The sequence below is a fragment of the Heloderma suspectum genome, chromosome 1 (genome assembly GCF_057233095.1).
Source record: "Heloderma suspectum isolate Gila_16-S chromosome 1, 16-S_ref, whole genome shotgun sequence".
NCBI classification, from domain to species: Eukaryota; Metazoa; Chordata; class Lepidosauria; order Squamata; family Helodermatidae; genus Heloderma; species Heloderma suspectum.
Genome location: NC_139458.1, coordinates 430,651,713 through 430,723,801, shown reverse-complemented (window position 1 = coordinate 430,723,801; position 72,089 = coordinate 430,651,713). Strand labels below are relative to the sequence as shown.

Here is a 72,089-nt window from a genome sequence, read left to right as displayed (position 1 = left end):
ACCCCACGCTTCAGCTGAAAAAAGCTCCCAGAGTGGCTTACAAAGGTTAATAAGTACAAGAGGAAAGCCGGTGTGGTGTAGTGCCTAGAGTGTTGGACTAGGAGTCAGAAGACCCAGGTTCTAGTCTCCACTCAGCCATGAAGCTCACTGGGTGACTTTGGACCAGTCATAGACTCTCAGTCCAACCTACCTCACAGGGTTTTTGTTGTGAGGATAAAATGGAGAGGAGGAGGATTATGTACACTGCCTTGGATTCCTTAAGGAGGGAAAAATGTGGGATATTAAATAAATAAATAAATAAATAAATAAATAAATAAATAAATATTATAGACAGTGGCATGGAACAGGTGGTGGTCAACTAACTCCCAGGATCAGGAGGATTCTGGTCTGTGGTTTCTAGATCCCATCTTGAATTGCTTGCAGTTCCCTCTGCTGACCAGAGGTCCTGAGTCCTGTGCTGTGGAGGTGGACAGTGCAAACAGCCATTGAAACACAAGGTCCAATAAATAGTCTGGGGTGGATGGCAAGAACAGGAACCAATAGGCAGGCAGACTCTAATCTGTGTCAAGACCCAGAAGATGAGGGTGGTGGAAGGTACAGGAGACATGTAGAGGCAGGCACAACTTATTCCAAGGTCCAGAGTCTGGAGAACAGGGACAGGGCCATAGTTCAATAATAGGGCACATACTTTCCATGGTCCCAGGGTCAATTTCTGGCATCTCCAGAAAGAGCTGGGAAAGACTCCCACCTGAAACCCTGGAGAGTCAATGTCAGCCAGTGTAGACAGTACAGAGCTGGAAGGACCAATGGTCTCAAGTCAGTATGAGGCAGCTTCTTTAACCTGTGTGCAAAGCAGATACTCCACCACCTAGCCTTGGGCCCTCCCCAGTGCTCCCCAGAGGCCTTTGTGTTGCCACAATCCCAGCTCAAATTAAACCCTGCATAATAGCAGTCCTTGTTGTTGTTGTTGTTTTTCTCTTCCCCCCCCCCGCTTTAAAGCAGAGTCTTCAAAATGCCAAAGACATCTGAGGAGGGACACCATGTATAGCTAAAATGTATACCACCAGTTAGGAAAGGTGGCACCAAGTCCAGGAGGTCACCAGCATGGTTGACAAATAGCGTCCAGGAAGCTATTATAGAAAAGAGGGCTTTGTTCAGAAAATGGAAGTCTTGCCCAAATGAGGAGAACAAAGAGGAGAACAAAATTGCACAAAGGAGATGCAAGCAGACAAGAAGAGATGCAAAAAAAGCATTTTGAGGAGCATATCACTAACAGCATCAAGGCCAACAATAAAGAATTCTTTAAATATATCAGAAGCAGGAACCCAGCTAGGGAGGCAGTTGGACCACTGGATGACAATGGAGTTAAAGGAGTACTAAAGAATGATGAGATTGCAGCGAAGCTGAATGAATTCTTCTCATCTGTCTTCACTGCAGAATATATAGGACAGATACCTGTGCCTGAACTGATGTTTTCAGGAAGGCAGTCTGAGGAACTGAGACAAATAGTGGTGACAAGAAATGAAGTTCTCAACCTTATTGACAAAATGAAGTAAATAAATCACTGGGCCCAGATAGTATCCATCCTAGAGTTCTTAAAGAACACAAATATGAAATTGCTGTCTAACCAAATGTCTAACTAAAACATGCAGCATGTCCCTAAGATCAACCTCTGTACCAGAGAACTGGAAGATAGCCAATGTAACACTCATTTCTAAAAAGGGATCCAGAGTGGATCCAGGAAATTACAAGCCAGTTAGCTTAATGTCTGTTCCGGGTAAATTGGTTGAAAGCATTATTAAAGATAAAATTAGTAAGCATATAGAAGGACAAGCCCTGCTGAAAAAGAATCAACACGGCTTCTACAAAGGCTTCTAACCTTTTAGAGTTTTTTGAGAGTGTCAATAAACATGTGGACAGGGGTGATCCATTGGACATTGTCTTCTTGGACTTCCAAAAGGCTTTTGATAAAGTCCCTCAGCAAAGACTCCTGAGCAAACTTCACAGTCATGGAATAAGAGCAAAGGTCCTTTTACAGATCAGTAACTGGTAAAGAAGAGAAAGCAGAGCATGAATAAATGGTGAATTCTCGAATGGAGGGATGTAAATAGTGGGGTCCCAAAGGGACAGATGTATTGGGACCAATGTTTTTCAGCTTGTTCATAAATTATCTGGAATTAGGAGTGAACAGTAAAGTGGCCAACTTTGCCAATAACACCAAATTATTTAGGGTGGTTAAAATATAAAGGGGTTGTGAGGAGCTTTTGTGTATATGAATATAGATCCAGAACCTCAAAACCTCTCACTTTTAGGCTATAGTGATGGGAGTGCACCTAACTTACACTACATGTCTGCTAGAAGAATCATCATCTCCTGCTTTAATACCAGCATGACATTGTGACCTTTGCACCATCTAAAGCAACAACAAAAGAATCTTTCCTTTCTATGCTACAAAATTCTTTTCTTAATAAATACCATGTGGCTGTGCTAATTGTAATGTATCTCTCTTTGTCTGAAAGTGGTGGTTGTGCATTCATCCATAAACAACTTGAAACCGAAACATCTAAATCAGAGGTGCAGAACCTCTTTCACCCGAGGGCCACATTTAATTTTGGAGATGCTCTTGGGGGGCTGCCTTCCAGTGGTGGGCAGGGTCAAAAGATAATGAGGCAGGGCCAAAAGCAAAAGGGGGCAGGGCCAACATACCAAAATCCCAGCACCATTTAGCTTGAAGTTTTTACTGCCAATAGCTTAAGGGAGGGGCCACAGCTCAGTGTGACAGAGCCCCTGCTTGGCATGCAGAAGGTCCAGGTTCGATTCCCAGCTTCTCCAGATGGGCCACTACCATGGCGAATCCAGGGATAGGGAGGTTACCAGGGTATGGTGGATTATAGGTCTCTTTGGTTGCATATTCCCAGCTAATAGAAGAACTTAAGGAGGTCTCATCCTAGGGATGTCAGAGAATTCCGCCACAGACTCCAGTGAGGCCAGACTCCAGTGAGGCCAGATTCCAGCCTCACTGGAGCCCGTGGTGGAATTCTTTGAATTCTAAAGAATCCGGTCCCCCGGAATCCATGGCGGAACGGCCTCCCGCCCCCCGCCACCCTGCGGAATCCCCCCAGGATGGACTTTATCTGGGGCAGATGCAGTGGTGGTTCTGGCGGTGGCGGCAGCGGTGGCTCCAGCTGGTCTCCTGGTATTTATGTAGCCTATCATGGCAAAGAGAAGGGACGCAAATGGCATAGCGGCCGCCATTTGCGTCCCTGCTCTTTGCCATGATAGGCTATGTAAATACATACATACTTACATAGTATGTATACTATGTAATACTTACATAGCCTATCACAGCTGCCTGCAAGGACACAAATGGCGGCCACTATGACAGCTGCCATTTGCGGCCACAGTAGCCTGGCCCCGGCCGGAACTCTGGCTGCGGACGGCCCTGGCCAGCGGCTCCGCAGAGCCACCGTGGAGCAGAGCCAGCCGGGGCGGATTCTGGGGGGAGGGACAGAGCGCCTCCCCACCACCACAGATTCCCCGGCACAGAATAAGGTAAATGTTTCATACATCTCTATCTCATCCTCATGAGATATGGGATTTCCAGTGGTTCAGAAGATTGTACAGTTAGACATTAATGCTGTCTATATGCTGGCTTGGCCTTGATTGACAGGGCTAGGCAGCACAAAACACTTCCCACCTTCATGTTCATGGTTGAACATGGCATTAGCTGGTCACCCAATTGGAGGCCAGAAAGGAATTTTTTGAAGTTCTCCAGATGGGCCACATTTGGGCAGTTTTGTTGCGACTTCCCTGTGGCATCACCATAGGTATTTGTATATCAATTGATGTACTACATAACCATCCCAAATTCAGTGGGCAGAAAAAAGAAAAGATGGTGGGAGATTAAAGACCATGGAAGGTGAAGTTCGATGTGCCTGTAATTCAAGTGGATTGATGGCCACCAAGTAGATTTGGGGAAACCACTGGAACTGGGAATCATGCTTAGGCCAGACAAAATGGCAAGCGTATGGTTTTGCCATGACTGAAGCCTCAGGCTTGAGTTGACTGCCCAAGGAGTCAAAAGTAGCATGGATAACAATATCAGTTCCTTAGATGAACAAGGGAAATTATTTCCTGTTGCCCCATCATGTATAATTCTGGTTTTAATGGTGTCTGTAAATAAATAAATTTGCAGCTAAGGATGTTGGAGAAATCTGCAACAGATTTATGTGAGTTTGCAATTGTATGAACCTGACCTCTGGATTTCTCAGTGGACTGACTTTTCCCAAGTCATGCAGATTCTGTGGACTTGCAGACCAGTTCTTAACCGGGGGGGGGGGTGCAAATTTGCACTTGAACAAATGCACACTTGCACTAATGCACATTACTGCTAATGCGCATAAGCGCAAGTGAAAATTAGAGCTACATCACTACCCCCCTATCGTCCATCCCTCCCCCATTCCAATTCTGTAAATGAGTGGATGACGGAATGAAAGACACCTGACAATCCACAAAACATAGATGGAATAGATTTAACAAAATCCGTACATCCCTAGTTGTGGCCTGGTTTCAGTCCAAGAAGGGTGCCCATCCTTTTCTTGCCAACACAAACACCAAACATATGGTAGCATTATGGTTAGCTGTGCTGGCCCAGCTGGCTACAGCCTTCTGCTGCTCCTAGCTGCTTGAACTACTTAATGATAGAATTTTTTGTAACCACTGTCTGATTTATGGCTGCTGATTACATTGTACAGCTAGTTATTTTAGTTATAATGCACATCTATATGTTTATTATTGTACACTACCTGGATATGTTATACATGAGAGGTGGTACAGGAATATTTCTAAATAAATAAGAAAATGAGGGCACAATCCTATGCATGTTTAGACAGAAAAAGTTATAGAATCATTGAATCATACAATAGTAGGGTTGGAAGGGGCCTACAAGACAATCGAGTCCAACCCCCTGCTCAGTGCAGGAATCTAAGTCAAAGCACCCCTGACAGATGGCTGTCCAGCCTCATCTTGAAGGCCTCCAGTGTGGAAGAGCCCACCACCTCCCTAGGTCATTGGTTCCATTGTCATATTGCTCTGACAGTCAGGAAGTTTTCCCTGAATCTGGCTTCCTGTAACTTGAGCCCATTATTCCGTGTCCTGCACTCTGGGATAATCAAGAAGAGATCCTGGCCTTCCTCTCAGTGACAACCTTTCAAGTACTTGAAGAATGCTATCATATCTCCTCTCAGTTTCCTCTTCTCAAGGCTAAACAGGCCCAGTTCTTTCAGTCTCTCTTCATAGGGCTTTGTTTCCAGTCCCCTGATCATCTTCTTTGCCCTCCTCTGAACCCTCTCCAGTTTGTCTACATCCTTCTTAAAGTGTGATGCCTAGAACTAGACACAATACTCCAGATAAGGCCTAATGAGTGCTGAGTAGAGGGGAACTAGTACTTCATGTGATTTGGAAGCTATGCTTCTATGAATGCAGCCCAAAATAGCATTGGCCTTTTTCGCAGCCACATCACATTGTTGGCTCATATTCAGCTTGTGACCTACGACAATTCCAAGATCCTTCTTGCTTGTAGCATTGTTGAGCCAAGTATCCTCATCTTGTAACTGTGCATTTGGTTTCTTTTTCCTAGGTGCAGAACTTGGCATTTGGCAAACCATTTTCTTACTTTCTGGAATTGTATTTAAATATAGTCATACAAAATTACGGAGGAAAAAAACCATTGACCACAAATGTGCATCCCGCCATAGGCTACAGCATGTAAATGCAGATTGGGGGAGGGGGTATTTACACAGTTTTCACTTTTTAATTTCCCTAATATACACTTTCCCTAATATACACAATTTGCTAATATACAGATTTCTGGGATGCAGCTTTCCCTTATCTACATGTCTCCTACACATTCTTGAACCACGTAGGGAGGAAATCTTATGCCCCTAGACATTATCTGAGGGGCCATAGGATACTGGATATTCCTCCCTCCAAGCTCTCTGACCACAGAGGTCCATCCCCTGCCCCTGCCCCCTTGCAGCTGGCATAGAAAGAATTGTGCCAGCCGACCTCCGAGGTAGGAAAAGCAACTTTGGAGAGGGGGAAAAGTGGATGTTTGGGTGGGCAGGGAAGTGAGGAGATCAGAGACGGCAAGATATGAGCTGTCCTGAGCCTCTGCCAGTCTCCTTCCCTCCCCCTCTAAAGTGCCCTTGTTAGATGGGCAAATAAATCCCTCTAGTGAAAAATGCAGGGGGGGAGGATGAGGAAGCGAAGACTGCCGCCGCCTCTCCTCCGGCCCTGCAATGGATGCTCGGAAGCCTCTGTGTTGGGGGGCTTCCAATCACTGAGGGTTCAACTGATGTAAACAGAATTCTGGACTAGAGGGATGCTTAGTCTGATCCAGCACAGGTCTCCTTATGTCTTCTTGAGCGGAGAACTGCACTGCAAAATTCAGAGAAGTGCAGAATTTGAAAGATAATTGAGTTCTGATCTCAGTATTCCTCTGGGGAGTGTGAACTGGGTCAGTTCGCTTAAAAATTGCAGCCCAAACAAAATTCACCAGCATCCCTCGGTTGACCTTAGTGTCAGCACACAGAACACGAGAAAGTCATGTTTCTAGAGAGAAAACTGAGCAATGAACAACCCTGTAAAACAACGGAAAGATTATTCTGTAAGATAAAATGTTTTCAAAGACGTTTCGTTCACACATACACACCCGCACACCCAAATTTCCAGTAGTGCCACATTGGGTCTCTCTTGGGGGGTGGGAGGGGAGGATCAAGACTGTTTATTCCCCCCACCCCCCAGCCTTGATCTGTTGTGATGTCCAAAAACATATATTCCACCGCATCTATTTCACCATATACTGCAGCATCCAGTGCAGAAAGAAATAGTCTTATCTAAATTTGCATCAAGGTACATACTATTCATCAAAGCTATGGTTTTCCCAGTAGTAATGTATGGCTGTGAGAGCTGGACTATAAGGAAGGCTGAGCGCCAAAGAATTGACGCTTTCGAACTGTGGTGCTGGAGAAGACTCTTACGAGTCCCCTGGACTGCAAGGAGGTCAAATCAGTCCATCCTAAAGGAAATCAACCCTGAGTGCTCATTGGAAGGACAGATACTGAAGCTGAAGCTCCAATATTTTGGCCACCTAATGCGAAGAGAAAACTCCCTGGAAAAGACCCTGATGCTGAGAAAGACTGAAGGCAAAAGGAGAAGGGGACAGCAGAGGATGAGATGGCTAGATAGCATCACGGATGCAATGAATATGAACTTGAGCACGCTCGGGGAGAGAGCGCAGGACAGGAAGGCCTGGCGTGCTATGGTCCATGGGGTCACGAAGAGTCGGACACGACTGAACGACTGAACAACAACAACATACTATTCAGTTCTCGACTCACATCGTCCCCTTCACTGTCCAGCCCCAGGAGAAAGCAGAAGCTGGACAAGGGAAATCCTGATCCCATCATTCCCCAGGGGGATGCGAGCTCGGGTGCCCTCTTTCTCCTTAGAACCAGACAGGGGGAAAGGGGAAATCTTGCCAGATTCACTGTACCAGCGCATTCTCCCTTTCCATCAATGTCAATCTATAGGGGAAAGAAACCATCAGAGGGAAAAGAGGATGTACTAAAGTCCTGGAAGGATCTTGCACTCTGGTTGCCATTAAATGGCTCCCAGCAATCTATGGAACACATTAGGGAGAAGGGAGACTTGCACACAATGACCAGCAGCGGGCAATTCCAGGAACGGTCATTGTGCGTCAATGCCTCCCTTCTCCCTCTTGGCGCCCCAGCAGGGAGAAGGGAGAGTTTTCTGCTGGGGCTCCAACTGCTGGCTGCTGGTTGTTGTGCTCAAGTCTACCTTCTCCCTTCCAGGGCCCTGGCAAGGAGAAGGGAGAGTTGCAGCTCTGGCGGGGAGCGCACGGCTCAGCTCGCAAACACAAGCCGAGCCGGGAGCTCCAGGGAAATCCATTGAGCCCCAATATGGCCAGATTTCCCTGCCCTGGACATCCCTACTAATGAATCACGAAATGAGATGAAATACATTACCAAAAAAGTGGTCAAACGAGGCCACCATTTTCCATTTTTAGTGATCCACCCAGAGAGCTTCAGCTCTTGGGCAAGATAGATTGCAGACAGTCCTGTGGCAGCCCTTCAAAGGGGACTGTTCTTTATAAAAGAGGACGCATGGCCACCCTATGGTGCTGTTCCAAGAACTTTGCAGGATATCTATTTGTTTTTATTTATTTAAACAATTTCTTGGCCGCCTTTCAAGGCAGAAGCCCCCCCAGGGTGGCTCTCTGCAATAAAATACATAAAAACGGTTAAAGTATTAAAAGCGATAAAAACATAAACACAATAAAATAGCAATAAAAGCAACCATAATAGTCGACAATAAAGCCAGCAGCAACAACAACAGCAGTAACAGCTACAACAGCAGTCATATCAAGAGAAGGCCACGGTATAGTAAGTAATATGTTTTCAAGGCCTTCTTAAAAGCCTGCAGTGATGGAGCATGGCGAATCTCCAATGGCAACTTGTTCCAAAGGTGTGGGGCTACTGCGGAGGAGGCCCTCCCCCATGTGGTCAGCCACCTAACTGCTCTCACGGGTGGGCCAATAAGAAGGGCCTGGCTTTCTCATCTTAAAGTGCGGGCAGGCGGATAGGAGTGAAGGCAATCCTCCAGGTAACTTGGTCCCAAACCATTTAAGGCTTTGAAGGTCAAAACCAGCACTTTAAATTGGGAAACACAGTGGTTACCAGTGCAGCTGGTGCAGTATAGGCATTGTGTGCTCAAATCGCCTCCCCGCCACCAATATTCGGGCGGCCGCATTCTGCACCCACTGAAGGATACTAGGCCATTCAGGAAAGACAAAACCTTCCCATGCCTCACCTAGAAGAATTCAGCAGCCAACTCTTAGTTGTCCCTGGGATCTGTCTCTAACTAGCTAAAATAATCTAGACTGCCTTTAAAGGTGGAACACTGCTGGCAGCAGGAGAGGGAGCAGAGCAATATCCAAAGTCCTGGAGAAGAGCAGGTCATGAGATGGTAGTGAGAGAAGTCTAGGCAACATTGGAGAATGACCTGGGAGAGGAGAACTGCAGAGTTGTGCCAGGCAAAGACAGGGCATGCTGGGAAAATATGGATTATAATATATGACTTTCCCACCCCTGAACTTTGCTCAAGCCCAACATGTGGTCTCTTAAAACCCCTCATAAATTTCCAGTATCTTACATTTTGAGGAGACAGAGTGTGCACAATATTGAGCAATTGAGTTTTTACTGGAGCAAACCCCTTGTTTTTTACCGGCCTGGGCAGAACATTTCATTTTTTACACATATGGAATGCCAAACTATCCATTGAAATCCTGCAGTCATCTTGCATGTTTAGACAGAAAAGAAGTCCTACAATTCCCAACATCCCTCGAGGCAGCCATAGTTCCTGGGGAATGCTAGGAATTGTAGGACTTTTTCTCTCTCTCTCTCTAAACATGCATAGCATTGTGCCCTTGTTTACTTATTTATTTAGGCCTCCATAGTCTAAAGCTGGGCCAATTCAGCCTACAGGGAAATTTGTGCAAATTAGGAAATTTGTGTACAATTGAGCTGGGAAATTTGCGCAGATCAAACACGACCGTGTGTCGGGCCATTTGCAAACAGTTTCGATGGACATGTGCTCACAATCACGTTTGGGGCTTCAACCAGGGCACGCTTGCAGGTTTTGCAAACATAAATAATAATTCTCATACATCTTTAATTCAAGGTGAGGCCTTGCTTCCCTAGCTTCATCTTGCATGCATGGGAGCTCCCAGTAAGCAATGCAGCTAGCAGAGCTGAACACTTTTGCTGGTGCTTAAAGGAAGTCTTAGTTGCCTGTCAGTCTAAGCAAGCCCATCTGTGCAGCCCTTCAGTGCCTAGACTTGCCCAGATGTTTGGCAGTGGCAAACGGTTTGGCGGTAGCATTGCAACTGTGCTGGTTTGGTTTCTGTGTCCAACTCATGAGAGTGGTCCTCTGGCAAAGTGCAGTCAGAAGCATAGAGGAGTCACGTTTTCAAAGTACCTAGCCATATTTGACATGTACATTTTGATTCCTATATCCACTTGCATGCTTGTAAACACTACTAATGTTGATAGCGTTATAAGAAGTTCCTTCAGCCAGGTATTTTACTAGCTGTAATTGTTTGAACATAAGATAGATCCCGGTGTGTCCTTTTGTGGTCTGGAAGGTGAGAACTGGATAAATGCTGGTCAAAAACAAACTGAAATGAAATTCTCATACATCCCTAGGATAAAGTGTGTCTCTCTTGGTAAAGGCTCCCAGGGGAGAAGAAACCCACCCTGATAGAAGCAAAGCTTGGGAAGAGGGTAAAAGATACCAAGCCTGGTCCTGATTACTCATTGGATGAGCAAACTCCTCCTGACACATGTTAGGGCCAAGCTATATTTTACATTAAGTAGGGTGAAGTTGAGCCTTATCTTTCTTTTTACTGTAGAATAGGTCTGTATGGCCCTGACACATATCAGGACCACTGCACACCATGAGAAAAGGATTACACTTTCCCCCACAAGCCATTTGCTTCTCAAATTCCCCATACACAGGTTTTAAAAAGAGAGAGAAATGCCTCCATGGGCATCAATAGGGACTTTGTTTATTATTTAGGGTGCAATCCTATGGGGATAGTCTGCCGCCTCAGAGTATCAGAGGCGGCAACTATCCAATGCAGGGCAGGTGAAGCATGGATGGGATCTTCTCCTTCGTACTCCAGGTGCCCTGCATTTGTGGCTAGGTAGCCAATTTGGGCTGTCTAACCGGGGCACCTCAGAGTAGTGGGGAAGGCCAGAGGGTGCATAGGAAGCATCATAATAATTCTTCTGTGTCTCCACTCCTCTCCGCCCCCGGGAATGCCCCCTTTTCGCCTGCTCCATACCGCAGTTACGAGTGTGGAGACAGGGAAGAACCGTGCTTCCTATGAGGCAGGGGGGAAAGGAAGTTGGGAGTGGAGAGTGTGGTTTCTGGGAACCAACCTCAGAGCCCAGAAACCAAAACATCCTGTGGCCATCTAGACACTATCTAGCAGCCATGGGATTGCTCCCTCTGTGTATTTTTGTCTCACTCTTTAGTCAAAAGGGATTCTGAAGCAGCTGACAGAGAATCCCTGCCCACAGGCTAACAACCTTAAAAGACACAACAGACAAGGAAAAAGGAATGGAGAGGGAAAAGGGGAGATACGTCTTTTCTCAGGACTGGTGGAGTGGCCTGCTTCTCATCGGCACCAGTACAGCCCCTGGCTGCTGTGGAAACATGGCTAGTCACAAGAAGTTATTTTTTAAAATGGGGGGGTGGTTGAGAAGAATGAGAATGGTTTTGGGAGAAGGCGTAATCCTCCCCTGACAGTGGGCAGTGGTCTTGATCCATATCAGGGCAGCAGGCACCTCCTTATCATAAAAAAGAAAGATATGGCTCAGCTACATGCTATGTAGTCAACAAAATAATTAGTTTGACCCTTAGTTTGGTCTTTCCAGAGGACTCTTGGAGAAAGCTTGAGAACATTTTTAGAGTTCTCTCAGAAAGTTTGGAAAGATCAATAGTTGTTTGCCGCTCGGTCTCTACTCTCTCCGGGCAGCTGTCTCCACTGCCAGTTCCCTCACGTAGCAAGGACAACTTTTCTTGGAAGGTTTGGGGAATTGGCAGGAAAGGTGGATTGGCAGTAAGTTCATTGCAAGCTGGACCCAAACTTCAAATGGGGGTTGGGCTTGGCTCATAATGGATCCAAGGATTCAAAATGGGTTGTGGGGGGTTTCCAGGCCGACCTCCAGTTCTAAAATCCATCACCAAGATCATTTGAAATGCGAAGGGAATAGTTTTCATCTCCTCCCATAGAAGAATAAAAGAAATAAACCACCTATGCATTCACTTTTGCGTTTAGAAAAAAAAATACCCAGTAGTTCCGGTGCACAACAGCTTTATTTTTTTATATATATTATTAAGAGCATAAAGTCAAACTCTGGTTACCAGAAACTAGAGGTCTCTTTTGCCTGAACAGGAGCAGTGGGAAGGGTTCTGCTAAAAGACTAAACAAAATGATTGGTGCATTTGATTGTCTGGAAAAAGGAGCCCCATCTTTTAGAGGAGGTCTGGTCGGAGGTATGGATTCTCTGGGATGTCATCACTGAATCTGTGTTTCTTTGGGCTATCCCTGCCAAATGGAGGAGAACAGGATAAGAACCACAGAAGTCATGAGAATCTTAGAGACTGTATTTTAAATACGTATTCAGGGAGGTCAAATCAGTCAATCCTAAAGGAAATCAACCCTGACTGCTCATTGGAAGGACAGATACTGAAGCTGAAGCTCAAATATTTTGACCACCTAATGCGAAGAGAAAACTCACTGGAAAAGTCCCTGATGCTGGGAAAGATTGAAGGCAAAAGGAGAAGGGGATGGCAGAGGATGAGATGGCTAGATAGCATCACTGATGCAATGAATATGAACTTGAGCACACTCCGGGAGAGAGTGCAGGACAGGAAGGCCTGGCATGCTATGGCCATGGGGTCACGAAGAGTCGGACACGACTTAACGACTGAACAACAACAATTTTAAACTTCTCTGTATTCAGCAAGGAAGCATCTTGATCCCCTTTTTAATACTCAGGATCATTTGAAACTGAAAAGGCCAGATGACAGAGCATAAAAGTAATTTCCTCTAGGATCCTTTGAATCAAGCAACTCAAAGATGGTAAAACCTTGGAGGGAGGATCCACAAAGATTTCTGCTTCCCATTGTCTATATTTCCCCTACATCATGTGCACCTTACCACCCACTAAATCATAGTTGATCTGCCCATAAAAAGTAACTCTCTATGGAGTTTTACCTGTCTTTGTCACAACAGTAGGGATATTCAGGAGGATTGCAGGATGTTGTTGAACCGATTATCTCACCAGGCTCGCAGTTTGGCTTGCATTTTCCAAAGCAGGTTGGAATCTGGGTGTAGGTGAATTCTGGAAAAATATGATTGAAAGTGGGGCGGGGGAGAAATACAGCATTTCAAATAAGAGCTGACCATCAACGGCTCAAAGCATTTCCTGTTCTGTGAAAGCAATCTATTATATCCCCAATAACTGAAGCATGGATGGGGAATCTCAAGCATGGAGGCCAAATCCAGCCTTCTGGGGTCCCAATTTGGACCTCTGGGGTTCTTCAGATGGCTCTTGTCCCCTTCACCCAACCACCAATCTGTTGATAGTTTCCTGGATTTTGCACAGCTTTTTACCTATTCTAAAAGGTTGAAATTTTTCTCCTAAAGCTTAGTTAGTTGTAGTAATAGCTTTGAGCTACAGCATGTTCGGGTTGGGGGGGTGTATTTTGGCCCACACTGTTTGCCTGCAGACCCATCCACCCTTGGAATATGGCCTCCAAGAGCTTCTCCAAAATTGAATTTGCCTGTCAGGCTGAAAGAGGTTCCCAGCCCTGAGCTAAAGCATAAGAACAGAAGAAGAGCCCTGCTGGATCAGACCAAGGGCCCATCTTGTTCAGCATTCTGATCACACAGTGGCCAACCAACCAGCTGTCAACCAGAAACTCACAAGCAGGGCAAGAGCACAACAGCATCCTCCCACCCATGTTCTCCAGTAACTGGTGTACATAGGCTCCCTGCCTCTGGTACTGGAGGTAGCACAGAGCCATCAGGACTAGTAGCCATTGATAGCCTTTTCCTCCGGGAATTTGTCCAACCACCTTTTAAAGCCATCCAAATTGGTGGCCATCACTACATCCTATGGTAGCAACTTCCATAGTTCAACTATGCGCTGTGTGAAGAGGTCCTTCCTTTTCTCTGTCCTGAATCTCCCACCAGTCAGCTTCATAGGATGACCCCGAGTTCTAGTATTTTGGGAGTGGGAGAAAAATATCTCCCTATCCACTTTTTTAATCTTGATCCATGTAAGTATTATCCTTTAGTTAGCTGCCATTAGGATACTAGAATTACACCATGTAAAGGCTCTCATACCTCATTGCTAACAACATTTCCACTAAGAACATAAGAACATAAGAAGAGCCCTGCAGGGTCAGGCCAAGGGTCCATCTAGTCCCGCATTCTGTTAACACAGTGGCCAACCAGACATCAATGGAAAATCCACAAGCTGGCTGTGACTGCAACAGCACCCTCCCACCCATGTTCCTCAGCAACCAGTGTACATAGGCATACTGCCTCTGATACCAGTGGTAGCATATAGCCATTAGGACTAGTAGCCATTCATAGCCTTATGTACGATGAATTTGTCCAGTCCCCTTTTAAAGCCATCCAAAGTGGTGGCCATCATTGCATCTTGTGGATGTGACAATTGTGGGCATATGACATAACACAACTGGGAAATACTTCCAAAAATGCAAAGGTAAGTTTTGGTAAGATGCTCAAATTGGCCTATTAAACAGGCCTGCTGGTGCTGTTGCTTCCAAGTGCAGTGCTGAGACTGGGTGTTCCTCAATACCTCACCTGGAAAACTCAGTAGTATTAAAAAGAGCAGAAGAGGTGAGATGGTCTTCATCATTGAATGCTGGAAGCCAAGAGAGACTTTTTTTCTCACTCAAAGATATGGTATGAACAGAACTAAAGGAACCCTTCATTTATAGGCCATTGGGGAGTGGGAGAATGAGTCCCACAGGGAACAGAGGGACCTTTGCAGGGAACCCACTGGCAATTGAAGGACTTCGTGTTCCCAAGTGGTACTGATACTGCTGATAACACCCCCTCTAGTTGTCCATGCAACATGTTCCTTCCCTTCCTCTCTCTAAAAATCAAACAAGGTGCTTAGATCTGAAAACCAAATTACACAGAACAAATTACCTATACCAATGTAAAAATATATCAGTGGCTTGGATCCAAAGATCTGAAGCCAAAGTTCAGTTCCTGAAATAGCACTTTCCTACTATCCTTCCCATTGCAGTAGAGCTGGACAGCATATGATTCATTTCCCCAATTGCCGGAGGCGATTGGGGAAATGGGGAACACTCTCAGAGCATGACTGGAAATGTCTTATTTATTTATTCTTTTATTGATTGCATTTATATCCCACCTTTTTTCCTCTTGCAAGGAACCCAAGGTGGCTTACATTATCCTCCTCCTCTCCATTTTATCCTCACAACAGCAACCCTGAGAGGTAGGTTGGGCTGAGAGTCTGTGATGGGCCCAAAGCCACCCAGTGAGCTTCCATGGCTGAGTGGGGACTAGAACCCAGATCTCCCAGCTCCCAGTCCAACACTTTCACCATTACACCACACTGGCTCTCCATGAAAGGGACTACATCAGGTCATGCAGAGAAGTGATAACTGGAGAACTACAAACATGTAATACATTTATTTTATATAGATACTGTCACACCTCCCAGAACTGAATGTCCAAACACAATTTGTGATCAAAATCCATACATTTCTGAGCTTGCGCTGTGATTCATGGAACAAAAAAGGATGTTTGAAAAATGCATATATTTGAAAACTGTGCATGAAAAAAATGTGTACTTTTGAGAAATGCACACAAATGTGTTTTAGTCAATAGGAGAAAATGCATACATTTGACAAATGAACACAATGAGTATGTATATTTGGGAGAAGTGTGTACAAAAATACAGATGAATTCCTGTGTGAAAAGAAAAAAATAAAGTTTGCAGTCTGATACAAACAAACTTCAAGGTGGAATTTGGAGAAACTTGATGAGCTTGAGTTTTTCTGATTCACATTTTCCTGTCTATAAATGCAGTTCACAGACTGTGTATCATTGTGATGTATGTCAAGCCTACATAATGTTTTTTATTGTTTATTCGTTCAGTCGCTTCTGACTCTTTGTGACTTCATGGACCAGCCCACGCCAGAGCTTCCTGTCGGCCGTCGCCGCCCCCAGCTCCCCCAAGCTCGAGTCCATCACCTCCAGAATATCATCCATCCACCTTGCCCTTGTTCGGCCCCTCTTCCTTTTGCCATCCACTTTCCCTAGCATCAGCATCTTCTCCAGGGTATCCTGTCTTCTCATTATGTGGCCAAAGTACTTCAGTTTTGCCTTTAATATCCTTCCCTCAAGTGAGCAGTCTGGCTTGATTTCCTGGAGTATGGACTGGTTTGATCTTCTTGCAGTCCAAGGCACTCTCAGAATTTTCCTCCAGCACCACAGTTCAAAAGCCATCAAAAGCCTTCCTTCGCTCAGCCTTCCTTATGGTCCAGCTCTCGGAGCCATAGGTTACTACGGGGAATACCTACATGATGTAGTCAAGATGAAAGACTTGACATCGGATCAGCATCAAATATTCAATGGGAGGTTGCACAGCTCACCCATTTCATACACAAACATCTCCATGAGCAACCTTTTTCATATTAGAGATGATACCACATTCACACATGACAACATCCCCCTTTGCACATTTGCTCCATGTGTACATAGAAGGCCTGAAGGAGTACCAGAACCATGCAAATTGGCTGTGTTCCTAACATTGCCACCCTCGCTGGTTCTGTCCTCCTGGATAGGGATGGGGGAGAAATTCATTTGGTTTGCATTTTATTGAAAACTTACCTAATTTTGCACATTCGGACCAATACGTGGACTAAAACTTCAGTATTGTTCACAATTTGCACTTTTCTGAATTTTGCAACAGCATTTACCAATTTAAAAATATATGTAAAAATGTATATATTATGGAAACGCACACACAAAAAATGCATATATTCATGAAAATTGCTCACCAAAACTTGTATGTTAGGCAACATTGCTCACAACTAGGGATGGCAGAGAATTCCGCCGCCAACTCAAATGAGGCTGGATTCTTTAGAATCCGGCCTCCGGAATCCGCAGTGGAATGGCGCACTCCGATGATGTCCACATAATGATGATGCCCACCTGAGACAGAAGGCCTTTTCTTTTTTCAAGAAACCACAGACAATTAAAGGACTACATGTTCCAAATGGCATGATAATGGTACTGATTAAAGCCCAAAATGCCTTGGCTCCTACAGACTGCCATCTCCTGTACCAGCCTGCCCACTGCCTAAGATCTGGGAAGAAAGGTCAGTTAGGCCTCCCCCATAGAGTTCCACCTATGGGGGAGGCTTATTTGACTGGGCCAAGCATGAGGGCCTTTTCAGTGGCTGCACCCCAGTGGTGAAACATCCTCACCTGAAACCCAGATGCCCAATTTTTCTATTTCTTCCAAGAGTTAGGGACACTCCCCCTTTTTTCTCCCCCCCCCCTTTTTTTTTTTACTGTAGCAAGCTTTTGTCTCATTGGGTAGTTGTTGCTTCATCTAACACAGAGGCAGTATATCTGTGGCCCAGCGTACTTGCAGTAGAGGATTGCTCTGCCCCCAAACCTACTTTATAAGAAGTCACTCCAGATCTCAGACAGAGAGATTCATAGAAAGATGGCCTTTCTTTATTACTTTTTGGAATAATATATTTCAAGGCAGTATTCAGCCATATGGTGTGTGTGTGTGTGTGTGTATGATTGTTGTTGTTGTTCAGTCGTTCAGTCGTGTCCGACTCTTCGTGACCCCATGGACCATAGCACGCCAGGCCTTCCTGTCCTGCGCTCTCTCCCGGAGTGTGCTCAAGTTCATATTCATTGCATCGGTGATACTATCTAGCCATCTCATCCTCTGTCGTCCCCTTCTCCTTTTGCCTTCAGTCTTCCCCAGCATCAGGGTCTTTTCCAGAGAGTTTTCTCTTCGCACTAGGTGGCCAAAATATTTGAGCTTCAGCTTCAGCATCTGTCCTTCCAATGAGCACTCAGGGTTGATTTCCTTTAGGAAGGACTGATTTGACCTCCTTGCAGTCCAGGGGACTCGTAAGAGTCTTCTCCAGCACCACAGTTCGAAGTGTGTATGATTAATCATACTCAATTTGGACTCGATGGTCTTATAGGTCCCTGCCAACCCTACTATTCCATGCTTCTGTGATTCACCCCATTCTCATGTGGTGCAAAATGTATCCTTTGTATTAACAAAAAATCCTTTTCATTTAACATGTTGTGTTAAATGCTTTCTATGTTCACTCAAGCTCTAAAATGTTGGGAAATTGCAGTTGTTTAGGTCATTCCCTTAACCTAATGGGAATGACCTGTGGGGATGCTCTGTGGGCAGGATGGGGAACCTCCGTGGGCCAGATTAAGTCTGCGGGCCAGGGGTTACCCATCATAATCATAACTAGGGATGTTGGAGAAATTTGAGATGAACTAAAATGAGCTCTGATCCCACCTGTGGAATCCTCTGCAGAGCGATCCCCTCGGGCAGCGTGGAGTCCGTGGACCTTCAAATTGTTTTTCTTTTAACTTCCCCAAAATTTACGCATATTTATTCATAGGAAAATGCTCAAGTTTCTGCTGAGGAAAAGCTGAATGGAATGGGGGACAATATGCTAAACGTTACGTACGAAGTTAAATTATGAGAATTCTTCCCAAACCACTTACATAATTATTTGCGTAATTTTACACATGGGGGGCGGGGGAGTTCGCATCCATCTGTGAGCGGATGATGGAACAAAAGGCACTGAGAATCCACAAAACACAGACAGATCGGATTTTACTCAGTCCATACATTCCTAGTCATACAAGATTGTTTAGGCAATTTGGATATGGCATGGCATGCTGTGTTTAGTTCCAGCCAGCCTCATCACTATCTTGGATGGCTGTCAGTGGCAGAATGGTGATCCTAAGACTAGGGATGTACAGAAGTCACTTACCTTTTCGCGGAATTGATTCGCGGTGGGGGGGGAGGCGCTCCATCCCACCCTCCGGAATCCTCGATGGGGGGAGGCAATCTGGTCCTCCCCCCCAGAATCCTGTCCGGCCAGCTCCACTCCACGGCGGCTCCACAGAGCAGCCGGCCAGGCCCGTCCGCAGCCGGAGTTCCGGCTGCGGACGGGCTGCTGCGGACGCAAATGGTGGCCACCGTAGCAGCCGCCATTTGCGTCCAGCCAGGCTGCCGTGATAGGCTATGTAAGTATTTACATAGCCTATAATGGCTGGGCAAAAAAAAGCAGCGTACACAAATGGTGGCGGCTACGGTGGCCGCCATTTGCATTCCCTATTTTTCACCGTTTTAGCTTCCGTAAATATTTACATAGGCTATTACAGTGGAAAAAAAGGGGAACGCAAATAGCATAGTGGGCGCTATTTGTGTTCCTTTTTTTCCGCTATAATAGCTTACATAAATATTTATGTAGGCTAAAATGGCAAAAAAAAGGAACGCAAATAACGCAAACAGCAAAAAAAAGGGAACGCAATTTTTTTTTGCTTGGCTAGCCGTGATACCCCTTCATGGATCACTGCCTTGTTGTGGCGAAGGGGCTTGCGTAACTCAGTGAAGCCATAAGCTATGCCGTGCAGGGCCACCCAAGACGGACAGGTCATGGCAGAGAGTTCTGACAAAATGTGGTCCACTGGAGAAGGAAATGGCAACCCACTCCAGTATTCTTGCCAAGAAAACCCCATGGAACGTATCACAAGGCTAAAAGATATGACGCCGGAAGATGAGCCCCTCAGGTCGGAAGGTGTCCAATATGCTACTGGGGAAGAGCAGAGGGTATTTCCAAGTAGCGCCAGAAAGAGTGAAGCGGCTGGGCCAAACCCGAAAGGACACTCAGCTGTGGATGTGTCTGGCGGTGAAAAGAAAATCCGATGCTGTAAAGAGCAATATTGTTTAGGAACCTGGAATGTCAGATCAATGAATCAAGGTAAGCTGGAGGTGGTCAAACATGAGATGGCAAGATTGAACATCGACATCTTGGGAATCAGCGAACTAAAATGGACAGGCATGGGCGAATTTAATTCAGGTGACCATCATATCTACTATTGTGGGCAAGAATCCCTTAGAAGAAATGGAGTAGCACTCATAGTCAACAAAAGGGTGGGAAAAGCAGTACTGGGGTACAATCTTAAAAATGATAGAATGATCTCAGTACGAATCCAAGGCAAACCATTCAACATCACAGTAATTCAAGTCTATGCCCCAACCACTGAGGCCAAAGAAGCTGAGGTTGATCGGTTCTATGAACACCTACAACACCTTCTAGAACTAACACCAAAAAAAGATGTCCTCTTCATCATAGGGGATTGGAATGCTAAAGTAGGAAGTCAAGAAATCACCGGGATAACAGGCAGGCATGGCCTTGGTGTACAAAATGAAGCAGGACAAAAGCTAATAGAGTTTTGCCAAGGGAACATGCTGATCATAGCAAACACTCTTTTCCAACAACACAAGAGGCGACTCTACACATGGACGTCACCAGATGGTCAATATCGAAATCAGATTGATTATGTCCTTTGCAGCCAAAGATGGAGAAGCTCCATACAGTCAGTCAAAACAAGACCTGGAGCTGACTGTGGCTCAGATCATGAGCTGCTTCTTGCAAAATTTCGGCTTAAATTGAAGAACGTCGGGAAAACCACTAAACCGTTCAGGTATGACCTAAATCATATCCCTGATGAATATACAGTGGAGGTGAGGAATAGATTTCAGGGATTAGACCTGATAGACAGAGTGCCTGAGGAACTATGGACGGAGGTCCGTAACATTGTTCAGGAGGCAGCAACGAAATCCGTCCCAAAGAAAAAGAAATGCAAGAAAGCCAAGTGGCTGTCTGATGAGGCTTTACAAGTAGCTCACGAAAGAAGGGAAGCGAAAAGCAAGGGAGAAAGGGGAAGATATACCCAACTGAATGCAGAGTTGCAGAGAATAGCAAGGAGAGACAAGAAGGCCTTCTTCAATGAACAATGCAAAGAAATCGAGGAAAACAACAGAATGGGAAAGACTAGAGATCTCTTCAAGAAAATTGGAGATCTCAAGGGAACGTTTTGTGCAAAGACGGGCATGATAAAGGACAAAGAAGGCAGGGACATAACAGAAGCAGATGAGATTAAGAAGAGGTGGCAAGAATACACAGAAGAACTATACAGGAAAGATCTGAATGTCCCTGATAGCCATGATAGTGCGGTCACTGAACTTGAGCCAGACATCCTCGAGAGTGAAGTCAAGTGGGCCTTAGGAAGCATTAGTAACAACAAAGCTAGCGGAGATGACAGTATTCCAGCCGAGCTATTTAAAATCCTAAAAGATGATGCTGTTAAAGTGCTGCATTCAATATGCCAACAAATCTGGAACACTCAACAGTGGCCACAAGACTGGAAAAGGTCAGTTTACATTCCAATTCCAAAGAAGGGCAACGCCAAAGAGTGTTCAAACTACCGCACAATTGCGCTCATTTCACATGCCAGCAAGGTGATGCTCAAAATCCTACAAGCTAGGCTTCAGCAGTATGCGAACCGAGAACTACCGGAAGTACAAGCTGGGTTTCGAAGAGGCAGAGGAACTAGAGATCAAATCGCCAACATTCGCTGCATCATGGAGAAAGCAAGAGAATTCCAGAAAAATGTCTATTTCTGCTTCATTGACTACGCTAAAGCCTTTGATTGTGTGGATCACAACAAACTGTGGCAAATTCTTAAAGTGATGGGAGTACCAGACCACCTTACCTGTCTCCTGAGAAACCTGTACGAGGGTCAAGAAGCAACAGTAAGAACCAGACATGGAACAACCGAGTGGTTCAAAATTGGGAAAGGAGTACGACAAGGCTGCATATTGTCACCCTGCTTATTTAACTTATATGCAGAGTACATCATGAGAAATGCCGGGTTGGATGAATCAGAGGTCGGAATTAAGATTGCTGGGAGAATTATCAACAACCTCCGATATGCAGACGATACCACCCTAATGGCAGAAAGCGAAGAGGATCTCAAGAGCCTCTTGTTGAGGGTGAAAGAGGAGAGTGCAAAAGCTGGTTTGAAACTCAACATTAAAAAAACGAAGATCATGGCATCTGGCCCCATCACTTCCTGGCATATAGAAGGGGAAGAAATGGCAGCAGTGACAGATTTTACTTTCTTGGGCTCCAAGATCACCGCAGACGGTGACTGTAGCCATGAAATTAAAAGACGCTTGCTCCTTGGGAGGAAAGCTATGGCCAACCTAGACAGCATAGTAAGAAGCAGAGACATCACCTTGCCGACAAAGGTCCGTCTAATCAAAGCTATGGTTTTCCCAGTAGTAATGTATGGCTGTGAGAGCTGGACTATAAGGAAGGCTGAGCGCCGAAGAATTGATGCTTTCGAACTCTGGTGCTGGAGAAGACTCTTACGAGTGCCCTGGACTGCAAGGAGGTCAAATCAGTCCATCCTAAAGGAAATCAACCCGGACGGCTCATTGGAAGGACAGATAATGAAGCTGAAGCTCCAATATTTTGGCCACCTAATGCGAAGAGAAAACTCCCTGGAAAAGACCCTGATGCTGGGAAAGACTGAAGGCAAAAGGAGAAGGGGACGGCAGAGGATGAGATGGCTAGATAGCATCACGGATGCAATGAATATGAACTTGAGCACGCTCCGGGAGAGAGCGCAGGACAGGAAGGCCTGGCGTGCTATGGTCCATGGGGTCACGAAGAGTCGGACACGACTGAACGACTGAACAACAACAAGCCGTGATAGGTTACGTAAGTACTTACGTAGCCTATCACGGCAAAGACCAGGATGCAAATGGCGGCTGCGGCAGCTGGTCGAAAGACCAGCCGCCACCGCCGGACCTGCCACCATCCAGAACATCCGCCCCAGGTAAGCCTCGTCCTGGGGGGAATCCGCGGGGGGATGGGGGGGCAGGCCGTTCTGCCACGGATTTCAGGGGGCCGAATGCCAGTGCATCCGGCCTCACTGAAATCCGTGGCGGAATTCTCCGCCATCCCTACCTAAGACCCAGATTTGTCTGTTGCTGGAATAGACACATGAAGGCTATGAAACTGAAGCTACTGTTCCACAGCACAAGCACCCAATTGGCAACCAATGCCATCCATATCGAAAAATGTTTGGAATGATTTAGGTCATCCCATTTTGTGTCTGTCTGTATCAGATTGTGGTCTTTGTTTTTTTTGGGGGGGGGGTCAGGAAAATTCTTGCATATTTTTGTGCATGTTTTCCCAGATGTTGACATCAATTGTGCACATCATTGCAATTATGTATTCTTATCCCATTGATTAAAGCATGTCCATGTGCATTTTTTCAGAGTCCGTGTTTTTCTTGTGCATTTTTCAAATGTTGCCAAACACATGTTTTTGAGTCTTCAGATCACATGAAGCTTGGAAGCGCAAGCTTGGAAGTGCAAATATTTCAACCACAGATCATGTTTGAGTGTGCATTCAGTCTGGGAGGTGTGAACCAAGTAAATCCTGATACAAAACAAACTGAAATTACTTTCTCATACATCCCTAATACCCAGTTGTCACCATCTGCTTATAGTTAGGGGTGTACGAAACCCCACTTACCTGGCTCAGCTGGGGTCCACAGGTGGGGGGAGGCAATCTGGTCCTCCGCCCAGAATCCTGCCTGGCCAGCTCCACTCCACACCCAGTCCAGAGAGCTGCTGGCTGGGCCGATCCACAGCAGGGCCTCCACCCGCTGCCGGGCTGCTGCAGACGCAAATGGCATCCTGCATAGGGGATGCCATTTGCGTCCCTACACTAGCCCATAATGGGCTACGTATATATCTACATAGCCTATCACAGCAAAAGACAGGGATGCAAATGGCGTAGCGGCTACCATTTGCATCCCCGCTTTAGCCGTGATAGGCTACATAAATATTTACGTAGCCTATCACAGTTAAAGCAGGGACACAAATGGTAGCCGCTACGACAGCCGCCATTTGCAGCCACAGCAGCCCAGAAGAAGACCCGGAGCCACCGCCGGAGCCACTGCCGGAGCCGCTGCCAGGTAGGTCCATTCCAGGGATTTCAGGGGGTGGCAGGGGGGTAGTCCATTCTGCCACGGACTCCGGGGGGCCGGATTCTAAAGAATCCAACCTCACTGAAGTCCATGGCAGAATTCTCCACCATCCCTATTTATAGTGGCTAACAATTCCCATGCCACAGAAGCTGATGGGGGAGACACTTTGGGGGATGGAGGAAGAAACACTACTGTTGACAGTCTTGTCCCACCCTTTCCTGTCCCTGTTCTCCTAACCCATGAGCAATTCCAAACCTGGACTTATTCATTAGAGTATCTGATGGTTGATTCATATGAGCACTGAAAAGGCATCAACCAGCAGCAGCATGCAAAGTGATACAATGGGAAATAAGAGACCACTGCTGCTGAGTGGTGACTGAAGACAGATGGGAACCCAATATCTCTACCAGGAAGCATCATGAAGTGGTGCCATTTGTGGCCATAAAGCACTTACATCTGTGCTTCAAGCTATAAAGCACTTTTATAGCTGCACTTCAGTAGATTAACTGCTTTACAGCCACAAATGGCATAAAATACGCAATTTTCTGGATTTAGCCCTGAGCCTGGATGCCCAGGTTTCAGCAGTGGCCAGGAGTGCATTTGCACAGTTAAAGCTAGTGCGCCAGCTGCGCCCGTTCCTTGAGATGTCTGACTTGGCCACAGTGACACATGCCTTAGTTACATCCCGTTTGGATTACTGTAACGCACTCTACGTGGGGCTGCCTCAGAAGAGTGTTCGGAAACTTCAGCTGGTCCAAAGAACTGCGGCCAGACTGCTGACTGGAGCTGGTTACAGGGAGCATACAACTCCCCTGTTAAAACAGCTTCACTGGCTCCCAGTTTGTTTCCAGGCACAATTCAAAGTGCTGGTTATGTCCTATAAAGCCCTATACGGCTCGGGTCCAGGTATCTGAAAGACCGTATTCTTCCTTATGAGCCTACTCGTGCCCTGAGATCTTCAGGGGAAGCCCTTCTTGCCATCCCGCCATCATCACAGGCACGCCTGGTGGGAATGCGGGAGAGGGCCTTCTCGGTGGCTGCCCCAAGGCTCTGGAACTCCCTTCCCAGGGAGGTGAGAGTGGCACCATCCTTGATATGTTTTCGCAGGCATGCAAAAACTTTTTTATTCCAGCAGGCCTTTGGGGATAACTAGTCTGGACCTGGGAAAATGCAACGTATGGATACCATTTTTGTTGTTCTGGTTGTCTTTTAATGTTTTGTCATAGAATCATAGAATAGTAGGGTTGGAAGGGGCCTACAAGGCCATTGAGTCCAACCCCCTGCTCAATGCAGGATTTTAATATCTTTACAATTTTAATATTGATGATTTAATTATATTTTTAACTTTTATACAGTTGTATTTATATTTCTATGTATAGGTTTTAATTGTAGCAGTTTAACGTAAGGCCGCCTTGAGTCCCAGTATTGGGGAAAAGGCAGGATATAAATATAATAATAATAATAATAATAATAATAATAATAATAATAATAATTTACAACTGCGATTTTCCCAAGCTCCGCGAATGGCAGCTGCCATTCGGCAACCTTGTCTTTTTTAAACCTGGAAGCCATCCAAATCAGAGCCCAGCAGACGCAGAGGTAAGGGAGCCAGTCCACTGCAGACCCCACAGGTCAGGTTCTTGGGAATCTGGCCTTATTTGAGTCCAAAGCGGATTTCTCCAGCATCCCTAGTGCAAAGCTCTTTGAATACCAAAATATCCCCTGAAGGTGGTGGCAGCATTTTTTCTATGACTACATTCTATGATGGGGCTGGACAGCCATCTGTCGGGGATGCTCTGACTTGGATTCCTGCATTGAGCAGGGGGTTGGACCCAATGGCCTTGTAGGCCCCTCCCAACCCTACTATTCTATGATTCTATGATTTGCATAAAATTCCAGAAAGTAAAAAAAAAGAGAGAGAGAGGAGGGGAGGGGAGGGGAGGGGAGCACATTTCCATAGAATTGCATGACTCGGGAAAAGCTGGTCCACTGAGGAATGCACAGGTCAGATTCATAGAAATCAGAATTAATTTGCTTCCATTGCGGACTTCTCCAACATCCTTAAGAGTGAGCCCTGCTGGTCATTCCACAGTGCATGTCTGCATTATGCTATCCTGGCAAACCCATACCCCAAAATCCCGACATCTACCAAGGAGGGTATCAGGTCTCTCTCCTCCTTCAGTTTCTGCTTAGTAGGGATGGCACCCTCCTTCTCAGCACTTCACCATAACAGGTATCGTTATTTGTTTCCCCTAGGTAGTAGCCTGGCTTGAGAACATGATGAAAGGGAAAGGCCTAAATATCCCCCCTCCTGTGCAATTGCTCAAAACAATTTCCAGGGTGGGGGAATGGTTGATAGGTCACGAAACACCCACAAAGCATATAATCTGACTTGGATTTTTTTTTTAATGTATTAACCATTTTAACTGTTTTAACCTGGTGTTTTATTCTTTTATCTTTGTTGCTCACCGCTCCAAAATCTTCTGATGTGGAGCAGTATATAAATATTGTAAAAATAAATAGAAGAAGAAGAAGAAGAAGAAGAAGAAGCAGCAGCAGCAGCTCAAGTTCTTTCTCTCTCTTATATGAAGAAGTAGGTGATTTTGCTAAATTCTTATCAGGAACAAACTGAAACAAAATTATGACTCATCCACACCAACAAAATTCAATATCCACAGCTAAGCACAGCATGGAGACGACCATGTTGTACCTCCCCAACATATCGCTGTAAAAGATGAGGAGCCTGTCAGAAAAGAAAAAGAAACAAAAGTTGGCCGCCCTAATTCAGCACGACCAGGGTTTATTCAGGGTTGAATACACAGGGTTGAATACACAGGGGTATCAAGAGCGAGGCACTCAGAGCAAAGGATGTACAGACTGTGTAAAATCTGCTCTGTCTGTGTTTCTTGGATTGTCAGGCACCTTTTGTTCCATCATCTGCCCACAGACAGATGCGAATTTTTTTTTTTTATTTACATAAGTATTTCTGTAGGAATTTATATAATTTACCTCAGTACGTAACATTTAGTGTATTGTCCCCCATTCCATTCAACGTTTCCTCAGCAGAAACTTTCGTATTTTTCTATGGATTTATATGAGTAAATTTCTCGGGAAAGTAAAAAAAATCATCTGAAAGTCCACAGACTCTGCGCAACATGAGAGGGGCGCTCCGCAGCGGATTCCACAGGTCGGATTCTTAGAAATCCAAGCTCATTTTAATCCATCTCAAATTTCTCCAGCATCCCTACTCAGAGCCCTGAGTCTAGATGGATGAATGTGTCAGTTTTGGTTCCTCCTACATTCATTTTTTTAAATCTCGTTCTTATTGGCAAAATTATTGTTGTTGTTGTTGTTAACATAGGCAGCTGCCTTATACTGAGTCATAAGTATAATGACTCAGTCCAGTCATTATACTGGACTGGCCCAGTCAAGTCACTATTGTCAACACTGACTACAGCGGTTTCTGCCTCTAACATTTCAGGCAGATGTTTTTCCTGCCCTATCTGGAGACACTGAGGGTTGAACCTGGGACTTTCTTCATGCAAAGCATATGCTCTACCACTGAGCTACAGCTCCTCACCAATATATATATGAAGAAGAGTTTTCCTTTATAAAATCTAAGTGTGGCAGATGCAATAATAATAATAATAATATACAGGATGGAATCAAAAGGCCATTGATGTTAAAAGCAACTGGAACATCATTACGACCATTGTCAGCCGATTCCTTCTTGCTCCAAGTAAAAATAAAATCACTTGCATCGAATCAAAAGCATGGCAGATGGCAAGGGCCAGCAATAGCTGTGTGTATTCCTTCCAGATTGGGTTCCTTTCTTTTGCAGCCATTAGGAAGGGAAATCAAGGAATATTTTGTTTCACTATAGAGCAGCACATAAACAAGGCACCTCTGCCTCCCTCTTTATATACAAAACATGGCAGAAGAGTTCATCTGCACAACAGTTTTCATTTTATTAGGAGAAGAAAGTCAAAGCATTGTTATATGGAACAGGAAGTTTACTTTCTGGAAGACATTGCAGGAGCTCAAAAGATTCTTCTAAATCGCTATGCCACATATTGCGTTCATCAGACTGACGCCGAAGAAGGAATCCATCTTTTATGTTGGGATTGATAAGATTCTTTTTCAGTTCTGCAGCATACCGTTTTCTAGTCTGCCTACCCTGCTAAACAGAGAAGAAGATAAATACAATCTTAACTCATCAACCACGTACTCTTTGTATGTAAATATATACAAATATTTGTATATAAATATACTTATTATATATTTACTTATATATATTTATATATTTACTTATATAAAAGGTAAAGGTGTCCCCAACCAGTCGTGTCTGACTCTAGGGTGCGGTGCTCATCCCCGTTTCTAAGCCAAAGAGCCAGCGCTGTCCGAAGACACTTCCGTGGACATGACTGAACACCGAGGTGCACGGAACGCTGTTACCTTTCCCGCCGAAGCGGTACCTATTTATCTACTTGCAATTTCTTGCTTTCGGACTGCTAGGCTCGCAGGAGCTGGGACTGAAGATGGTTCCATCTTCACTCCGTCACTCACTCCGTCACGTGGCACTCGGGTCTCGAACTGCTGTTCTGCCAACCTTCCGGTCTGCAGTTCAGCGTCTTCACCGCTAAGCCACCGCGGCCCTTATATAATATATACTTAATATATATTATATATTTATATTATTTATATAAATATAAATATATAGAAATATGTGTGTGTGTGTGTGTGTGTGTGTGTGTATATATATATATATATATATGTATATATCAGAACAGCTTGGTTAATTCAGCAAGAAAACCTATGAAGCGAGAAACTGAAGAGTCATCTTTTCAAAGGCCAGGATCTGTTAGGCCTGAAAGGGACTTCCCAATGGGAAAGAGTTTCATAAGATAACTGAGGCTGGAAGGAGACTCAGATTGCCAATTCATTCCTAGGGGTTCATTACCTCATTCATTCTTTTAAATTTTATTTACATATTATATGTTTTGAAATATAACTTATTCTACACCATCCACATCGAAAAATCATTGTTGCTCTGACCCATAGCATATATGAAAGCATATTACCTGTTTTTGTTTTTTTACAAGAGATGTGGATGCCAGGAACAATGCAGGATATTCTTGGGGGCACATATTAACCATATGAACATCTTGTCTTACATTAGGAATGGTGCAGGAATGTTGCCAGAGGTGGATGGAGTCCAGCAGACCCACCCCAGCCCCCACTCGGCCTCATGGGACCCACTCACCAAGCCGTCACACCCTAACCGGGCCATTCGTTGAGTGCCACACAGTCCACAAGCTCCTGGCGGCTGCCCATCCCCTCACCGAGCTGCAATTTTGCAAAAAAATGTCAGCTCTGGATTTCTCCATAAAAAGTAATGTTGTATAAATGGTGGTCTTGAAGGGGTCATTTACGCAACATTTGCGTTGCATATATGGTCCACTGACACCTGTAATGTTGTGTCAATGGCCCCTTGATGGCCACCATTTATGCAACATTAGAATCATAGAATAGTAGGGTTGGAAGGGGCCTACAAGACCATCGAGTCCAACCCCCTGCTCGATGCAGGAATCCAAGTAAGAGCATCCCTGACAGATGGCTGTCCAGCCTCATCTTGAATGCCTCCAGTGTGGGAGAGCCCACCACCTCCCTAGGTAATCGGTTCCATTGTTGTATTGCTCTAACAGTCAGGAAGTTTTCCCTGATGTTCAGTCGGAATCTGGCTTCTTGTAACTTGAGCCAATTGTTCTGTGTCCTGCACTCTGGGAGGATTGAGAAGAGATCCTGGCTTTCCTTTCGGTGACAACCCTTCAAGTATTTGAAGAGCGCTATCACATCTCCCCTCAGTCTTCTCTTCTCAAGGCTAAACATGCCCAGTTCTTTCAGTCTCTCCTCATAGGGCTTTGTTTCCAGTCCCCCGATCATCTTCGTTGCCCTCCTCTGAACCCTCTCCAGTTTGTCTGCATCCTTCTTAAAGTGTAGTGCCCAGAACTGGACGCAGGAGTCAAAATTAGGCCTAACCAGTGCTGAGCAGAGGGAAACTAGTACTTCATGGGATTTGGGAGCTATACTATTAATGCAGCCCAAAATGACATTTGCCTTTTTTGCAGCCACATCACATTGTTGGCTTATATTCAGCTTGTGATTGACAACAATTCCAAGATCCTTCTCACCTGTAGTATTGTTGAGCCAAGTATCCCCCATCTTGTAACTGTGCCTTTGTTTTCTTTTTCTTAGGTGCAGAACTTCTCATTTATCACTATTGAATTTCATTGCTTTTACAGAAAAACTCGAGCTGCCATTTTTATGCAAAATGGTGGCTCACTAAGGAGAGAGGCAGCCACCAGGCACTTGCTGGGCCATTCAGTGGGTCGCACCATGCTGCAAGCAGGCACGGGTGGCAGAAGCGGTTCGGTGAACACCCAGTGGGGACTGGCAGAGGTGAGTCAACCCATCCCTATCTTACATTTACCAGGAAATTTCTGAAATCCAGCACCTATGAATCCAGAGACTTCTGTGGATGCTTTACCTACTTTTTGCCTTATTCCACCAAGAGCGCCATTTTCTTGGTGGAAAGGTAGGGTACAAATTGAATAAATAAGTAAATATCCAAAAGGAAATAAAGTTCCTCAAGTAAGAGATTATAACCAATATTTCTAATCATTTCCCATTTACAATTGGGGTGAGGGGGCAGGCATGAGAGAATTCAAACTCTCAAGACCATAAGTGCAATTCAGAAAAATCAAGGGAAAAAATGCCTGATTCCCCAAATTCAAGGGCATTCAAAAGCCATTCATTCATTCTGCTTTACAGTACATGAAAACTCTTTCCTTAATGAGGAAGCCCTCAGTGGGCTGCGGGACGGGAGTGCCCTTGGCTCCTGCCAATTTCCTTCATATAGAAACTTCTTTTTCCATTCTTTGATAAAGCAAATCCATCACTGCCCATCTGTGAAAATTCAGCATCTTTTAAAAGCCACTCCTTCAGTCTGAAATTGTACTCCAAAGTACTACCCTCATTTTCTCATACCCTTTGCCACTTCCCCAGAAATCCCCCAGAAATCTTAATTATTCTGGCATGTAACAAAAAAGAGAGAATGTTACCTGACATGCTGCAGCAGTAAAAAGGATAAGAATGATTGCAAAATCCTCCTGAAGATTTATATTCACCATAGGTACACTCTGGCTTGCATCTACATTTCTTAGCTACAACCTTGGTGGATTTGGGCCGTTGATGAAAGGAGAAACTGGAGGAAACTGGGGGGAAATAAATATGGTTCATCAAATATCTGGCATGCATAACCAAGACCTGGGTGGGTGAGCAGGGAGGAGTTGGTCTCTCTCAACTCTGCCCACCGGGGTACTGGGCTCAGCATCAACGAAGACTTGAGGGCTGGGGACCAGGGGTTGCTGTAGTCTATAGGAGTTCCTAGCTGAGCTGACAGAGGTGGTCTTGGGTGTATTGTTGAGATCCCCCAGACTGTTGGTTCTGGGGGATCTCAACATTCATGCTGAGGGCACCTTGTCAGGGGTGGCTCAGGATTTCATGGTCTCCATGACAACCATGGGACTGTTCCAACATGTCATCGGCCCAACGCATGTAGTGGGGCATACTCTAGACCTGGTTTTCTCAACCGGACATGGAGATGGTGTTCTGAAGGGGAGGGGACTTTGTTTCAGTCCTTCTGTCACGGTCAGATCACTGTTTACTGAGGTTTAGACTTATGGTAGTTTTCTGCCATGATCCCTTCATGGATCACTGCCTTGTTGTGGCGAAGGGGCTTGCGTAACTCAGTGAAGCCATAAGCTATGCCGTGCAGGGCCACCCAAGACGGACAGGTCATGGCAGAGAGTTCTGACAAAATGTGGTCCACTGGAGAAGGAAATGGCAACCCACTCCAGTATTCTTGCCAAGAAAACCCCGTGGAACGTATCACAAGGCTAAAAGAGATGACGCCGGAAGATGAGCCCCTCAGGTCGGAAGGTGTCCAATATGCTACTGGGGAAGAGCAGAGGGTATTTCCAAGTAGCGCCAGAAAGAGTGAAGCGGCTGGGCCAAACCCGAAAGGACACTCAGCTGTGGATGTGTCTGGTGGTGAAAAGAAAGTCCGATGCTGTAAAGAACAATATTGTTTAGGAACCTGGAATGTCAGATCAATGAATCAAGGTAAGCTGGAGGTGGTCAAACATGAGATGGCAAGATTGAACATCAACATCTTGGGAATCAGCGAACTAAAATGGACAGGCATGGGCGAATTTAATTCAGGTGACCATCATATCTACTATTGTGGGCAAGAATCCCTTAGAAGAAATGGAGTAGCACTCATAGTCAACAAAAGGGTGGGAAAAGCAGTACTGGGGTACAATCTTAAAAATGATAGAATGATCTCAGTACGAATCCAAGGCAAACCATTCAACATCACAGTAATTCAAGTCTATGCCCCAACCACTGAGGCCGAAGAAGCTGAGGTTGATCGGTTTTATGAAGACCTACAACACCTTCTAGAACTAACACCAAAAAAAGATGTCCTCTTCATCATAGGGGATTGGAATGCTAAAGTAGGAAATCAAGAAATCACCGGGATAACAGGCAGGCATGGCCTTGGTGTACAAAATGAAGCAGGACAAAAGCTAATAGAGTTTTGCCAAGAGAACATGCTGATCATAGCAAACACTCTTTTCCAACAGCACAAGAGGCGACTCTACACATGGACGTCACCAGATGGTCAATATCGAAATCAGATTGATTATGTCCTTTGCAGCCAAAGATGGAGAAGCTCCATACAGTCAGTCAAAACAAGACCTGGAGCTGACTGTGGCTCAGATCATGAGCTGCTTCTTGCAAAATTTCGTCTTAAATTGAAGAACGTCGGGAAAACCACTAAACCGTTCAGGTATGACCTAAATCATATCCCTCATGAATATACAGTGGAGGTGAGGAATAGATTTCAGGGATTAGACCTGATAGACAGAGTGCCTGAGGAACTATGGACGGAGGTCCGTAACATTGTTCAGGAGGCAGCAACTCAATCCATCCCAAAGAAAAAGAAATGCAAGAAAGCCAAGTGGCTGTCTGATGAGGCTTTACAAGTAGCTCACGAAAGAAGGGAAGCGAAAAGCAAGGGAGAAAGGGGAAGATATACCCAACTGAATGCAGAGTTCCAGAAAATAGCAAGGAGAGACAAGAAGGCCTTCTTAAATGAACAATGCAAAGAAATCGAGGAAAACAACAGAATGGGAAAGCCTAGAGATCTCTTCAAGAAAATCGGAGATCTCAAGGGAACGTTTTGTGCAAAGACGGGCATGATAAAGGACAAAGAAGGCAGGGACCTAACAGAAGCAGATGAGATTAAGAAGAGGTGGCAAGAATACACAGAAGAACTATACAGGAAAGATCTGAATGTCCCTGATAGCCATGATAGTGCGGTCACTGAACTTGAGCCGGACATCCTAGAGAGTGAAGTCAAGTGGGCCTTAGGAAGCATTAGTAACAACAAAGCTAGCGGAGATGACAGTATTCCAGCTGAGCTATTTAAAATCCTAAAAGATGATGCTGTTAAAGTGCTGCATTCAATATGCCAACAAATCTGGAATACTCAACAGTGGCCACAAGACTGGAAAAGGTCAGTTTACATTCCAATTCCAAAGAAGGGCAACGCCAAAGAGTGTTCAAACTACCGCACAATTGCGCTCATTTCACATGCCAGCAAGGTGATGCTCAAAATCCTACAAGCTAGGCTTCAGCAGTATGCGAACCGAGAACTACCGGAAGTACAAGCTGGGTTTCGAAGAGGCAGAGGAACTAGAGATCAAATCGCCAACATTCGCTGCATCATGGAGAAAGCAAGAGAATTCCAGAAAAACGTCTATTTCTGCTTCATTGACTACGCTAAAGCCTTTGATTGTGTGGATCACAACAAACTGTGGCAAATTCTTAAAGTGATGGGAGTACCAGACCACCTTACCTGTCCCCTGAGAAACCTGTACGAGGGTCAAGAAGCAACAGTAAGAACCAGACATGGAACAACCGATTGGTTCAAAATTGGGAAAGGAGTACGACAAGGCTGCATATTGTCACCCTGCTTATTTAACTTATATGCAGAGTACATCATGAGAAATGCCGGGTTGGATGAATCAGAGGTCGGGATTAAGATTGCCAGGAGAATTATCAACAACCTCTGATATGCAGACGATACCACCCTAATGGCAGAAAGCGAAGAGGATCTCAAGAGCCTCTTGTTGAGGGTGAAAGAGGAGAGTGCAAAAGCTGGTTTGAAACTCAACATTAAAAAAACGAAGATCATGGCATCTGGCCCCATCACTTCTTGGCATATAGAAGGGGAAGAAATGGAAGCAGTGACAGATTTTACTTTCTTGGGCTCCAAGATCACCGCAGATGGTGACTGTAGCCATGAAATTAAAAGACGCTTGCTCCTGGGGAGGAAAGCTATGGCCAACCTAGACAGCATAGTAAGAAGCAGAGACATCACCTTGCCGACAAAGGTCCGTCTAATCAAAGCTATGGTTTTCCCAGTAGTAATGTATGGCTGTGAGAGCTGGACTATAAGGAAGGCTGAGCGCCGAAGAATTGATGCTTTCGAACTGTGGTGCTGGAGAAGACTCTTACGAGTCCCCTGGACTGCAAGGAGGTCAAATCAATCCATCCTAAAGGAAATCAACCCTGAGTGCTCATTGGAAGGACAGATAATGAAGCTGAAGCTCCAATATTTTGGCCACCTAATGCGAAGAAAAAACTCCCTGGAAAAGACCCTGATGCTGGGAAAGACTGAAGGCAAAAGGAGAAGGGGACGGCAGAGGATGAGATGGCTAGATAGCATCATGGATGCAATGAATATGAACTTGAGCACGCTCCGGGAGAGAGCGCAGGACAGGAAGGCCTGACGTGCTATGGTCCATGGGGTGACGAAGAGTTGGACACGACTGAACGACTGAACAACAACAACAACAAGTTTTCTTCAGGGGTGGGGGACCTCTTAAGAAGGTCTCCCCCCCAGAGGCTAATGGGTCCAGATGGTTTCCAGAGGGCTCTGGGGAGCTTTCTGGCTGATATGGCTGGCTCTCCTGTTGAAACACTGGTTGATCTGTGGAATGCAGAAATGACCTGGATGGATTACATGATTGTTCCTGAGTGCCCTCTCCTGAGTAGAGCTCAGACTGCTCCATGATATACCCTGGAGCTGAAAGCAATGAAACAAAATAGGAGATGTCTTGACTCTTGAGTTGTTGTTGTTGTTGTTCAGTCGTTCAGTCGTGTCCGACTCTTCGTGACCCCATGGACCATAGCATGCCAGGCCTTCCTGTCCTGCGCTCTCTCCTGGAGCGTGCTCAAGTCCATATTCATTGCATCGGTGATGCTGTCTAGCCATCTCATCCTCTGCCATCCCCTTCTCCTTTTACCTTCAGTCTTTCCCAGCATCAGGGTCTTTTCCAGAGAGTTTTCTCTTCGCATTAGGTGGCCAAAATATTTCAGCTTCAGCTTCAGTATCTGTCCTTCCAATGAGCACTCAGGGTTGATTTCCTTTAGGATGGACCGATTTGACCTCCTTGCAGTCCAGGGGACTCGTAAGAGTCTTCTCCAGCACCACAGTTCGAAAGCATCAATTCTTCGGCGCTCAGCCTTCCTTATAGTCCAGCTCTCACAGCCATACGTTGCTACTGGGAAAACCATAGCTTTGATTATACGAACCTTTGTCGGCAAGGTGATGTCTCTGCTTCTTACTATGCTCTCTAGGTTTGCCATAGCTTTCCTCCCAAGGAGCAAGCGTCTTTTAATTTCATGGCTACAGTCACCGTCTGCGGTGATCTTGGAGCCCAAGAAAATAAAATCTGTCACTGCTTCCATTTCTTCCCCTTCTATATGCCAGGACATGATGGGGCCAGATGCCATGATCTTCGTTTTTTTAATGTTGAGTTTCAAACCAGCTTTTGCACTCTCCTCTTTCACTCTCAACAAGAGGCTCTTGAGATCCTCTTCACTTTCTGCCATTAGGGTGGTATCGTCTGCATATCGGAGGTTGTTGATAATTCTCCCAGCAATCTTAATTCCGACCTGTGATTCATCCAACCCGGCGTTTCTCATGATGTACTCTGCATATAAGTTAAATAAGCAGGGCGACAATATGCAGCCTTGTCGTACTCCTTTCCCAATTTTGAACCAATCGGTTGTTCTGTGTCTAGTTCTTACTGCTGCTTCTTGACCCTCATAAAGGTTTCTCAGGAGACAGATAAGGTGGTCTGGTACTCCCATCACTTTAAGAATTTGCCACAGTTTGTTGTGATCCACACAATCAAAGGCTTTAGCGTAGTCAATGAAGCAGAAATAGACGTTTTTCTGGAATTCTCTTGCTTTCTCCATGATCCAGCCAAAGTTGGCAATTTGATCTCTAGTTCCTCTGCTTCTTTGAAACCCAGCTTGTACTTTCGGTAGTTCTCGGTTCGCATACTGCTGAAGCCTAGCTTGTAGGATTTTGAGCATCACCTTGCTGGCATGTGAAATGAGTGCAATTGTGCGGTAGTTTGAACACCCTTTGGTGTTGCCCTTCTTTGGAATTGGAATGTAAACTGACCTTTTCCAGTCTTGCGGCCATTGTTGAGTGTTCCAGATTTGTTGGCATATTGAGTGCAGCACTTTAACAGCATCATCTTTTAGGATTTTAAATAGCTCAGCTGGAATACTGTCATCTCCGCTAGCTTTGTTGTTACTAATGCTTCCTAAGGCCCACTTGTCTTCACTCTCTAGGATGTCCGGCTCAAGTTCAGTGACCGCACTCTCATGGCTATCAGGGACATTCAGATCTTTCCTGTATAGTTCTTTGACTCTTGAGTACAGACGGAGAACTCCTAGTGGGTGCAATCGAACCCTGGTGTGTGCCTATGGTAAGGTATACTCAGGGGCAGTGAGGGCAGCAAAGAAACAACATTTCACTGCCTCCATTCAGTCTTCCATATGCTGCCCAGCTGAGCTTTTCAGGGTCATTTGTGGCCTATTACATACTAGCCCTAAGGACACTGTAGACCCATCTGGGCACAGTGTAATTCCTTTGCTAGGCACTTCCAGGATAAAAAGTCTGCCAGGACTTAGACTCCAGTGTTACAGCAGGTGAATCTGGTGAGGTGTCCAGAGCACAGCCTTGTCCAGTTTTCTTGGATGAGTTTCAGTTGGTACAGCTCGAGGATGTTGACAAGGTGCTTGCACTGGTTTGTGCAACTACTTCCGTATTGGATGCTTGACCCTCTTGGATTAAGAAAAACTGGCAGGGAAGGAAGGTGATAAATGCCTCCTTTGAGAGGGAGTGATCCCAGGCCGTCTCAAAGAGGTGGTGGTTAGACCACTCCTAAAGATATCCTCCCTGTGCCTGGAAAATCTTAATAATTTTACGCCAGTGGCAAATGTTCCTTTCCTAGGCGAGGTTCCTGAGCGGGTGGCTGCCAACAGCTCCAAACACTCGTGGATGAGACTGATTATCTAGATCCATTTCAGCTGGGGTTCAGGCTGGGTTTTGGCACAGAAACAGCCTTGTATGATGACCTATGTCAGGAGAAAGACAGGGGGAGTGTGACCTTGTTGATTCTCCTTGATCTCTTGGCAGCTTTCGATACCATTGACCATGATATCCTTCTGGGGCAATTGTCTGATTTGGGAGTGGGAGGCACTGCATTGCAGTGATTTTGCTCCTACTTGGACTGTTGGCTCCAGAAAGTGATGCTTGGGGAATATTGCTCAACCCCTTGGATTCTCCAGTATGGAGCGCCACAGGGGTGATTTCAGTTTTCAGATTTAATAAATGCTATTAAATTAAATAACAAGTCATTAACAACATCTTTAAGCATTTCTAATTTAAAGTGCTGTTTTTGACCTTTAAAGTCTTAAACAGTTTGGGACCAAGTTACTTGAAGGACCGCCTTCACCCATATCAACGTGCCCGCAATTTAAGTTCAGAAAGAGAAGCCCTTCTCATTTGCCCACTCATGACAGCCGTTAAGGGGGTGACCACATGGGAGAGGACCTTCTTTGCAGTGGCCCCACACTTTTGGAACAAGTTGGCATCGGAGGTCCACCATGCTCTGTCATTGCAGGCTTTTAAGAAGGCCTTGAAAAAATATTATTTTACCGTGGCCTTCTCTGGATATGACTGCTCTTGTTGCTGTTTTTACTGTTATTATTGGTTTTATTCTTGGCTTTTATTGTTGCTTTTATTGCTATTTTATTGTGTTTATGTTTTTATTGCTTTTAATGTTTTTATGTATTTTATTGCTGTGAGCTGCCTTGGGAGAGCTTCTGCCTGGAAAGGTGGCCTAGAAATTTTTTAAATAAATAAATAAATGTCCCATTTATACATAACAAACCAAAATAATTCAAACTCTTACAGAACCCTGATATTTCAGAAAATAATCAGAGAGCTCTGTTTGCCTATTTCTTTAATAAACCAAATCCCGGAGGGTTTTTTTCCATTTTTGCACATTCAAGTACTTTTAAAAGTAGGGATGTCAGAGAATTCCGCCACGGATCTCGGTGAGGCCAAACGCCAGTGCATTCAGCCCCCCGAAATCCGTAGTGGAACGAAGCCTCCCGCCCCCCCATCCCACGAAAGGCGCACGAAACAGGACATCTACCTGCTGCCATTCACGTTGCTTTGCGAATGGTGGCTGCATCTGCGGCCACCATTCGCTTCTTCATTATAGCCGTGATAGTCTATGTAAATACTTACGTAGCCTATCACGGCAAAAAAAAAAGGGAACGCAAATGGCAGCAGCTATGGCAGCCGCAATGATAACCCTGATGCCTTTTGAGTCCCTGGGAAGCCATGATAGGCTACATAAATATTTACTTAGCCTATTATGGCAACAGAGAGGGATGCAAATGTTGTAGTGGCCGCCATTTGCGCCCATCTCTTTTGCCATGATAGGCTACATAAATACTTACTCAGCCTATCATGGCAAAAAAAAAGGGAATGCAAATGGCGGCCGCCGCAGCCGCTGCCATTTGCATTCGCTTTTTTTTTTTTGGCCATGATAGGCTACATAAATCTTTACGTAGCCTATCACAGCAAAATACAGGGATGCAAATGGCGGCGGCTATGGCAGCCGCCATTTGTGTCCCTGTGCAGGCTGCCCAGCGGCCGGATGTCCAGCTGTGGGCGGCCCTGGCCGGCGGCTCCGCGGATTCGCCCTGGAGCGGAGCCGGCCGGAGAGAATTTCGGAGGGAGTGATGGAGTGCCTCCCCCCCACTGCAAATGTCACCCTTCGAAAAGATGACTTTCGTACATCCCTATTTAAAAGACAGTAATTCATTACACTGCACACCACCCAAGTCTTCTCAACTCCTAAGCATCTTACCCTGAAATCCACCCATAAATTATCTTTGTTCTGGCCCAAAGAAAGCATGGGAATATTACCTGACTTTTTACAACAGTAGACAAAGCCAGGATCACTGCAGAATGATCTCAAGGACATATATTCACCATATGAACACATGGGCTTGCATCTACCCAAACATTTCCTAGGTGCAGTACCAGAGGATTCTATGGACACTAGATCAAAAAAAGAAAGATGGTTCCAGAAATAAGAAGTCATCACCAACACCACTCAGCATTTCCCATTCATATGGAGAGAGAAAAAAGCTTAATGTCACAAAGGGCTCTTCATTGTTTTGGCCCCTAACATATTGTCAAGGTTCCCCTTATGACTTGGACCCCCTGAGCAATCCCTTAAGGATCTCTTGCCTCCTTAAGAATCCCACGTTCCTTCTCTTAAACTTCCCTTTCCCAGTAATGTGGGGTTTATGCTGCAGACGTGGGGTGGCTGACACTCTACAGGGTTTAACCGCAACAGTTTACTAGAAGATTTAAAGCAAACAAATTGCAGTGAAATGTATTTACACAATAGAGCTGAGTGATACAAAAGGCAGGAGAAGAAAATAAAAGTTGCAAAACGCAAATTCCTTTACCCTAGCTGTCCTTAGACTTTTCTAGGCTGCTTCTCCCTGCACACTCCTCAGACTCTGCTCCCACTTCAGGCTCTGGCTATCTCTCTCCTACTGGCTCTCTCATTCTCTTTATATACCCTCCTCCCTGAAAACCAAAAGTGCTGCTTCAAACATGAAGAAATGGAACGTAAGTGGAGAAATGAAACTGACACTTAGCTGGAGAAATGAAACTACTCCTCTCAGGGTTACCCCCTCCCAACAGAAAACTCCAGGCCTCTAAGCCTGACCTTTCCCGCCCCCCCACCTTTGCCTCTGTAGGCCTCAAACCTTAACACATACATTTTACCTCCTGCAGCCTCTTTGTTCCAGCCCCACTTTCAAGCTAAATAAACCCACTGTAAATATGCAAGGACGTTACCTCTCTCTTTACAGCAGTAGACATAGCCGAGAGCAAGACAGGATGTACTTGAGCCCACATATTCATCGTATGAACAACTTCGCTTGCATGTACCCCAACATTTCTTATCTGGGCGCTCTTCTAAAAAAGAAAAAAAACAGAAAGAAATATGACTCCTCAAATATGGCATCATCACAAACATCTCTGAGCATTTTCTATTTGCACAAAATGACAAAAGAATTCAATCTCTCAAGGCCAATGTCTAATCCCAAAAAATCAAAGACAGCTGTGTTGGACAGAAGAAAAATTCCAAATGAAAAAAAATCCCCAAATCCATATTAGTATGATAGATTAATAGTTGGCCTAATAAAGGTATTGCACTAATATGGATTTCGGCAAGTTTCATTTACAAAAAAATTAGGGCTATGCAGGGACCCCCGATCTGACTTGGAAGCCACTTTGCGGTGTGCCCAATCTGGCTTGGGCCGATTTGAGGGGGTGACTCTCCTCAGCCCCAAACCCGAAGCGGGTTCTCCCCCCAACGCCCCCACGCAACCCCCTAGCTTCTTACCTGGGCCACCGCCTCCTCTGCTGCTCCTCCACTGCCGCCGCCGCCTCCTGCAGCCTGGACACGCGGCGACTCTTCTTCCAGGGAGTCGCCATTTTTAAAATGGCGACTCCCTGGAAGAAGAGTTGCCTCACGTCCAGGCCTCAGGAGACGGCCCAGTGGCAGAGGCAGTGGCAACGCAGCAGCAGAGGCAGCGGCGATGAGGACAAGGCGACTCGGGTAAGGACTGGGGGAGGGCTGGGCCGTGAGCCGAAGCACACTGAGCCCCCAACCTGCTCCGGGCTGCTTCGTGCCCCCTCCACTTCACCTCAGAAGGGGCACAAAGTGGCCCGAAGCAGCCCGCTTCAACTCAGGGTTCGGGCCTCGGGCTGAAGCGGTGCACAGCCCTACAAAAAATCCAGAAAGTCACAAAAGGCTACAATGTTTAAAAATAACCAAAGAGCCCTCTTCCTCCATTTCTTTGGTGAAGAAAATCCCTGCATGTGTCCATCCCTGCAATTCAAGGGCATTAAGACAGCAATCCAGACAGTGTCTGGGGCAGAGAGGATTTTTTGGTTGCCTAGTTCCAAGCTCATAGACAACATTATGAGCTCGAAGCCAGGAAACCGTGCTCCCCACCCCCTCCTCCTTGTAGCCAGGATGGAGAGAACCATGGCAGCTGGCCCTTCATGCCTGTCCATTCTCGCAACATGGATCATGGACAGGGAGAAAAGGGGGTGTTCCCAGGGACGGGGAGGAGACCATGGAAGCTGTTTTAGACAGCTTCCTATGTGGTCTCCAGCCCCGTTCCTACCCCCTCCCTGAAGCTGCTCTTAGCTGCCCAAAATGAGGCTTCTAAGGAAAACAGCAGGCAGCCAGAGCACGGAAGGAATCCTCTCCTCCATTCTTCAGCTGCCCTGCACTGGATAGGCAGTCACGTCTGACTTCAGAGGAAGTCGGAGGCGACCGTCTATTTCAATAGCATTGGGCCTTTAGAAGCCATTATTTTGTTCCTCATTGTGCTTTATAGTACCTGAAACTTTATAGTACCTGAAACTTCTTTCCCATTGTGGATGTTACCCAGAAACCCCACAGTACTTCACCTTTTTTCTGGGACATAAAAAGCAAGGGAATGCTACCTTTCTATTTACAGCAGGCTACGAAGGTAGGAAAAATGAAGGCTGTACCTGAAACCGCATTATCTCTATATGAACAGCTTGGCTTGCATATGCCCAAACATTTGTTAGGTGCAGCACCAAAGGAACTTGGGGACACTTGACCAAAAAAAGAAATATGGTTCTAGAAATAAAATGCCATCATCGCAAACACTGCTAAGCATCTTCCATTTATGTGGGGGAAACAAATGAATTTAATCTCACAAGGCGATCGGTCTACTTCCAAAAGCGTTTTAAAGTGATTCATCATCACTTTGGTCCATAACAAATATGAAAGGATGTTACCTCTTTCTTTACAACAGTAGACCAAGCCAGGAGCATAGCAGGATGTACTTGAGGCCACATATTCACTGTATGAATATACGGCCCCATCACTTCCTGGCATATAGAAGGGGAAGAAATGGAAGCAATGACAGATTTTATTTTCTTGGGCTCCAAGATCACCGCAGACAGTGACTGTAGCCATGAAATTAAAAGACGCTTGCTCCTTGGGAGGAAAGCTATGGCAAACCTAGACAGCATAGTAAGAAGCAGAGACATCACCTTGCCGACAAAGGTTTGTATAATCAGAGCTATGGTTTTCCCAGTAGTAATGTATGGCTGTGAGAGCTGGACTATAAGGAAGGCTGAGCACTGAAGAATTGATGTCTTCGAACTGTGGTGCTGGAGAAGACTCTTACGAGTCCCCTGGACTGCAAGGAGGTCAAATCAATCCATCCTAAAGGAAATCAACCCTGACTGCTCATTGGAAGGACAGATACTGAAGCTGAAGCTCAAATATTTTGGCCACCTAATGCGAAGAGAAAACTCTCTGGAAAAGACCCTGATGCTGGGAAAGACTGAAGGCAAAAGGAGAAGGGGACAGCAGAGGATGAGATGGCTAGATAGCATCACTGATGCAATGAATATGGACTTGAGCACACTCCAGGAGAGAGCGGAGGACAGGAAGGCCTGGCGTGCTATGGTCCATGGGGTCATGAAGAGTTGGACACGACTGAACAACAAATTCACTGTATGAACATTTTGGCGTGCATCTACTCGAACGCTTTTTTAGCTTCCACTTCAGAATTTTTAAAATGAGAAGTGGGATGTAAATGATACAAAGTAAGTAAGTAAGTAAGTAATAAGTAAATAAATAGTTGATGGATCCTAGGAACACTTGATTAAAATATATATATATATGGTTCCTCAAATATGAAGAGGTCATTGTTTCCCATGTACATGCATACAAGTATAAATGGAAGTTACCTCTCCTTTTACAGCAGTAGACCAGGTTATGACTATGGCACATGGTTCTTGAAGCCACAAATTCATCACGTGAACACCTCGGCATGCATTTACCCCAACATATTCTAGAATCAGGCTTGCGGACAGCATGAGCGAATCTTGGGGACACTATGAAAAAGAAAAGGTCCTTAAATAGAAAGAGTACATCAACAGGTCTACACATTTCCATTTCAGTTAAGGTGACATTTTATGTTTCCCATTACTTAAAGAAATGGGACTCTAATTCTAGGCATATCACATATGACATAGCTCAATATGGGAGAACACTTCCAGCATGCCAGGACAAACTTTGGTAAGATACCATAATTAGCTTATTCAATAGACCTGCTGTTTCTGTTAATGAAAACAACAGACCTCTGGATGGCCCTATTTAGATCACCTGGGAAACTCTGTAGAATCAAAGAAAGACAAACTAGAAGAGGAAGAAAGGTCTTCATGGCTGAATATTGGCTTCACAAGGATCTCTTTCTTACTCAAAGATTTGGTAGAAATAGGACTAAAAAAACCTTTTATTTATACTTTATTGTGGAATGATGATGCACAGAGAACAGAAGAAATATGTGGGGGTGGGGTGGGGGATTGCAGGACTACTTGTTCCAGAAAGCCTGTTACTAATAGTAATTGGTATTAACGCCCCCTCTAAATGTCCATACAGTGTGATCTTTTACAATGAGGTAGGAAAATCAGCGTACATGGAGTAAAGAAAGGACCCAAAGATAAAACATATATCTAACAAATTGCAGGTAAGGGATTGTATCCAAAGATCCAAGGACAGAGTCCTGGTCTAGAAATACCATTTTCGCATCTTCCTTCCCAAGGCAGCATCACAACTTAACAGAATGCAAGGCAACAGAAGAGGCTGAAGGAGGAAATCAAGAAAATTGCTTGCGCTTTCTTCACACAGCGCATAGTTAAACTATGGAATTTGCTACCACAAGACGTGGTGGTGACCACCAATTTGGATGGCTTTAAAAGGGGCTGGACAAATTCCTCGAGGAAAAGGCTATCAATGGCTACTAGTCCTGATGGCTATACTAGTCCATCAGAGGGAGTATGCCTATGTGCACCAGCTGCTGGGGAACATGGGCAGGAGGGTGCTGTTGTTCTTGTGTCCTGCTTGTGGGTTCATGGTCGAGAGCTGGTTGGCCACTGTGTGGACAGAATGCTGGACTAGATGGACCCTTGGTCTGATCCAGTACAGCTCTTCTTACATTCTTATGAATCTGAATAATTGCACATATAAGGAGTGAATATTTCTCTTCCTAGACTCTCATTATAATCCTGATCTCTCTCATAATATCACCCTTGGATGGGGAAGAACAATAAATTTGAGGAAAGAGGTACAGAGCTTGGGAAGGAACAAATTCCATAGCAAGGCATGAGAAATGAAGTAAGAGTGCACCAGAACTAGTTTTCTATTCCGAAATGGTGAGTCTGCCCTTTAAAAATCATAACCATTATGGGACTCTGAACTTTGCAAGGAAGGTACCCTCTGTGATCTGAAATCCTACTCTGCAAAGTGTTCTGATGAGTCCTTTAGGAGGAAATCCCACTCTGTACATGATAAAAAAAAAAGTATTTTTGTTCATGATTTGTGTATCATTGAGCTAGCCCTTGCACAGTAAGGGCACTTTCCTATGCACGTTTAGACAGGAAAAAAGGCCTACAACTCCCAGCATGCCCCAGGCAACCATAGGGCTGGGGCATGCTGGCTGGGGCATGCTAGGAGTTGTATGCCTTTTTTCTGTCTAAATTGCATAGGATTGTGCCTTAAATGATTGCCACAAGGTGTACAACATCCCACTACCTCCATGGGCAATGTCATGGTGCAAGCAGCAAATGCTAGTTTCCCATTCCTTCACACTTAATTAGCTAAAATGAAAGATGCTTTAAAATGCTTTCCCTGTGGCCTTCAATGTCCCTTCCAAATCTATCATTCTTTGTGGACAGTATTAGCTGCCAATTCGGTACTTGTAATGTAGAATGGTAGCTTCAGTTGCATGATAGTTTCAGTTGCGTAGAGCCCATGTATCTATTCCAGTGAACAGACGAATCTGGGACTGAGGTTCACCACTCTGCCACTGACAGCCATCCAGCACCAAGACAGTGGTGAAGCTCGAATTAACGGTCGCATACGAAACCACACCCTGTGCATATTGGCTAAATATCACATCCGTTAAGGTCATGGTCCTTAATAGCTACTGTTTCCCACCATTTGGAAGCTTGAGTGAACATGTAAAGCCCTTAACACAACATATTAAACTGAAAGCTGGTTGGCCACTGTGCAGAGAACACTGGACTAGATGGACCCTTGGTCTGATCCAGAGTGGCTCTTCTTATGTTCTTAAGAAAGTTTGTTGTTGTTGTTCATTGTATCATATTTTTTGTGCTGCTGGTGGTTTTCTTTTGTTTTTTAATGGTTATCCTGTAGTTTAACTTTTGAATGATACACCACTCAAAGAACCGTGGCCAGTTTTAAAATCAAGCAGTTTTACAATGTTGTAAATAAATTAATAAACTTGGATGCCAAGTCTTCATGTCTCTGCAGCAACCACAAAATGGAATCCAGCAGCAATTAGCATCTACAGGTGCCAGAAGAGCAGTAAAGGTGCTTTAAGGAATACCCCAAAATGATTCACCTTTTTAAGTTCAGCACTGTGGTTTCTTCCCTGTGGCCCTTCTTTTCCCCTAAGTGCCCCAGAGAAGCAGAGCAGGGATTTTGGATAATGATAGTATAAGCTCTACTTGTGTGGGTCCTATGAGGCTTAATGAGAATAAAACTTGCAAAGATATAAGTGAATAAACAAGTCTTCCATAGAAAATTTAAATCATACAAAGCATGTAATGATTTCTGAATACAACTGCAACAATTAGTCTTTCGGCATCCAAACAAAAATATGGAGTTCTTGCTTGCAATTCTGTGGTAGGCCAGTCCCAATGTGTCTTTGGTTTCTCAAGATGCTGGATACTTCAATAGTCCTTTTGTAAACTTCTTAACTTGACTACAGTGCAATCCACAGTTAGTAGCTTATACATTATAGTTCAAAGAATTAGCACTGCAATAGTAATATAAATATAAAGGTAAAAAAGGTAAAGGTGTCCCCAACCAGTCGTGTCCTACTCTAGGTTGCGGTGCTCATCCCCGTTTCTAAGCCGAAGAGCCAGTGCTGTCCGAAGACACTTCTGTGGTCATGTGGCCGGCGTGACTGAATACTGAGGTGCACGGAACGCTGTTACCTTTCCCGCCGAAGCGGTACCTATTTGTTGTTGTTGATGTTCAGTCGTTCAGTTGTTCAGTCGTTCAGTCATGTCCGACTCTTTGTGACCCCATGGACCATAGCACGCCAGGCCTTCCTGTCCTGCGCTCTCTCCCGGGGTGTGCTCAAGTTCATATTCATTGCATCCGTGATGCTATCTAGCCATCTCATCCTCTGTCGTCCCCTTCTCCTTTTGCCTTCAGTCTTTCCCAGCATCAGGGTCTTTTCCAGAGAGTTTTCTCTTCGCATTAGGTGGCCAAAATATTTCAGCTTCAGTATCTGTCCTTCCAATGAGCACTCAGGGTTGATTTCCTTTAGGATGGACTGATTTGACCTCCTTGCAGTCCAGGGGACTCGTAGGAGTCTTCTCCAGCACAACAGTTCGAAAGCATCAATTCTTCGGTGCTCAGCCTTCCTTATAGTCCAGCTCTCACAGCCATACATTACTACTGGGAAAACCATAGCTTTGATCAGACGGACCTTTGTCGGCAAGGTGATGTCTCTGCTTCTTACTATGCTGCCTAGGTTTGCCATAGCTTTCCTCCCAAGGAGCAAGCGTCTTTTAATTTCATGGCTACAGTCACCATCTGCGGTGATCTTGGAGCCCAAGAAAATAAAATCTGTCACTGCTTCCATTTCTTCCCCTTCTATATGCCAGGAAGTGATGGGGCCAGATGCCATGATCTTCGTTTTTTTAATGTTGAGATTCAAACCAGCTTTTGCACTCTCCTCTTTCACCCTCAACAAGAGGCTCTTGAGATCCTCTTCGCTTTCTGCCATTAGGGTGGTATCGTCTGCATATCGGAGGTTGTTGATAATTCTCCCAGCAATCTTAATTCCGACCTGTGATTCATCCAACTCGGCGTTTCTCATGATGTACTCTGCATATAAGTTAAATAAGCAGGGTGACAATATGCAGCCTTGTCGTACTCCTTTCCCAATTTTGAACCAATCAGTTGTTCCATGTCTGGTTCTTACTGTTGCTTCTTGACCCTCATACAGGTGTCTCAGGAGACAGGTAAGGTGGTCTAGTACTCCCATCACTTTAAGAATTTGCCACAGTTTGTTGTGATCCACACAGTCAAAGGCTTTAGCATAGTCAATGAAGCAGAAATAGATATTTTTCTGGAATTCTCTTGCTTTCTCCATGATCCAGCGAACGTTGGTGATTTGATCTCTAGTTCCTCTGCCTCTTTGAAACCCAGCTTGTACTTCCGGTAGTTCTCGGTTCGCATACTGCTGAAGCCTAGCTTGTAGGATTTTGAGCATCACCTTGCTGGCATGTGAAATGAGCGCAATTGTGCTGTAGTTGGAACACTCTTTGGTGTTGCCCTTCTTTGGAATTGGAATGTAAACTGACCTTTTCCAGTCTTGTGGCCACTGTTGAGTGTTCCAAATTTGTTGGCATATTGAATGCAGCACTTTAACAGCATCATCTTTTAGGATTTTAAATAGCTCATCTGGAATTCTGTCATCTCCACTAGCTTTGTTGTTAGTAATGCTTCCTAAGGCCCACTTGACTTCACTCTCGAGGATGTCCGGCTCAAGTTCAGTGGCCGCACTATCATGGCTATCAGGGACATTAAGATCTTTCCTGTATAGTTCTTCTGTGTATTCTTGCCACCTCTTCTTAATCTCATCTGCTTCTGTTAGGTCCCTGCCTTCGTTGTCCTTTATCATGCCCGTCTTTGCACAAAACGTTCCCTTGAGATCTCCAATTCTCTTGAAGAGATCTCTAGTCTTTCCCATTCTGTTGTTTTCCTCGATTTCTTTGCATTGTTCATTTAAGAAGGCCTTCTTGTCTCTCCTTGCTATTCTCTGGAACTCTGCATTCAGTTGGATATATCTTCCCCTTTCTCCCTTGCTTTTCGCTTCCCTTCTTTCTTCAGCTACTTGTAAAGCCTCATCAGACAGCCATTTGGCTTTCTTGCATTTCTTTTTCTTTGGGATGGATTGAGTTGCTGCCTCCTGAACAATATTACGGACCTCCGTCCATAGTTCCTCAGGCACTCTGTCTATCAGGTCTAATCCCTGAAATCTATTCCTCACCTCCACTGTATATTCATCAGGGATATGATTGAGGTCATACCTGAATGGTTTAGTGGTTTTCCCTATGTTCTTCAATTTAAGCTGAAATTTTGCAACAAGAAGCTCATGATCTGAGCCACAGTCAGCTCCAGGTCTTGTTTTTACTGACTGTATGGAGCTTCTCCATCTTTGGCTGCAAAGGACATAATCAATCTGATTTCGATATTGACCATCTGGTGATGTCCATGTGTAGAGTCGCCTCTTGTGCTGTTGGAAAAGCGTGTTTGCTATGATCAGCGTGTTCTCCTGGCAAAACTCTATTAGCTTTTGTCCTGCTTCATTTTGTGCACCAAGGCCATGCCTGCCTGTTATCCCAGTGATTTCTTGACTTCCTACTTTAGCATTCCAATTCCCTATGATGAAGAGCACATCTTTTTTTTGGTGTGAGTTCTAGAAGGTGTTGTAGGTCTTCATAGAACCGATCAACCTCAGCTTCTTTGGCCTCAGTGGTTGGGGCATAGACTTGAATTACTGTGATGTTGAATGGTTTGCCTTGGATTCGTACTGAGATCATTCTATCGTTTTTGAGATTGTACCCCAGTACTGCTTTTCCCACCTTTTTGTTGACTATGAGTGCTACTCCATTTCTTCTAAGGGATTCTTGCCCACAGTAGTAGATATTATGGTCACCTGAATTAAATTCGCCCATGCCTGTCCATTTGAGTTCGCTGATTCCCAAGATGTTGAAGTTCAGTCTTGCCATCTCATGTTTGACCACCTCCAGCATACCTTGATTCATTGATCTTACATTCCAGGTTCCTAAACAATATTGTTCTTTACAGCATCGGATTTTCTTTTCACCACCAGACACATCCACAGCTGAGTGTCCTTTCGGCTTTGGCCCAGCCGCTTCACTCTTTCTGGCGCTACTTGGAAATACCCTCTGCTCTTCCCCAGTAATATATTGGACACCTTCCGACCTGAGGGGCTCATAGAATCATAGTATCATAGAATACTAGGGTTGGAACGGGCCTACAAGGCCATCGAGTCCAACCCCCTGCTCAATGCAGGAATCCAAGTCAGAGCATCCCCGACAAATGGCTGTCCAGCCTCCTCTTGAAGGCCTCCAGTGTGGGAGAGCCCACCACCTCCCCAGGTAATTGGTTCCATTGTCGTATTGCTCTTACAGTCAGGAGGTTTTTCCTGATGTTCAGCCAGAATCTGGCTTCCTGTAACTTCAGCCCATTATTCCGTGTCCTGCACTCTGGGATGATCAAGAAGAGATCCTGGCCTTCTTCTCTGTGACAACCTTTTAAGTACTTGAAGAGTGCTATCATATCTCCCCTCAGTCTTCTCTTCTCAAGGCTAAACATGCCCAGTTCTTTCAGTCTCTCTTCAGTCATCTTCCGGCGTCATCACTTTTAGCCTTGTGATACGTTCCATGGGGTTTTCTTGGCAAGAATACTGGAGTGGGTTGCCATTTCCTTCTCCAGTGGACCACATTTTGTTTGAACCCTCCACCATGACCTGTCCATCTTGGGTGGCTCTGCACAGCATAGCTTATGGCTTCACTGAGTTATGCAAGCCCCTTCGCCACAACAAGGCAGTGATCCATGAAGGGGTTAAAGTAGATAGGTAGTATAAAAAGCCTTCCAGGAATGATGTAGTGTCATAATGTTTTGGACTATATCAAAACTAAGAGTTCCATCTCTTTACAAGTCCTTCCTGGAACAACATTATTTTGGAACTGTTATACGTAATCATTACGCAGTTGAAACTGGAAAGGTTGGGACCGTTCCACAAATACAATGTTTTGGCACATCTCTACTCCTAGCAGAACAAACTGACTCACCCCTCTGAGTGAGGACTCTGCTCCTAAGGGAATAAACCATCCAGTCTTTAGGTGTTATAATAGCAGTCCTCTATCTTTCTTCTCCTGAGCAAGTAACTCCCCTTCCCCTTTTGAGACACAGGGCTGAAGCGTGAGAAGAGTCAGTTGGCACACTGAGGCCATGCACTTTGGACATGAACAAAATGGAAGAGGATGGCAGCTCCAGATTTCCCTCCTCCTTAAGAAAGCAGCCTCCCCTTTTCTTCACAAGGTATGGGATTAGAACACAAGAGCCAAACAGCAGCATTGAGGCCTGTTACGTGTGGTAAAGATTGTGCTCTTGACGCCACTGTTGAGGAATGAAATCTGAAGAGTGTGGAAACAACAGTGTGGAAAGAAGAAGGTCCTGTTGGTGGTTGCTAAGATGACTGTTGGAGTGACTGTAGTAAGAGTGTCTGTGCAGGGCCAGCCCAAGAAAGTTTCCTTCCTGAGGTGAAAGACAACATGACACCCCCAAATTCCATATACAAGGCAGTTGAATTTTACTTTGACACTGCAAATGGGACACAAACCCCCCACCACACCAGAAGATAACAGGCTAGTTTAGGGGGTGCAACACATGCCTTAGAACAGACAGCTCTGCCCTCCAACACTGCACTGCTTCTATCCATCTGCTGCCTGAGACAGCTGCCCCATGCTGCCTAATGGTAGGGCCAGTCCTCATTGCCACAGTAGTTTTACATACAGAATAAATGGCTAGTTTCCTTCATAAGAAGCTGGTGCCCATCTTTTGATGGAAGATAGAGGACACCTCTGAAACCTGATTGCATTGTTAGGTAGAAACAAAGGAGGATGTCTTCCTTGTCTCCTAAGCATACAGTACAACATTCCGCAGGTACATGGATTAGGAATTCATGACTTAGGGTGCAATCCTCTGCATGTTCAGGCAGAAAAACGCTCTGCAACTCTCAGCATTCCCCAGCCAGACATGCTGGGAGTTGTGGGGTTGGTTTGGGCTGAACATGGTCTCATGACCATGTTCTACTGGAGAAATCCAACTATTTAGGCTTCAGTCTAAATTGTAAGTGACCTCGTTGTAAGATGTAGGCTGTATTCCTGTAACCACCTGCACGTTGATAAAAGCCAATGAAGTTGAATTAGGAATGGTTCTTTCTGCCTTGTATTCTACTGCTCCTGGATGCCTCCATCTTTCAAAGAAAAGCATAGGATAGATCCCAGTGTGTACAACTGGGTGAGGGGGGACCTGAGGACAAACTAGAAATCACTGTGGCACTTTATTAACTTTCCTTATCCAATGCATGATATTGGGACATCCAGGAGTTCAGATATTATTCATGATCTTCCTGTCATGGCCTACTTATAGAGGTAGACATCCACTATGCCATGGAGGCTGACGGAGCAATTGTTTTGGTGAGATACGGCAAAACACACCAGACATGGCAGTCTTGTTTCACCATCTCCTGTCCCTTTTCCCCTAAACCATGAGCGATTCCAGTGCTGGAATTATTCATATTACCATTGCTGATGGTCAGTTCGCATCCCTCAAAAGGCCCCAACCAGCAGCAGCCAGTAAAGCAGTGCGGTGGGAGATTGGTGGTCACCACGTAGCAGCAAGGACCATGAAATGGTGGCTGAGCCGTGGGGGCTGATCTGGAAGCCCCTATGCTGCTGCCTCCTGAAACCTGCCAGAAAGAATATGGGGTCTCTCCCTCTCTCCGTGCTCAGCAATGACATCTTCTGACTTCCGAGTGCATCACCACACCAGAAATGTGTATGTATTCATTTCATTTATTTCAGAAGATTTCTATACCCCTTTTCATTTTTTAATGAAAAACCATTTGCCTCCCCTTGGAGCAGACTGTGGCTTGGGTGTATGCACTTTCAGCTGGGAACATCAAGCAGGCAAGAAAGGTTAAACAGCTTTTGCCAATGCACCAGATTGAAACAAATTGTCACACACACATGCACACACACACACCTGGCTGCATTCTGATTTTTTTAAAAAGCAGTGGGAGACGTATGCATTGCGTCTATAATATATCCTACCTTTTTTCCTCTTGCAAGGAACCCCTGTGAGGTAGACTGGTTCTAAGAGTCAAGGACTGGCCCAAAGTCACCCAGTGAGCTTCATGGCCAAGTGGGGACTAGAACCCAGGTCTCCTGAGTCACAGTCCAACACTCTTAAGCATGCTGGCCCTCAGAGATCAGTGACAGACCATTCACAAAGTATGCAGTTTGACCCTCAGTAGGCAGGATTGTCTGCAGGAGAGGGGAGCAGCAGCATCACAAAAGGTGGATTGATCTAAACTGGGGCCACACATTTAACCAGACAAACCTCCCTTCCACCCCCTTTCTATTCTGTTTTATGACTATCAAGGGGCTTCCTGGAAGATAGAGAAAAAATGTAATTGTCAGCAATTTGAAATTCAGGTATTGAAATTGAGGGGTTTCAGTTTAAAAACTATTTCAAGTTGTTGTAATAATAATAATAATAATAATAATAATAATAATAATAATAATTCTATACTGCCCAATAGCAGAAGCTCTCTGGGCAGTTTACCAAAGTTAAAACACTAAAATACAATATACAAAGTTTAAAAACCATTTACATAAAAACATATGGGCAATATATACAACAACATATAACTAAAACAACTTTGAACTAAAAACATTTTTTTAAAAATCCAAGAATAAAACACAGCTTAAAACAACACTGTTTAAAACAGTGTAGTATTATTATTATCATCACCACCACCACCATCATCACCACCACTTAACAAAAGAACAGTGTTTCTACAATAAATTCAATTCTGGAAACTGCATTTTTAAAAACAGTGACTGATTTCTCTTGCTGATTAAAGGGAAGACACATCATAGAGTCCAAATGCCATTAATGTTAAAAGCAAACTGGAACACAATTATACCTATGGTCTATCCATTTCTTCTAAAAAAGGGGATAAAAGACTCCAAGGAAATCTGAAACCAACCTTCATGGAATAAACACACACAAAATGGGAGAGGCTAAAAGACCACTATGTCATCTCTGTATTCTTCACAGGTTCCCTTCTTTCCAAACCATTAGCAAAGGAACCCTGGGATTATTTTGTCTCTGCCACAGTGAAATATTATAAATATGGCACCTCAGCCTCCCACTTTGTATACAGAAACATGACTCAATAGTTCATCTGAGCAACTGATTTGGTTGTATTGAGAGCAGAAAGTGAAAAGCATAAGAGATCGGAGGTAATTCTCAGCACTTCAGAATCTTCTGAATCACTAACCCAAATATTTGGTGCACCAGATTAGCGAAGATGAAGGAATCCATCTTTTAGGAATGGATGGATGCCATATCATCTTAGACATCCCCTGATAAAAAGAGGAGAAAATATAATTACAACCTTATCCAATCCATGTCATACTCTTTAGCAGAAGAGATCATTTGATCAATTTAACTTCCTTACAATCAGCAAGAAAACATAAGAAAGAGGAATCTATCAGGTGGCTCCTTTTCAAATGCTAGGATGCTTGAGGCCTGGAAGGGACTTCCTGACTGGAAATCTTTCTAAGGTGGTAAAATAACTAAGGATGGAGGATGCTCACATAGCTAATTCATAACTAGCCATTCATTCCCTTATTTGCTTTATGAGTTTCTCTACATCTTTTTTAATAAATATAATATGTTCTATGCCATTCACACAGAAAAATCTCCCAGTAAACCATCATTGTTATAGAACTTAACATATATGAAGGAATGTTTACAGCAGTAAACAGTGCCAAACTCATGGCAGATATAACATGGGTCTTCATATTGATTGCAGGAACAACTTTCCCGGCATCCACCCCCACAGCTTGGTTTCACAGGCACAACCATTCCTGGAGACAGGTTTTAAAAAAAATGAATATGGCCCCCTCAGTTCAGAAGAAATACTCTTAAACACTGCCAGTGTAGTGTAGTGGTGAGAGTGACGGACTGGGAGCCGGGAGATCCGGGTTCTAGTCCCCACTTGGCCATGGAAGCTCACTGGGTGACTTTGGGCCAGTCACAGACTCTCAGCCCAACCTACCTCACAGGGTTGTTGTTGTGAGGATAAAACGGAGAGGAGGAGGATAATGTAAGCCGCCTTGAGTTCCTTGCGAGAGGGAGAAAGGCGGGGTATAAATGCAATAAATAAATAAATAAATAAACTTCTCTAAGCATTTCTTACTTACACTGAAAAATAGAAAAATTCAATTCCTCAGTACCATTGCTCCAGTTCCAAAACATCACAACATGCTGCCTTTTCCTTGTCATTTGTCCATTTGTTCAGTAGGAATATTCATGAATGGGTCCATTCCTACAAATTCAAGGCCTTTTACTAACTAGGTATTCAAGGCCTTTTACATTCAAGGCCTTTTACATTCAAGGCCTTTTACATTCAAGGCCTTTTAATAGCTAGATATTCAAGGCCTTTTAAATTCAAGGCCTTCTAAATTCAAGGCCTTTTAATAGCTAGATATTCAAGGCCTTTTACATTCAAGGCCTTTTACATTCAAGGCCTTTTAATAGCTAGATATTCAAGGCCTTTTAAATTCAAGGCCTTTTAATAACTAGGTATTCAAGGCCTTTTACATTCAAGGCCTTTTACATTCAAGGCCTTTTAATAGCTAGATATTCAAGCCCTTTTAAATTCAAGGCCTTCTAAATTCAAGGCCTTTTAATAGCTAGATATTCATTTTCTCATTCTGTTTCACAGCACATGAATTTTCCCATTCGTTTCCTGGCACATCACATGTATGAAGGAATGTTACCTGGCCATTTACAGCAATAGTTCCAGTCAGGAAGAGTGCAGATGCGTTTGTCAGACGCATATTCATCAGCTGAACAGGTGTGCTTTCATGTACCCCAACATCCCCTGCATGAAGTGTAGGTAGATCCTACACTTATCAAAAAAAGAAATACTGCATCACAAACAAGAAACGATAATCAACATCTCTAAGCCTATCCCACTCAGTGAAAGCAATCCATTATATGTCCCACTAACTAAAGCCATAAGACAGTAATTCTGGGCATCTAATAGAGCACAGAATGGCAGACTAATCTTTTCATGCCAAGGCAACTTGAGGTCAGATACTCAGTTTGGTCCACTGAACAGGCCTGCTCGTTCTATCATTTTGGACTACAGTCTCGCAGATTGGTGGTCCCATCCATATCACCTAGGAAACTCAGCAATGTGACAGAGAGACAAAGAAAAGGAGGGAAGATCTTCATGGCTGAAAGTTGGGTCCAGCAGTCTCTTTCCTCCTCCAATATGTGGCAGAATAAGGCCTAGAAGGACCCTTTATTTATACTTCACTACAGAATGATGATATACAGAGAACAGAGTGGGAAAACGACTAGCAATTGAAGGATTCTGTGTTCCAGACACCCTCATAGCAATTGTGATAGCAATTAAACCCCCCTAAAGGCCCATACAGTGTGTCTTTTAAATTGGGGGGGCGTCACTCTTAAAATCTGTGTGCATAGAGTAAAGCAAGCAACCAAAGAAAAAAAGTGTATAAAAGGGCAGATAAGAGATTAGTGATAAAGAGTTCTAGTCTATAAAATTGCATTTCACATCCTCTTTCTCAAGACAGCATCACCCCTCATGAAAACTAAATGGCATGCAAGCAACAGAAGGGCAAAAGATGAAAATGAGGGAAAGTGTCACTGTCAACCCTCCCTAACCATGAGTGGAAATGCCTTCTGTTTATACAAGAGTTTCTGTGGAGACAGAGACTGCTTGCCTTGAGTCTCGGGGGTCACTACACGAGCAGGGGAAACAATGGAAGAGGGGTCAGGTGCTAGAGCCTCTGCCTGCTTCTCGTCCTCCCTGACACCCTGGAGGATCTCCTTCTTGACCCTCCACCATACTGAGGACATCAGACACCTCTGATGTAAGGTCCATCAGTGGGCTCCCCTTCTCCACTACAGAAGGAGAGGATGCTCCTTTGGCAACAGTGCTGCTGCCTGCACCAGCCTCCTCAAACAGTGACCTACAGGCATTGCAACTGGCCTCCACACTCTGCTACCCTGCTACACCAGGATGCATTATCTGGACTGGGGGATACCAGTCCTGATAATTGCCTACCAGTCCTGCTTCTCCAAGTGACACCTCGCACACCTCTGCCCCTGCAAACACCCCAAAAATGCCTCATATTGGGCTTGTTTGCTTTGCCACACGGTATAGTATTATGTTATTTAAGTAATAGCTGTTGATGTGTGTGTAGTGCTTTGCCCACTGTTTTTTGAAATGTGGACTGTATACTGCTTTGCCACACACTGTTTGCTTGTCCACACAGCGCAAGCATGCACACACACACACACACGCACACGCACACACACAAGCAAAAGAAAAGCAAACACTGAACTATCTATAAGCAGGGTGGGGGGGACTAACTATAATCCTAACAGAAGAGAAAAGAGTGTGTGTTTTATTTTATTTTATTTTATGTTTAGGGGAAAGAGAGCAATGAGAAGGGAAGGAATACAGGAGTTGAGAAAGGTGGGTAGAGGGGAGCCAAGGATAAGGACAAGAAAGATAGATGCAGATGCAGATATACAGATATGACAGAATGAAAGCAAGGGCAAACTAATGGTTGAGAGAGAATTGAGAAGGCAGGGAGCTAAAGAACAAGGCAAAGCAACTAAAGTAAAATTTTCTGGTTTTCTAAATGAGCAAACAAGAAGAATGAAAGGTAAAAGCTATTACAGAAGGGGTGGGGAGACTAAGAACCAGGGAGGAAACTTGAACTACGCACTAAATGTTTGGTTTTTAAAATGAAGAATCTACAAAAGAAAGCAAGAGAATAGTTGAATTAATAAAGAAGGAACACAAAGCTGCACACACACACCAGATCACTCTCTAACTACAGACAAAACCAACCACCACCTAACCAGCGTGCAGTCTCTCTCACAATGAACAAAAGAACTGATCACTCCAGTATTCCCCACCCTTCCTCCACCACTGTCACTGATTCAAGACTGCTTGGTTCCATTCAGCCCTAATGTGGCAACTAGAGTTTCCATTTGCCAAAGCCCGCTCCCTGCTCCCTGCTCCTCTTCTCCCCCTCCCAAATTTCTCTCAAGTTGATACATTTGGAGCCAGCTTATCTGGGCTGAAGGCATCAGAAGGCATCAGAAGAGCTACGAATCTTCGATGCAGACCGAGGTGACTTGTGGATGAGCCACTTCACTTCAGGGTGCCTTGGTGCTGTTCTGATCTGCCTCGTATCATGCCAAGGCACCTCCAAAGCAGCCCCCTTCACCTCGTTATTTGGGAGTTGTACTGAAGCAATGTACAGCCCTAATGATAACCAAAAATTTGATGTATGTTCATCAAACACTCTGTGGAAGGTTAGTCCACTCACACATTTTCTACACAAATGTCTTCAAGGATATGCTAGTTCAAACATATTATATCATATCCACACATGACAAAATATTCTCTTTCATGACTAATACTTAAAAGATGTATTCTGGGTGCTCTAATTGTGCCTGTAAATGGGGAATATTAAAGATGTATCTCATATCCTCCAATAGTTTTTTGTACCAGTAAAGTGCCTTCTGTTGCACCAAGGGTCACCAGCTCCCACCTCTATTACACACTGTGGAAGGGTTATGCCTGATAGACCACTATACAGTCTAAAAAAGGTAAAGGTGTCCCCAACCAGTCGTGTCTGATTCTAGGGTGCGGTGCTCATCCCCGTTTCTAAGCCGAAGAGCCAGCGCTGTCCAAAGATGCTTCCGTGGTCATGTGGCTGGCATGACTGAACACTGAGGTGCACGGAACGCTGTTACCTTTCCCGCCGAGGCGGTACCTATTTATCTACTTGCAATTTCTTGCTTTCATACTGCTAGGTTGGCAGGAGCTGGGACTGAAGATGGGAGCTCACTCCGTCACGCAGCACTCGGGTCTCGAACTGCTGTCCTGCCAACCTTCCAGTCTGCAGTTCAGCGTCTTAACCACTAAGCCACCATGGCCTCTACTATACAGTCTAGCTAGGTCCAAATTCCAAGGTATTAAAAAAAATCTGTTTAAGAGGAGAGTTAAGCCACTTGCAATCGTCATTTGCACTCCAAAAGGCATGGAAATTACAATGACCATATCTGATTTGGTAGGCTTTTGTGCTTTGGAAAGTGGATTACTTCAGCTGAAACTACTTTGGGCACAACTCACTTCACCTCAGGCCTGAAACTGAGTCTTGCATTGGAAATCCAAGGCTTTGTATGTCTTCCCATTGGCTAAGAAGGGGGGAGGTTGACTGAGTTGAGGAGTGGTGCTGCTGCTCACTCATATGCAGCTTGACAAATCAAAGGTGACAACTGGAAATTGTGAGTGGAGATGGGTTAAAGAAGACGCAGACAACAAGCTTGGGTTGAAAATTGGGCCACATTTATTGAAATAGCTGCAAAGGGGTAACTAGGACGGGCATCTAACTGTGTCAGCGGCTAGCTGGCATTTCTTGGGCGAAAACATACCCAGCCTGAGGGGTGGCGGTGATCTCGCCATCCCTCCGGACTGCCCCTTCTGGGGGAGGTAGACCTTCCAGTGTCACCCCCAACCCGGTGCCGTGAAACACCTGGGTGAGTGAGTAGGGTTGGTCTCCCAGGCAACCCTTATCCCCCCGCCGAGCCGCACAACCCGTTCAGGCGTCACCTCAGGCGTCACCTGTCACCATAAGGTGCCTCTGCATGCACACCATCCCTACTTTCCTGTTTTGCCCATCCTAGCTGCCAACTGGAATGTGACCGATGATAAAGACCATATTCCCTTACAGGACACACTCGACCCGCAAAACAGTGTGACGTAGGCAAAAAAGACGCACAGTAATAGGCCAATCGAACTGTGAGCCAAAAAATTCCTACATGATTCCCAAAGGGCAACCGGTAATAAACCCACACTGCTTAGGGGAGGGTGGGAGGGAGCTGCGTTGAGCCAGAGAGCTGAGTTTGAGAAGGGGGCTGAGTTTAAGGCAACTCAGCCTGCCCCTCCTTGCATGGTGGTGCCACTGGGGTGCACCAATCAAAGGCCCCTGCGTCATGTCACCCCACCCGCCCACAATTACCCCCCCCCTTTTAGCCAGACAAGCTGGCGCTGGGTGAGGGCATTTGCGAGCGGAGATGGGTTAAAGAAGACGCAGACAACAAGCTTGGGTTGAAAATTGGGCCACATTTATTGAAATAGCTGCAAAGGGGTAACTAGGACGGGCATCTAACTGTGTCAGCGGCTAGCTGGCACTTCTTGGGTGAAAACATACCCAGCCTGAGGGGTGGCGGTGATCTCGCCATCCCTCCAGACTGCCCCTTCTGGGGGAGGTAGACCTTCCGGTGTCACCCCCAACCCGGTGCCGTGAAACACCTGGGTGAGTGAGTAGGGTTGGTCTCCCAGGCAACCCTTATCCCCCCGCCGAGCCGCACAACCCGTTCGGGGGCCCCTCAGGCATCACCTGTCACCATAAGGTGCCTCTGCATGCACACCATCCCTACTTTCCTGTTTTGCCCATCCTAGCCGCCACAGGAGTCACAAGCCTAGAGCTTGTGAAACTCCCCCCACCTGCGCAGAAGAACTTCCCGCAGGCCCCTTTGCAGATCAGACAGACATATGTTATTCACTAAATGAGACAGGAGGACACCGTCCTACCTGTAATGCTCCCTCCATGTCCACAGAATTCCCTGGCGGGTGGTGCATCCATCACCTCATACACCTGGCAATAAGCCATTTCTCTGTGCACTTTCCAACGTGCCCTGCCACTGGCAATGTCATTCCATTCCTTCCCATTGATCCATGGGAGCAGTGAGGGCTGCAATAGGCTACTTCCGGCCAGGTATGCCAGACCACCTGTATCTCAACCAAGGCCTGTTCCATCAGGTCCTCGCCTGGCTTACAGCCAAAGTCATTCCCTCCAATGTGCAGCACCTGGACCTGCGGAGGAAGACTGACAAACTTGGTGGGACAGAGTGAGGAGGGGACTCGCACCGTATGCCACGTCTATGGAGCCACTGGATCTTAATGTGACAGGGTGACAGAAGCTGAATTCTGAAGAAGACATATAAGCTCTTCATGAAGCTCCAGACATCAAAACGTGCCCATGTAAGAGCACCCGTACCGGCGTACAATGAGTCTGCTGGTCTAAGGAAGAAGCACATTAAGGGAAACTACACAATTGCCCTTAAGTCAACAGCAAACCGTTGAATTGATAAAAACGGAGGCCCCTCCTCAGACCCGTGGCATGCCTTAAAACGGATAAGGTGCCGCCAGAGCATAATCTGTTGACTTGCGTTTGGCCGTGGGCCACTGCCGTGCCCTTGCCATGCCGATCAATTTGATCACCAAATATGTAAATGGATTACTTTGGGCCAGACCTGTACCTTGCAGCAAATCAAGGCCCTCCAGGACAAGTCGGCCTTGTGAGCCCAGACCAACTCTGCATTCCGTTAGGGCTGCTACGTGGAACAGGGAAACGTCTTATTGGAAAGCTCAAATGGAGGGCCATTACCCCCAGAGCCCGAAAGGGGTATCCGGAGAGAGAGGGTGGTTAATTTACTAATGCAGGCAAACATCTGTGCCCAACACTATCTTGCACGCCGAAACCTAAATTCTGACATGGAGTCAGTGAAACCCACCTTTGTGGGCTGGAAGGCTAAATGGCCAGCTTGCGACTTATGGTCCCAAATAGTCTGTTGTTCCTTATGGAGGCGTGAGATTGTGGCCAATGATCTATAGATAAGGGCCATGAATCCTATCGCTGAGGTTTTGCCTAATGCGCGGCACACACACCCTGCTCTGTCGCAGGCGGCTCCTGTACGGAGAGCCATGGAATGCAGGCTGGCATGCCTGGCTTCAGTATCCTGATCTCCCATAGTACTGCAAGGATGGGATCTGGGAATGGAGCACCCACGGGGCTAAGGCCCAGAAGATGTTGACCTAATTTCATGACAAGGCATCGACAATTGGGTTTGCCTAACCCAGCACATGGTGGACCCAGAACCAGATGTTGTAATACTGACTCTGGAGCACGAACACACTGACACATGACATGACCCTCCAGTTTCAGGAGGATGGAGAATGAATAACGTGGTCATGTTGTCATAGCGAAGGGGGGGGTTACTGACTTGGCTATAAGGTTATCCCTCAATGTGCTTGGTGGGGGCGGCAGCCTCCACTCTACAGGCCTTTACCCACTGCACGATTGGACCTGCCCTAAGAATCTGAAACCCCTTGGGGTAGGGGCGGAACCATGTGAGTCCGCAGTCCAGCTTTGAGGAGATGCTCACGCTTCCGAAAGGAGGTGCCATTAAAGCCCTACTAAGTTGAAGCCATGCCTGATGTATAACTAATTGGAGCTGTGCCTAACGGACCTGAAAATTGTCCTGAGGGAGGTGAGAATAACACCTAAGGGTATCGGATTGGCTTCACCGAACGTTGCTGTGGGAGACAGGCCCTCAGCCTTTGTGAGCTAAGGGGCACCGAAGTAACAGAAAAGGGGAAGCAATACTTGCGTTAGGTCAGAACAATGACTACCATCTTTGGACTCCATGTACCACATGCCCATCAGGGACCCGTGGCCGGGATCCCAGACAAAGACAGCTGCCTCATCGAAGAGGTGTGACACACTGAGCAGAGATGATCAGGGATCTCGTGATAATTGACTGGCTCTCAGGAAAGAGAGGTTACGAATCAGGATAAACTTCCTAGAGGATTTCCTGGGCACCATTTCGAGAAGGGAGATCCCTAGAATAGCCACACCACCGGGTGTGGAAAAAGGGGGGGGGGCTAAAACCCTTCTGCCAGTACTGCATTGTTAACCTCTCCTGAACCTGTCGACGCCTAGCGAGGAGAAATGTTGCTTACGAGGTAGGGATGGTCTATGTTGACCTAAAGAAAAAATGCTAGGGGGCCCTAGAACCTAGCATAAACCATGTTCCAAGTTAAAACGCGTTCCTCCAGTTGGGTAGTGTCTTAAAGCCAGAGTATCAGCGCCAACCTTACTAGGCATTGGCCATCCAGAGCTTCCTACTGCCTCGGCTTTTCCAAGGGGACCGTACCCTCCCCGAGCATTGGACAAGAGGTGCAAGAGTGCTGACTGCTACAAGGGAGCATTAACGATGAAAACTGCACGTGTCCTGGGAGCATGTGCCCATTGGGGCTTTACTCCCAGCACAGACAGCAGTGCTGTAGCAGCGGACCCGCCATAGGCCGAGGGCCAGTGCGGGAGACCACCTAGTGAATGTGGCCACTGCCAGATCTGTTGCCAACCCCAGCTGGGAAGGAGTCAAAATTGGAGTGAAAGGTCCTGGTCAAACAGGTCCTTATGCAGAGAAGGGCAATGGCGGCCCTCCTGCGAGATGCCTAAACAAGCCATTCGCACACCTCCTCGGGCGAAAGACATTACGAGAAGGAGTAGCCCTGGTGACAATACAACTCACCAGATTAGCATAGGGATCTGATATGCCCCTTACATGGATGTCCAAAACGGGCGGGGGCAGGCGAGGGATCCTAATTAATCCAGGAAAAAACCCTGTAAGATGATGCATTAAGCGGCTGGGGTTACTGGGGTGTGACTGACGGAGCTGCAGGCGGCCCGAGCGTCATATAGGGAGATGACATTGGGAGGGACAGCCGCCCCCAGGTAGGTAAGCTAAGGCAGCAACCCCACAGCCCTAAGGGTCACCCGTCTGAACAACTGGGGTGAGGTGCAGTCATCTCACCCATATCCAGGGCAGCCGTGTCTGGGTCCCCAGGAGCAAGGGAGGTGATACCACTTGCATTGCTCCTGATGGAGATGCCTCATGAGGGAGGACCGCCTTCAGGTGTGCTGTGTCACCTGGGCGAAACCCCAAGGAGGAGGATGTTGCTTGGATCACTGCTGACGGAGATGCCGCAGGAAGGTGGACTGCCTACAGTGGTGGGGTGCTGCCATGGTGAACCTGCAAAGGCGAGATGGAGGCCTCAATGGCGTCCGGGTGCCCTGAACCCAGAGACGAGCTGTACCAATCGTGGGCACACTCTGATCCCCAGCTGGAAAAAACCGAGGTTGTTGCTTTTGTGCGCCCAGGGAAGATGAGGCAGCAGAAGGGAGGAGCTCCTCTGAAGGCGGTGAGCCTTCTGGAAGAGCCGATGAAGAGGAGGTGGATGCCTCAATAGCGTCCAGGCGATCTGAAATAGAAAGGAGCAACGAGCGTTGGGTCTGCTGTCGTGTTCGCTTGTGCTGGACCACTGAGGATTTTTTGTGCCTGGCCAGGGGAGGAGGAGGGATCCCCGAGGAACACTCAGCAGCTTCCAAATGAGAAAAAATTGATGCCAGTACCAGGTCTGCGTCCACATCAGAGTCAGAATCGGGCCTTGGCAGCGGACTTTGGGGGGGGGAGCAGGAGGTCTCCCATTCCCTTTCTTACCACCCTGGCCCTTCTTAGGAGGCATGATGCAGGAGGTGAATTAAGCAAGCTATCTGTCAGGGTGGACACTGAGCCCATAGAATCCCAGAGTAGTTCTAATGCTGAGGAAGAGCAGGCGCTCCTGGGAGAGGAGTGCGCTCCTCTTTCCCAGGACCAACAGCTGACGGAGTTTCCTCCCCCCCACATTCCAAGTTTTAGTTAGCAGTCAAGGGAGTGACCGAGCACAGATAGCAGACTTAGTGAAGGCGCGCACTCAACGGCTGCGCCCCGAGGATCCAAGGGAAAAGGGGAGGGATTCTCCCTAGTCCTTATATTCAGGGGTCTGCCAGTAATTGCTTTTCAAATGGGGACCAACTGTTCCAACTTAGGGCATAGTGATGCTGCTGCTCAGATCTAGTTGATACCTGTAGAGTTGTTAAGTTGCAAAGGAAGAATAAATCTTTGAAAAGAATCCCTTAGTCTATGTCTGGACTTGGCTACTGGATTAGACTGAGAGAGCCCTCTAAGGAGCTCTTGACACCATCAAAGAGTTAATAAAGCCGCTGGGCACCCCAGACAATAGGCAGCCACCCCACAGTCTTAAGATCTGTGGGTATGAGTTCCAGACCGAGACAGAGAGGCCTGGGGATGAAGATGGGAGCGCTGCACTACCGTTTAGATAGAAAATCAGATTTTCAAGAGGCGCAGCCAGGGGCCAAAGGTGATGGAGCTGCGTTTGAGCGTGGGCGCCCACAGCCGAGGGCACCCTGTCACGGGAGGCGCCAAACAGGCAGTCGCCGCTGTTACGCAATTTTATTAATTAAATATTTAATAATCGTAATTTAATGGATTTTTATTATTATTATTAATATTAATATTATTATTTATTTAATTAAAGCTTTCTTTTCATACAAACATAGGAAGCTGCCTTATACTGAGTCAGACCCTGGGTCCATCTAGCACAGAACTGTTGACACTGACTGGCAGCAGTAGATCTCCAAAGTTTCAGGCAAGATTCTTTCGTAGCCCTACCTGGAGACGCTGGAGATTAAACCTGGGGCCTTCCCATGCCAAACATGTGCTCTACCACTGAGCCGCAGCTCTTCCTACTTTTTTATTTTTTTATTTTATTATTATTATTATTATTATTTATTTTGTTTATTTATTTATTTATTTATTGGGTGGGAGGGGGAGACGTCCCAAGCCCATGGGAGGCGACCAATCGGGCTGTGATATACACGCCCCGACTCGGCTCAGCAGCCAGGCGCCCCTCCAACAGGCAGGCTCGGCTGACCAGTGGGGGGGGGGGCAGTCAGACCGCCGCTTGGAGCGCTGCCGCCGGCAAACACCGGCGCCGCGCTCACCCGCCCGCCGACGCCTCCCGCCGGGAGCAACACCTCAGGGAGGCCGGCAAGGCAAGGAGGAAGAGGCCGGCAAGGCCAGCGGCCGGGTAGACAGGCCGGCAGGCGGGCCGTGAGCCGGCCCGGCGGCTGGCAGGCCCGTCAGGCAAGCGGGCGGGCGTGCGGGCAGGGTGAGCGAGCGAGCGGACGGGCAGGCTGGCGGGTTGAGCAAGCGCGCGGGCGGGCGGGCAGGCGATCGAGCGGGCGGGCGGGCAGGTTGAGCGAGCGCGTGGGCGGGCGGGCAGGAGAGCAAGTACACGAGGAGACCGAGCGGACGGGTGGGCGAGAGGAAAGGAGCCAGCGAAGGAGGGAGGGAGGCAAACAATATCACCAAGCGAAGATTTTGGCGCGCAGAAGCACGCTGGGTCCAGGCGGATGGGACGAGGACGAAGCTGTTCTCCAGCAGGCCAAAGTCCCTCGTTGTGACCGAGGAGAAAGGAGGGGGCGGGCGCACTGCAGCCTCAAGAGCCGGGGCCCTCAGCATGCACGACGACACCGGTCTCCAGGAGGCCGGCGTCCTTCGTCGTTTCTGGCGGAGCTGTAGTTCTCTCTAGCTGCGTTGAGCCAGAGAGCGGAGTTTGAGAAGGGGGCTGAGTTTAAGGCAACTCAGCCTGCCCCTCCTTGCATGGTGGTGCCACTGGGGTGCACCAATCAAAGGCCCCTGCGTCATGTCACCCCACCCGCCCGCAATGCCCCCCCCCTTTTAGCCAGACAAGCTGGCACCGGGTGAGGGCATTTATGGGTGCAGGGAAGAAGGAGCTGGGTTGTTCTTCTGCATACTCGATAAGAAAGTCAGAGATATTCAGGCCGTGGACCAGATGTTGTCCATGGAACATATGCTTGTTACATTAATGTGTGTGCTTGTGTACCCCACTGGTATATTTTTCTTTAAGAATTCTGAGTGGGAATATTCCTGCACATGCTCAGTACAGGAGTGAGATAGGAAGTGGCCACCATTTTAGGCAGTTACCAAAGCGCAGTATGGAAGAAATTTGCTTTCTCCTCTCTGTAAGACCTTGAACCCTTGAGATATGGTTTAACAGGCTGTTTAACAAGTTGTTCCTGTGTTGCTGGATCCTGGTCCATTTTGAGAAGATTGCTGCAGAGCTGGAGTGAAATGAGTAGAGACTGTTTTCTTTCTTTGGCCAGCAGGGGGGAAAAAAACAAGCTTCAGAGAGAAGTTTTATTTATAGTTTTGTTGTGGTCTCAAGATGGAAGACAGAACTTTGGGAGGGCTGTGCTGTTTTATTGTTCTGTTCATAAGTGAATTGTTATGCATGTAAAATTATTACATATGCATTAGTATTGTTTTTAATTTATTTATTTATTTATTGCATTTATACCCCGCCTTTTTTCCCTTGCAAGGAACCCAAGGCGGCTTACATTATCCTCCTCCTCTCCATTTTATCCTCACAACAACAACCCTGTGAGGTGGGTTGGGCTGAGAGTCTGTGACTGGCCCAAAGTCACCCAGTGAGCTTCCATGGCCGAGTGGGGACTAGAACCCGGATCCCCCAGCTCCCAGTCCAGCACTGTAGCCACTACACCACACTGGCTCTCTTAATTAAGAAATTAAAATGATAATTGTCCCTGTACAATAGGGGTGTACGAATCACTTACCTCCATCCGTTGTGGGGCTTCCGCGGTGGGGGAAAGGCACTCCATCCCTCCCCCCGGAATCCTCCACGGCCGGCTCTGCTCCATGGCAACTCTGCAGAGCCACCGGCCAGAGCTGGCCACAGCCGGACTTCCAGCCGCTACCGGGCTGCTGCAGCCACAAATGGCAGCTGCTACGCTGGTGGCCATTTGCGTCCCTGCCAAGCTGTGATGAGCTACATAAGTATTTATGTAGCCTATCACGGCAAAAGGCAGGGACGCAAATGGCGGCTGCTACGCCATTTGTGTCCCTGCCTTTTGCCGTGATAGGCTACATAAATACTTACATAGCCTATTATGGCAAAGAGCAGGGGCGCAAATGGCGTAGCGGCCATCATTTGCGCCCCTGCTCTTTGCCGTGATAGGCTACATAAATACTTATGTAGCTTATCATGGCTTGGAAGGGACGCAAGTGGCGGCCGCTCCGACGGCCGCCATTTTTGGCCACAGCAGCCCAACCATGGCCAGAAGACAAGCTGGAGCTGCCGTCACCGCCGCATCCGCTGCCACTGCCGCCGCATCCGCTGCCAGTAGGTCCGTCCCGGGGGAGGATTTTGGGGGGGTGATGGGGGGAGGCCGTTCCACCACAGACTCCAGGGGGCAGGATTCCAAAGAATCTGGCCTCAGTGGAGTCCGTTGCGGATTTCTCCAACATCCCTACTGAACAAGGCCTTTGCTGTGCATCCCTTTAGAGACCCGGAAGAAAAGCGTTACACTTGTATTGTTAAGTGTAGCCCAGGTAAGTGAGGGTTAATAGAGAGTTAGGGAAAGGTGGGAGGGGCTTGTGTGTGTGTGAGGATTCTGAGGTTATAAAAGGAGAGAGCTGACAGGTAGTCAGATAGAGCCTTAGGGATTGAAGAAGCTGCATCTTGCTAGTTGGGTTTTGGAACCAGGATTTAGAAGGGGTAGACCTGGAAGCTTAGGACCAAGCACTGACTGAGTAATACCAAATTATAATTCTACTTGTATTAAATAATTTTTATACATTTGTTTTTAATATAAAAATCCCATGTGTTTGTTTGGCTTGTTGCTACCATTAGAAAATCTATTTCGTTGATACTTCTGTAGAGGGATAAAAGGGAACCAATTAGGTATATTGGGTGTCTCCTTTAACCCAGAGAGTAAAAGGGCTGAAGCTCTGTGTGTCAGTGAGGACAACAAAAGTGGAGGCAGACATCCTAAGGGGTTTTTCAGTTTCAACAGGTGGAAGCTGAAGAAGGTATAACCCGGGGCAGGAACATCACACCCCACATCAGACATAAGCCAGTTATGCCCAAGATCATCCTTCCTTGCTCAAGGGCTCCAGGTTTTTCAAAGAACTCTTGTGGGGAGGGGTTGTGTGCAACAACTTGCTGTTGCAAAGTATGCTTTAATTTACATGGATGTGCCTATCACATACATGTGCACCAAACACATACCTGAGGGATCTTTTGGTGTTGAACTCTGGGTGCTTAGGAAAACCTGATCTCCACCCCCCACCAAACATTGAGAGAGTCAGAGACCACAACAAGGTCTTTCAAAGCAAACCTTTGATTGATTAAAGAAGAATTTAAAATTAATTAAAATCACACATCAGGGGAATTAGAACTAAGCATACATTTGGGGAATTAAAATCATACATTAACACTTACAAGGTTAAAGATAAACATTTAAAGTCAATAGTGAAGTATGCTGGGATGCATAGAAAATCGTGTGTGTGTGTTTGTGTGTGTGTGTGTAACTGATCATGGAGGAAAGGAGAGAAAGTGGGGTGGGGAAAGGAGGAACTTTCAGCTTGATATTTTTGATGGGGGAGTAACAGACTGTTCTGGGGGATTGAGAGAGCGTTTTAGAGCAAATGCAGGGTTTGGGGAGAAAGGGGATGAAGAAAGAGCTAAAGCCCAGGAGTTCTGGAGTTTGGTACTGGGTGGAATATTAGGAAAAGGGAGAAAAAGAGAAGAGGAGAATAGAAGATGATGCAAAGATTTACCTCTCCTTATCAGTTGACTTGTGAAGTAATGGGAAGCTCTGTTGAGTTCATTCTCTGGGAAAGACGGGGAGAAAGAAAGGAGGAAAGCGGGGGGATTGTTCTGAGCAGAAAGGATAGAAGGGGTCCTGTTTCCTTCTCTCCCTCTCTGCATGTTATATGACTTTGGGTTGCTGTTTTTATCCTTCTTCTCTCAGGATTTAGTAATCAGGAAAAAAAAACAAGTCTTTCTTCTAAGATTACACATGGATGTTGGAAAATTGATTTTTAGGTGTCAGACATTAAGGGAAGAAAGAATCATAGAATCATAGAACAGTAGGGTTGGAAGGGCCCTATAAGACCATCGAGTCCAGCCCCCTGCTCAATGCAGGAATCCAAGTCAGAGCGTCCCTGACGGTCCAGCTTCATCTTGAATGCCTCCAGCATGGGAGAGCCCGCTACCTCCCTGGGTAATTGGTTCCATTGTAGTATTGCTCTAACAGTCAGGAGGTTTGTCCTGATGTTAGGGATGTACGAAACCCCCCTTACCTGGCTCCGCCGGGTTCCGCTGGGGGGGGAGGCACTCCGTCCCTCCCCCCGGAATCCTCGCCAGCCGGCTTTGCTCTGCGGGGATTCTGCGGAGCCGCCGGCCGGCTCCACCAGCAGCCAGACATCCGGCCACTGGCTAGCAGGGATGCAAATGGCGGCGGCCATAGCCACCACCGTTTGTGTCCCTGAATTCAGCCATGATAGGCTACATAAAGACTTACGTAGCCTATCATGTCTGGGTTAAAAAAAAAAGTGTACGCAAATGGCGGCGGCTACGGCCGCCACCATTTGTGTTCCCTATTTTTGGTTGTCTTAGTCTACGTAAATATTTACGTAGACTAAGATGGTGAAACTAAGGGGGAACACAAATAGCGTAGCGGACGCTATTTGCGTTCCCCTTTATTTTCACCGTCTTAGTCTACATAAATATTTACGTAGACTAAGACAACCAAAAATAGAGAATGCAAATGGCCACCGCCGCCGCCGCCCCCACCATTTGCGTATGTGTGTTTGTTTGGTTTTTTTAACCCAGATGTGATAGGCTACATAAGTCTTATCACGAATGGGGGGGGAGACTGCAAATGGCAGCGGCCGGTCAGAAGACCAGCCGCTGCCGCCTCTGCCGAAGCCGCCACTGGACCCGCCACTGTCCGGAACATCCGCCCCAGGTAAGTCTTGTCCCGGGGGGGATCCGCGGGGGGCGCAGGCCGTTCTGCCATGGTGTTCAGGGGGCCGAATGCACTGGCATTCAGCCTCACCGAGATCCGTGGCGGAATTCTCTGACATCCCTACCTGATGTTCAGCCAGAATCTGGCTTCCTGGAAGTTGAGCCCATTTTTCCATGTCCTGCATTCTGGGATGATGAAGAAGAGATCCTGGCCTTCTTCTCCATGACAGCCTTTCAAGCACTTGAAGAGCACTAGCCTATCTCTCCTCAGTCTTCTCAAGACTAAACATGCCCCGTTCTTTCCGCCTCTCCTCATAGGGCTTTGTTTCCAGTCCCCTGATCATCTTTGTTGCCCTCCTCTGAACCCTCTCCAGTTTGTCTGCATCCATTTATTTATTTATCTATTTATTTCATTTCTATACTGCCCAATAGCCAAAGCTCTCTGGGCAGTTCCCAAAAATTAAAACCAAACAGCACACAATAAAACAATATTGTGCCCAGAACTGGGCACAGTACTCAAGATGAGGCCTAGCCAGTGCTGAGTAGAGGGGAACTACTACTTCACGTGATTTGGAAGCTATACTTCTATTAATGCAGCCCAAAATAGCATTTGCCTTTTTTGCAGCCACATCACATTGTTGGCTCATATTCAGCTTGTGATCTACAACAATGGGATTCTCTTTCTTTCCTGATGTGAGGAAAAGCTGGGAGTTGATGGGTGCATATTTCTGGCTTTCACAAGTCCAGCTAAACAAGATAGCCTGGGGGATTTTGTTGATTGTCTTAAACAAAGGTGACAAAAGAGTCACGTAGGCATACTTGCTTACACAATATTGGGTTTTCAGGAGCTTACAGCTTTAAAAGGCATTGAATTCTTTATTTTTCCTTCCATTTGGCTTAAGCAAGAAGGTTAGAAATCAGCATAAAATATTTTCCTGGTGGGGGCTTCTGTGGTGGTTGTCCTGAGGCAAGATCTGAAATTTGCAAGTGTTGACACAGAGGAATTAAGGCAGAGCACAGTGGCTGGCCAGAAAGTTTATGCAAGAAGTCTGCAGCTCCTCTTGGGTTGTGCAAGGCCTCAATATCCTATGGGACCTGCTCTTCTGCCCTCCTCCAAGACCAAAAAACCTTAGTCCCCGTCCAGATACAGGCCACATCTTCCCAGATCAGCAGAATTTGGGGGTACTTCGTGGCACTGCCAACACCATCAGGCAGAATCTCTCTGCTTTGCAGGGATGGACAAATCTGTCAATTTTGGTTTCTCTCAGGTTTTCATCTTTTCCAGCCTTAAGTTCTGTTCACCTTGACCTTTGAGACATTCTCCAGTCTTAAGTTCGGTTTATCCCAAACTTTCAGAATTCCTTTTTAAAAGTCCACATGGAAATTAATAAACATTCTTGTGCACATTTCTCCTGATACATGCATTTTTGCCCAATGTGCACATTTTGCAAGCAATTTTCCTAATCTAATGCATATTTGAACATCATTTTCCCTGACACACATATTTTGAATGCATTTTTTATTGGAGAACTGCAATGCAAAAAGGAAGAGCAAAATTTGGGGAAAAGCAAAATGTGGGGAAGAGCAAAATTCGAAGGATAACTGAGTTTTGATTCACCTACTGGTTCAAAGATGCTAAATTGGGTAAGTTTGCATTAAGATGCAAACTGAATGAATTTCTCCCCCATCCCTACACTACTCCTTCTGTGAAGATGACTTCTTCTCTGTTCATGCATTTATTGACAAACAGAACACAATGCAGGATTCTAGAGAACTCAATTTTACGCCAGATATAGGTGGGACAGGAGAAGGAATTTCTCCAATACATTTCCAAACCAAAAAAGCTTCAGAGAACCTTGATGCCCTGTTTATAGACTAAGAAGAGAAGACTGCCCAATTAAAATACTTTATAGCTTGATCATTAGAGGACCTTTCACCTGATGGTTATATTTACTGTGGTGAAGGATATTTTCTTAGATGGTGGATCATTTTTTATCTGCCTTTCTCTGTACGCTTGCCAGTGATATGGTATTGTTTTCAGGGTGGGTGAAAAGAACTGTACACACACTGCATTTTAACACAGCCCACAGCCCACATCTCAGATCTTTGTAGAGACAGTAAAAAAAAACCTGGAAATTTCATTTTTGGTCTCTTACCTAATGATTCCTAGCATGGGATTG

At 45.9% G+C, this 72,089-nt stretch overlaps 1 protein-coding gene across 3 annotated transcripts; it reads right to left on the bottom strand.

Annotated features, from left to right (window-relative positions):
* Positions 1 to 27,739: 27,739 nt before the first annotated feature.
* LOC146360298 (uncharacterized) lies at positions 27,740 to 55,939 on the bottom strand. 3 transcript variants are annotated; one of them, XM_084832898.1, is made up of 8 exons: positions 55,493 to 55,939; positions 55,088 to 55,213; positions 53,581 to 53,665; positions 43,124 to 43,270; positions 40,175 to 40,294; positions 39,227 to 39,361; positions 30,915 to 31,067; positions 27,740 to 27,973 (listed from the first exon to the last, which is right to left on the bottom strand). In XM_084832898.1, the coding sequence occupies exons 2-8, from the start codon at positions 55,151 to 55,153 to the stop codon at positions 27,966 to 27,968; spliced, it is 714 nt and encodes a 237-aa protein (XP_084689024.1). In that variant the 5' UTR covers positions 55,154 to 55,213; positions 55,493 to 55,939; the 3' UTR covers positions 27,740 to 27,965. The 3 variants fall into 3 exon arrangements, with proteins under 3 accessions (XP_084689024.1, XP_084689031.1, XP_084689014.1); XM_084832905.1 differs by having other exon boundaries at positions 40,175 to 40,291; positions 55,493 to 55,591; XM_084832888.1 differs by lacking the exon at positions 55,493 to 55,939 and having other exon boundaries at positions 27,744 to 27,970; positions 55,088 to 55,207.
* Positions 55,940 to 72,089: the final 16,150 nt, after the last annotated feature.

What these genes read in the sequence shown, in the direction of transcription:
- LOC146360298 (XM_084832898.1), bottom strand. Translation starts at nt 55,153, where the DNA reads ATGAATATGCGTCTGACAAACGCATCTGCACTCTTCCTGACTGGAACT. An exon ending in CTACTGCTGTAAAGAGAGAG is followed by an intron (nt 39,362 to 40,174) that starts GTAACGTCCTTG and finishes TTTTTGATCTAG; the next exon opens with TGTCCATAGAATCCTCTGGT. An exon ending in CTACTGTTGTAAAAAGTCAG is followed by an intron (nt 31,068 to 39,226) that starts GTAATATTCCCA and finishes ATTTCCCCCCAG; the next exon opens with TTTCCTCCAGTTTCTCCTTT.